This window comes from Onychomys torridus, chromosome 16 (assembly GCF_903995425.1).
Source record: "Onychomys torridus chromosome 16, mOncTor1.1, whole genome shotgun sequence".
Classification (NCBI taxonomy): Eukaryota; Metazoa; Chordata; class Mammalia; order Rodentia; family Cricetidae; genus Onychomys; species Onychomys torridus.
In genome coordinates this window covers 40,229,260-40,299,629 of record NC_050458.1, presented here as the reverse complement: position 1 = coordinate 40,299,629, position 70,370 = coordinate 40,229,260, and the positions used below count along the sequence as shown (strand labels likewise).

The 70,370-nt window shown below is 50.2% G+C and overlaps 2 protein-coding genes across 3 annotated transcripts in view; both read left to right on the top strand.

Moving 5' to 3' along the window:
* Arc (activity regulated cytoskeleton associated protein) overlaps nt 1–22 on the top strand; it is a 3,512-nt gene extending 3,490 nt beyond the window's left edge. For both annotated transcript variants that reach the window (XM_036209057.1, XM_036209056.1), the window contains exon 3: nt 1–22. This exon is cut by the window's left edge and continues 894 nt beyond it. The gene's annotated coding sequence lies outside the window, so the exon portion shown is untranslated.
* Nucleotides 23–45,516: 45,494 nt separating this feature from the next.
* LOC118596699 (maestro heat-like repeat family member 5) lies at nt 45,517–69,233 on the top strand. The gene is made up of 24 exons (XM_036207577.1): nt 45,517–45,606; nt 46,705–46,797; nt 47,001–47,117; nt 47,340–47,459; nt 48,676–48,798; nt 48,889–48,965; nt 49,504–49,639; nt 53,009–53,104; nt 53,943–54,047; nt 58,252–58,387; nt 58,506–58,600; nt 59,669–59,818; nt 60,269–60,423; nt 61,371–61,515; nt 62,675–62,859; nt 63,055–63,192; nt 63,367–63,478; nt 63,663–63,806; nt 64,329–64,505; nt 65,838–65,993; nt 66,943–67,065; nt 68,560–68,662; nt 68,865–68,939; nt 69,133–69,233. The coding sequence occupies exons 1-24, from the start codon at nt 45,517–45,519 to the stop codon at nt 69,231–69,233; spliced, it is 2,952 nt and encodes a 983-aa protein (XP_036063470.1).
* The last annotated feature ends 1,137 nt before the right edge of the window (nt 69,234–70,370 follow it).

Below are 70,370 nucleotides of genomic sequence, written 5' to 3'. Positions count from 1 at the left end.
CTTAATAAAACCATGAAATTTCCTGGATTCTGTGCTGTTTCTCTGGGATGTGGGCTGGGCTAAAGCAGGACCTCAGAGGAGGCTGCTCTCCCCGAGGTGACTGCTTAAGGAGGTGTAAGGAGGGGCACAGGGGCCAGGAACAATGCTTATGGACCCCAGGGAAACTTCTGGAGTCCCTGGCCTGGAAGGCCCTCAGGGCTTCCAGAGGCCAAACCCATGGCCTCTAGGCCTGGCTCATTCCTGGCCCCTGACCAGTAGGGTTTGTTAACCCCTGCTGGGGTGGGAAAGTGTGTTGGGAGGGATCTTTTCCACAGAGTTGGGCTCACTCTGGCTCAGCCTGGAATCTAGGGACAGGGTCAGTGACCTGTCTACAGGATGGTAAGCGCCATCTCTCTAGCCTTTAGTTTTCTTATCTGCAAAATGGGAAACCATCTTTAACTCTGTCCAGGCTGGGGCTTAAGACCTTGGGAATAACCTCTTCAAGGTCTGCAATGGCTTCACCTCTGTGAAGCTTGGGTCAGTCACTCTGAGCCTTCCAGACTTTGAGCCAAGGCCTGAGAGGCAGGTTACAGACAGAAAGGAGGAAGGCACTGCTGCCTGGTTACTGAGAGAGAGAGGAGGTGGTCTGTAAGGGGCTCAAACCCCATGCCAGCCAGGCCTCAGTGAGTAGGGCCAGCAGGAGACAGGGAGAGAATTAGTGGCAAGGAACTGTCTGATTGCTAGGCTATACCACCCTAGCCTAATTAAGCCCATGGGCAGGTGTAACTCAAGCTAGTGTCCAGGGAAGAACACTCCTAGCGTGGAGGCTTGCCCATTGGCTTTTGATGATCTCTCTCTCTCTCTCTCTCTCTCTCTCTCTCTCTCTCTCTCTCTCTCACACACACACACACACACACACACACACACACACACACATTCACTATTTCACAAAGGTGTGAGACACCTTTGGAGCACCGCAGATTTAGGGTGGGTTTGAATGATCCATTGGTGATCATCACAACTGCCATGGTCATCTACAGATGCCCACTGTCCCCTCGGCTTGGGTTCTGCTTCCTAGAGTCCCAGGCAGGGCAACCAGCCTAGCCTGGAAAGAGCTGCCCCTGCTGGTGCCTGGAGGAAGCGCAGCACCTGCCCAGGGGAGGATAGAGCTTGCCAGCCTCAGAGCAGAGGCCTGGGAGGCAGGTTACAGATGGGAAGGAGGAAGACACCTGCTGCCAGGAAGTGTCGTCACCCTCTGCAGGGCCAGCAGGAGCCACAAATGCTAGGGAAGATGAAAAGCCGCCTCTGCCCTTTCTCCCCTCGGTTTCTTTCAAATACTGAAAGTGCTGTCAAGAGGGAGGAAAGTGGTGGAGGCGGGTGCCACCAAGAGAAAGGCCGCTCTCTCTTGCTCCCACACTGTTATTGCTCTCAAGAACCTGGGACCAGACATGGTTTTCCTTTTAATAAGTTGCTGCTGTGATTGACAGGCTTTCCAAACACAAGCAGTTTGGGGCATGGCTCTGTGTTTCTGTACCCAAGAAAACAGGCAAAAGACCCCACATGGGGTGTGGCAGGGGATTAGAGTGCCCCGGCCCATCCTCCTTTCCTGTTCTGTGTGATTCACCAGCCCTGGCTAAACCTACCCATTGGGGATCATGGATTGCTTAGTCTTCTCACAGGAGGGCAGGAAAACTGAGGCAGAGAGAGCTGATCTTGCCCCAGGTTTGGAACTGAGCCGGGCCCATCACAGGGACTCCAGGATGCCCCTTGGGCCCATCCTGTACATCCAGTTTGGCAGGGCTCGGGTCATATCCCAAGGTCATGGTCTTCCTCTGATGTCGAGTCTGCCTCACCCTGTGCTGGGACAAGGTGGCGGCTTTAGTGAGTCAGGCAGGGCTGTGACAGGATGGACTCACAGCAGAGCAGAGGTGCAGGTATGGGGCCTCTACCTTCTGTAGATGTTGAGGAGTGTGGGAGAGATGAAGGACCCCTTTTCAAATGGACAAGGAAGATAAAAGAGGTCTGCTCTGGGCATGGAGAGAATGAGTCCAGACTCCCTGGACTCAGCTGAGTCCCAGGTAGGGAGGAGTCAGAAGGCCATTCCAAGAGGGGCAAGACACATCAGGCTCCTTCCAACCTAGTCTTGGCTCCCTGCCCTGCTGTGTTTCTTTCCATGAAGCAAGGAGCCTGGAGTCCAGACGACCTACATCCTGTCCTTGAGGTACAGACTGCATTTGTGGATCAGTTCCAGGGGCTTGGCCCAATCCCCACACCCCCTTTCAAGGGCACACTGAGTCTTGGGATGCCTCTCTCTCAGTGGGTATGGGGGATTTGGGGGATTGTCACAAGATGGGTGGCTATAGGTATGTGAGTGGGTACCCTGGGGATTGAGGTGAGGAGGGGAGGAAAGAAGGGAGGGCCAAGAGCCTGAAAATGGGAGAGGGAAAAGTGGGGAGGGCTCGGCCTCCAGGCTGAGGGATTTGTCTGGGGCCAACCGCAGGCCTGTTTTCCTTTGGTCTCTGGTCCCTCCTCTGCTGGAGCCTCTCAGCCTACCCTGCCAGGTGTTCTTTTCCCCAGGGTGGGAAAACGCAATGAGGCACCAATGGGAAGGAACAGTTAATGTGTTTCATTCAACAAGGCTCAGGGAACCCAGGGCACTGAAGGCTACTGGAGGGCTGGGACAGTGACTGGGAGCAGAGGCTACAGAGACCATCTATGCGGCCTTCAAGCAGAGCCAAGAGAAACTGGGAGACCACCCCTGGGGTTGGTCATGATGGACTGCCACTAGCCAGTGCCGGAGGATTAGCAGCTTGCTGCTATGACCAGCCACCCACAGGCTTCAAGACACCCACTGTTCACCGTGGAGGAAGAGGCTCCATCACCAGCAACCTGGGCACCCAGGATGACCCCACATCTGTTTCCATAGTCAACAGACGGTAGGTTCCTATGTCATTCCAACACACACACACACACACACACACACACACACACACACACACACACACACTTCTTTCTCTGAGTTTTGACAGCCATACTTATTTCCTGGGTTGGGCTTGGAAGGTGAATGGAAAAGATTTGCTGAGAAACCTGGGCTTATCTGTACACATGACTTTCCTTCTTCCCCCTTCCCTGGGAGACTAATGCTGGATTCGCTGACACAAGATGAGAATGGCAGAGCCAAGAACAGGAGGGGACATCTGCCTGTTGTCCTATGTCCCTGCCCTGGCCTGTCTGGGAAGACCTGTTAAAAATCAATTGCTTCTGCCTGCCACCATTAGGGGGGTGGCAGGCACTTGGTGTCTTGAGAGGTGTCACAGCCAGTGGCCAAAGCTTTTCTCTTGCCTCAAGGGGTCAATTCCAAGGTGTCCTCTGTGCGAGGAGCCTGCCCCAGAGGGGCCAAGGCCTTGCCTTCTTGCTACATTGATTCTTCCCTCTCTGGCTCAATGAGCTATCTACTGTGGTAACCCTGTCCTGAGTTCTGCTTTCCTAAAACTCTGAGACCCCAAGGCAGGAAGCAGTGGACCTGGACTGGTACCATCCCTCTTCCAGAACCATCTTCCTACACAGAATACCTCGTGTCCTTTCCACCCTGGAGAGATACCTTTCTCAAGGGCAAGGCACTTCTTGCCACTGCCCACATGGTGATGGGGCACTCACTTGTCCCTTTAGCAAGGACATTTGTGTGAGCTGCTGCACCCCACCAGGGGCTCCTCCCACTGGCCCACATGTCCACATGAGGCCAGGGGGCAGGTCTTGCTCACATTGCTGTGCAGCCAGGGCAGTCCTGCCTCTGATGTCTGGTCTAAGACATACCCAGAATGACAAGCTGGCGGGGTCCCTGCTACTGAACCTTCATTGTCTGGCCAAGCTCAGCATCTTTCCGGGGTGTGTCCTTGTAAACATGACTTTCTTGCTGTGTGGGGCAGAACAAGAGGCAGGGGCTGAGTTTGCAATGGTTCTGCTGAGGGTCAGAGAACTTTCAGATGGACCAAGGACAAGGCTCTACCCGAGATAACTTTCCTCCTGACCCTTGACTCCAGCCACCCATGGAGCCCATCTGCGGGCCACTCACGACTCCCACTTCCAGCCAGCTGCCTTCTACCTCTGACAGGTTAACTCTCCAACCTCTCATTCCCACAGGAGGACATGAGGACTTTTAGGTGCCTCCTCTCTTCCGGTTTGTCTCTATCTCCCCCAGAGGGGCTCTCCCACGCCTGCCAGAGCTCCCAGCTTATGCCCTAGTTTCGAAGGCACGGGGTGGCATACATTAGCCTGTTTCCTCTGGGAAGGAAGCCAGGCACCCACTTGGGTATGGGGGTATAGGCTATGGGGAAAACAGGCACAGGACAGGATCCTCTGTCCACAAGCCCCCACATCTGTCTGGAGTGACCCCTAGAGCTGAAATGTCCACTCTTCATATGGGTGGGGAAACTGAGGACAAAGAGATGTAAGGAGTCAACAGGGAATCCTTCTGTCTGTCCTTTCTCAGGTCCTTCCTCAAAGCTCTTGTCCTTTCTGCCCCAAAGAGTCCAAGCCAGCAGCCCTCCTGGGCCTACTCCAGAATGACCCCTGCCTAGACCAGCACAGGAAACCCTAGTGCTCACCCAAGCCACCCCCTGAGACCTTAATAAGGAGAGCCTGGCCTGAGTATTGGCAGAGGTATTATGACCATTCTAGAAGCTGGCTGGACTACGCTATCATGGACACCCAGTCTACACAGTACAGCTTGCCTTCACCAAATGACAGCTCTTGAGAGCTCCACAGTGGGTTTCCTGTGCCTCCCCACTCTGCCTGATGATCCATGGCCACAGATGCCCTGAGTACTTGTGCCTCTGCAGCCTGCCTGGGTTACTCATTCAGGTAAGAGCAGTGGCTTCAGACGGTGCCTTGCTCAGACACTCTGTTCATGAAAAAAGGCTTAGACTTGAGTTCCTCCATTTTAAGGGTTGGTACCACATCTTGCTGACACAGTAAACGGCCTCCATCTGCTAGCATGTTAGCAAACACAAACTAATTGACTATTTATGCCCCCAAAGAATGGCACCTGTGCATAATACAAGCTCAGCAACCAGAGAAGATGAGACCCCCTCACCATGGGCTATGAAGGACCCCAAGACTGAGACCTGGCAGCCTCCCTGGCCTCTCATGAGGCCCTTTTCAGGAGTCTCTTTCTGGGCCCCTCCATGCCCACACTCCCGTCTGTGCTGAATTGCACCAGATGCAGAGCTCTACATAACACTGTCCTGTAGGCATAAAAAAAAAACCAAAAAACAAAAAACCTTTCAACGTGAATGTCGGTTAATCAGCCTCTGAGGCCCAAGAGAGACACGGAGTCGTCAGGTGAACCACACAGCCTCCTCATGCCTGTCTTTCCTCATCTTGTCCACCATGCCTCTAGATGGTTCCCCTACTCCAGGGTCCAGCCAGCAGAGAGGCCTGGATAGAGGACTGGGGCCCAGTCTGGTTCCCACCACCCCAGATCTCCAGTGTCCCTCTGTTCCTCCTGTCTCCTTTGTCTCCCTGTGTATCTGCATCTCCTGTTGCCTCTCATCTTGCCTTTCTCCTTCTCTTTGTGTCTTTCCCTCGCTCGGTCACTCCCTATTTCTCTCCCTTTCTCTCCACCTCCCTACCTTCTTTCCCTAACCCCTCCCATCCTCCCAGTCCTCTGCCCTCACATAGGTTGAGTAAACGTCACTCCTGTAAGGCACATTATCGGCTCAGGACCCCCAAGACCAAGTTCTCAGCACAAGGGAGATTTACTTACTCCAGAGGGACAAAAGGCACTGAATAAGAGACAAAGACAGGAGACAGAGGATGAGGGAGAAGGGGAAGGGAACAAGGGAGAAGGGAAGGGATATTTCTCCTGGGAGTGGGGTGGGGTGACAAAGGACTGTCTCTGGATAGAGAGGAGACAGACGTGGCAAATAGGCCAATGACAGTTTATAAAGGTAAAAGGAGAAACCCTGTGTTAGGATGAGGTGCGTAATTTTAATTGGGCACTTTAATTAGGTGAGCCAAAGGGGGCTTTTGATCACTGGACTTCAATACTTTGATAGCTGGAACTCAATCGTCAGCCTCAGGAGGAGGAAGTGGCCAAATAAGGGACTAGACCATGGGGGCTAGCTTTAGGAACATAATCTAACAGTTTTTAGCAAGGCAGAGGGGCTGGGGAGAAGGGCAAGGCCTGCCAGAGCCAAGTTTGCCATGTTCACGCTAGCCAGAGCCCCTTCAACCCTCATTCCACAAGGGGGCCATCCCACTCCCCATCCTGCCTGGCTCTCATCAGTTTCATTGTGCTGGTCATCTCTGTCCACCCAGTGTTCTCACCAACAGTGTGCCTTTCCTTGACCTGATCTCTTTCCAGAGGCACAGCCCTGGGAAGGGTGGAGCGGGTGGCAGGTGAATGTATCTACCCAGAAGCTGGTTCTGTATCATTTTCCAAGCTCATGCTGGGTCCTAGCCCTGTGTAAAATGTGGTAGGACACTAGTGGGCTGAGAGAGTACTAAAGGAGGCAAAGTCTTGCCTGGCAACCATCACCTCCCTTCCCTAACTGTGTGTGTCCCTGCTAGGATGACTCAGAGACTTCTTCAGGGTGGAGGTAGGGCCAGGTAGGGATCCTGTGAGATCTCTGTATGTAGACTGCTGCACACCTTCTGGAGCCCTGCCCTTACACCTCTCCATGGGCACCTGCTACCCGACAAGGTCTCTGGGCTGTGCTGTGGGCATCCCTTCTGTCTTGGTACTGTTCCATGAGGACAGACCCTCTGTGCATCTGCCCCAAGATAGCCCCCAGAAGTGGATTGGGCCCTGTATACAGGTGACCCTTCCTTCAGAAGAGCCCAGGCTCAGGCTGCTGGCAGTCTGGCGTCTTCCCTGCCAGGAGCATGGCTGTGAAGGAGGCTATTTTTAGTCTCTGTTAGCCCCCGTAATTATCTTGTCTGCTTGGCCCTGGCACCTGGTCCATTCCCTCTGGAAAATGCCACTTGTCTCTTAATGCTCAGGGCGACTGGGGACGAGGGGATTGTGCCCTTGTGAGCCAGAGTCAGGGACAGTGACAGTGGTCAAGAGCCTCTTCCATTTTTATCTTCTCCCTCCTCCCAGAGGCTCTGTTCTGTCCACTCCACATTGCCCGCACTTGACATAGGCCAGCAGAGCCTCTCAAGAGGCCCTGGCACTTCCTGGCAAGGGAGGTTGGAGGCTTTGGAAGGTGGTCCCCTTTTTTCTCCAGAGCCCTGGAAATAGACTTGGCCTCTGGGAGCCAAACGCTGATTCTAGGATGAAACAAGAGGCTGGTGGTTCATCCAGACCTTTGCATGTCTTGGGGTCCCACCCATGGTAAGGAGGCTTGTGGCTACCACTGTACCCAGAACCTGGGAGGCAGCCTCATTGGGATTTACTCTCTCCAGACCCCTCAGGTGAACCCCTTGCTGCACAGGGCTTCCCTATAAGAGCAGATGGGGTGTGGGCTGGGAATTGGGTCTCCCTTGAGCTACCAGCAGGCATGTGCGGGAAGAGGACCTGGGACAAAGCAAGTGTCTCAGCCAGAGAAGGGAAGTGATTCCCCCTAAGCCCAGGTCCTACTTGTGGCTCTGGGCCACAAGACCACCCCTCATGTCTGTCTTGTGAGGTTGTTGGACCACAGACTCCCTGCTGCTATTGCTCACTTCTGGGAGGCAGCCTGAACGGTTCTTCCTCTGGTACTTGAGGTCTTGGGTTGGAACCCCAGAAGCTCTTCCCGTTAATGCCTTGCTTTACCAACCTCTCCCCAGTCCACTGTCTAATCCACTGTCCTCAGCAGGCATGCAATGAGGCAGTGGGGCTCTGACCACAGCTTATCTCCCGATCGAGGGCCAGATCAACCAACCAAACCTGTGGCCATGGTTACTTACTGTACATGACCTTGCCACTGTGACCTACCGTTCCTCTACTTGGCGAGGCCCCCTGGTCCACCAATCATTCTTATGGTGGGAAGACTGGACCCTTCATGTTAGATTACCCAGCATGGACCAGGAAACAGCAGCCTTGCTCTTGATCTTGAGATGGAGGTAGGTGTAGTGTCACCACAAGGTGTCAGAGAGTGCCAGAGAAAGCCAGAGGGAGAACTGAGAGGGTGGCAGAGCAATGTCCACACGATTCCAGCAAGGACACACTGCTGTGGCTGGCTTCAAAGACCAGGGATATGTCAAGAGCCCTGAGATGTAGCCTGAGAGCCTGCCCAAAGCTCTTTACAGCACATTCTAAAGAACCGCTGTGACACTCCATGGGTGAGTTATGGCCCATAGAACTGTAAGACCAGTATTATTTCTGCCTCAGCCTCAGTAGAGTAAAGCAGTCCCTTCCCCCTCCTCCTCACTGTGGCCACACTATTCCTCTGTGTCCCCTTACCTGTCAATATGGCCATGATGGTGTCAGCTCCTGTGGCTGCTGCTGGGCTGACATACAGGTCGGTGGAGGCACCATGCATGTGGACAGCGCTCTGTGGACTGCCATGGGGAGGTGTTAGTAAGGGTTGGCTGTGGCTGGCTGCTCCTCACACACTGAATGGCAAGGCCATCAACGTTTAGAGTGAGCCCCAGGGCACAGCTGGGAGGTCGGACTGGTTGCAGGTGAGCCTGCCATAGGATGAAAACAGCGAGGACGGAGCTGGCCCTCGGACTGCGGCCTTAGTGAGGGGAGCTGATCTCTTGGCTGCGCCCAGCTGCTCAGTTTTAAAGCTGTTGCTCTTTACCTTCTCTGTGTTTCTACCTCTGCCCCTCCCCCACCCTCTAGGCATTGCTATGGGAACCAAGCTAGGGTAAAGGCAGCATCCCTGATGGATAGGTCTCAGACCCAGCAAGTGCAAGTGAGTGAGTGTGTGGGCATTTACAGATAGATTGGGGGCTGTGGGTTGAAGAAAGGTGCCTGGGAGATCTGTGATTATGAGTGTGTGTGTGTGTGTGTGTGTGTGTGTGTGTGTGTGTGTGTGTTAGAATTGATCTTGCCATACATGCAATGCATACCCCCAACAGGATACAACCCCTCACCTTTCTTTTCAGTCACTCCTTCTCACCATCATGGATCACTGTCACAGAGACCTCAGCTTCCTCCACACTGTCTGCTTTAGACTCTCCTTGAACTCGTCCTGATGCCCTCCCTCCTCACTCCGCCTTTCTTGGCTTCCTCAGCAATGGACCAGCAGAACTGCAGGCGGTGCATATGACCTCACTCAGGGACATGAGGGTGGCTCCTGTGAATCCTCAAAATGGGGTCCCTTCCTCCTGATTTGTGTCCCCCATTTCACAGTGTTTGCTCTTGCCCCCTCCTCCTCTCTCTCCCTCTACAGTCTGTGGCCACCTACAGGTGAGTGTAGGGGTCCTGGACAGCCAGCACCAGCTCTGTAGGTGGCGGTGGTATGGCTGTGTGTATAGCCTGGAGCGGTTCTCCTGCTAACAGCAGCCTACGCCTGTCACTGCTTCCGCCCACGGGGAGTTGGGGAGCTCCGTGCCTGGAGTCCCAAAGAGCTGTGTAGGCAGGCAGAGAGCCTCAGGGCTGGGCTTTCGGACTGCAATCTTCCTTCCTTGCTCCCCCCAGCTTAGCTAGTGAAAGGCTCTAGGGTGGAGGAAGGTGCCTTCTACTTGAGGTCTTGAGCCTCACCAGACCAAGTTCCCAGCACCAAGCCCGCCCCACCCTCAGATAGAGCCCTAGGACAGCAGGCATCCCAGACAGACTCTTTTCAATTCTCACTGGCCACAGGACTGACTCATCTGCTCAATTTCTCAAATACTTCATACATGGTAAGATATTTTGGACATACTAGGTAGGATAAAATATATGAGTAAAATCAATTCCCTGCTCTCATCCCCCCCTCCACTCGCTAACAGAAAATGCTAAGTCATGGTGGTGACTCACCACGCAGCTCTGTCCATGGTGCTGACCAGGGCAGTGTCCAGAGCCTCATCCAGGAAGCCAACAGGAACAGGGGGCAGGACGCCATGAAAACTGGCTTTCCTGCCCAATACAAGGTTTAGGACTAACATAGGTGAACCTCAGGGGATGGAGCCCAGGCTGCTCTTCCAGACTTCCTGGGGGTCTGGTGTACCAAGTGGCTCCAGACAGAATGAGTGCTCCCCTGGCTCTGTCATGAAACCGTTCTTCCAGAAACATAGATGGACACATTTATATTGGTCAACAAAGTTGAATTTATTGAATAACACTAACTTTGCAGGCTCTGTTTTGTTTTGCCGGCTGCAATTGCCAAATAGTCTTGATAGCCTTTGATGGCTGGTGGAGGCAAACAGATTTTTTTTTATTCCCATCTATTATTAACTCTCAAGTGACACATCACACAGTGAAACACACACACACACACACACACACACACACACACACACGCACACACACTCGTTGTAGAATGACAACAAAGTTTGAATGACCAAGTTTTTAAAAGCCTGCAGCAAGGTTTAAGGAGTTTAGAGAGGCCTTACTGGAGGAAGACAGCTGATAGAGGTGCAGTTGTAAGTCCCAAAGATGGAAGGAGAAAGATAACCAACCCAAATGATCATGACCAAATTAGTTAAAGCAGGCAATTAAAGCAATCTTTTTTATTCATGTACAGGGGCTGCCTCACCCCAAGAGGGCTGATTCAAGAGGTAGCCTGACAGGTTGAAGACAAGATTTTTATAGTTCAAGATAGGGAATTTCCAAATGGGAGATTTAGTGGTCAAAACATATGGGATTATAGGAGCAGAACATAAGCATAACAATTTAGTCATCACAGCCTCCTGAAATAAAGACATGATTGCAAGGTGGTCAAAACAACAGGTAGTCATAACAAGGTAGCTGTAGCAACCCTTTGAAACAAAGGTAGGGATACCAGATGGTGTGGGAGTCCAACTCCCACCTTTTGGAGGGTTCTTAGGTGGAGAAAAGAGGAATTAAGAAATGATAGAGAGACCTAGCTGACAAAAAGAAAGTTAGAAACACAAACAGCTTTGGGAGGGCCTGGATTAATATCCAACAACCTCATCCTTTATTGAAAAGGGCTTTTTACAAATGTCAAGGGAAGAGGCAAAAGACCTACCCCTTGCAAGATCAAAGCACACTGTACAGCCAAGTGCAGATCCTTCTAAACACCTGGTAAACATACCTGTGACAAAATCATCTCTTTATGCAGCCATGATGTGTAAAGCAAGCCCAGATTCTTTGACCCTGAGTAAGTTCTCACTAGATAGCCTCTGTGGACACCCACAGGTCCCCCTTCTTAATAATATAAAGGCTCCTAAGACGAACTGTGACTGTCTTAGGTCACCTTTGTCACTAGACAGCCTTACCTGTCATCAAGATACACTTTCTGCCAAGTGTATTCTGTTTTAGGTTGACAGCTAGCAAGAAGGACTTACCCATCTCTGACTACTAGCCTCTGGCAAGGGAGGATGCAGAACTTAACTCTATGAAGCTCTGAAGCTGCTTTTCCACTAAGTGTTTGCAAATAGATGGAATAATTATAGCAATACTCCTGCTCCTTATGGCTAGTATGCCTCATAGTAAAGGAGTATAGGATGATAAAGATAGTATGGCCTTTTTGAATGGGTCTAAGATGACTATAGCAGTCTTAGCTGTACCAAGCTCTTTCTTAATCAATAAACTCTTGATCCAACTGCAGCAAATAAATTAGTAAACTCCTGATGCAACTGCTTCAAACCTAAAGACTCTTTATCATCACCATTAACAGGTTAACATCATAATTCTAGCATGAATAATACTATACATAATTACAATTCTTACAGACTTACATCCAAAAGCAAACTTTCAATTTGCATTTTAAAGACTTTAGCAAACATTTAAAAGCAATTTATTAATAGAACTATACAAAACATTTCAAAGAAGGTCTCTGCATAGCCAGCAAACAGAAACTGCACCTTTGATGCTGGCTCCTTCCAGCTGTTTACAGTCCTGGTCCATATGCACCTCTCATCACCAGCCTGCCTGCCCAGGGACCTTGGTGTCCTGAGGCTCTCAATCACCTCATGTCACAAAGGCTCAAGTGCCACCCTGATGCTATGAGCTACAGCTCTCAAATCAACACCTCAGCTCCAGAAGGAAATCCAGCCACTATGAGCTGTGGCTTTTTGGGTCTCATTACCTGTTTTTCTGGGAGCCTTGCATGCAGCACTCAGAGTCCAAAGCCTCTGTGGACTACCCTGCTCGCAAAACCAATTGCCACCCTCAGGACAGCTCCAGCTTACTCTGCTGCTGGGAGCTCAGGCTGGCCTGAGTTTCAGCATGTCTCAGCCATTCTGCCTGGAGCACTGCTGCTGAACGCTGCTGCTAGGGAGGATTTCAATACTTCTGCTGCTCTCTCCATGCCAGGGCTCATCCAGCTCCAGGAGTCCTATCAGCCATCAGCTTCCCTTGGGTCTTGCACCACCTCTGCTATGATTTTACTCATGGGGATGCTTCCTGGCCTCTATAGGGATCCCAGTGTCCCTGGAATGCACTTAAACTCAGAGGTGCCTGCTCCCTGCCCCCCCCCCCCGGTGTGTGCTCTGTGGGCATCTTTCTCTGGAGGTTTTGTCTCTCATGCAGAGGCCAAGACACCCACTCACTCCCTCCAGGTGCCCACTGACAGAATTGCTCTGGCTGCTGGGGTCCAAAGTCTCTGCTGCATTCCAGCCTCCAACACTGCCTGACATTTGCCTCTCTTATGGCATGGCATCTCAGCTTGTCAAGGTTGCCTGTAGCCTCAAGCCACATCTCTCCAGCTGGCTGACCACATTCTCCACCATGGCAAAAACTTGCATTGCTGCGGTCTCTGAAGTGGCTTCTTTTGTCTGACTGCCAAGTCTGAAGTGGCTGCTCAGTCCTGGATGCTGCTTTGTGTGTTCCAGGTTTCACTTGGGAAAACCTGCTCTTACCCTAAATAACTTTCTTATTAAATCTTTACCACACCCTTAAAGCCTATATTTCTCTACCTTCACCAAAACTTTTTTTTTTTACCACTTTAAACCTAACTTAGAGGAGAGAGAGAGAGAGAGAGAGAGAGAGAGAGAGAGACTTGCTGCAGCCTAATTTTACTTTGCTTTATATTTACAATTTTACTCCCAAAGATTAGAATATCACCACCTCCTTTAATTACTGGGCATGCCCATTGCTCTGCAGTGTTCCTTCCCTTTATCCTCCATTCCTAAGTTCCATGTTCTGGCACCACCTGTGGGAGTCCAGCTCCCATCTTTTGAAGGGTTCTTAGGTGGAAGAGAGAGGAATTAAGAAATGATAGATAAGCTGGGTGGTGGTTGTGGCGGTGGTGGTGGCACATGCCTTTAATCCCAGCACTTGGGAGGCAGAGGCAGGTGGATCTCTGTGAGTTCGAGGCCAGCCTGGTCTATAGAGTGAGATCCAGGACAGGCACCAAAACTACACAGAGAAACCCTGTCTCAAAAACAAACAAACAGAAATGATAGGTGGAAAGAAAGACGTAGCCGACAAGAAGAAAGATAAATACAGGATAGCTTCAGGAGGGCCTGGATCAATATTTAACAACCTCATCCTTTATTGAGAAGGGCTTTTTATAATATGTCAAAGAGAGGCAAAAGACCTACCCCTTGCAAAATCAAAGCACACCATACAGCCAAGTGTAGACACTTCCAAACACCTGGTAAACATGCCCGTGACCAAATCAGCTCTTTAGGCAGCCCTGCTTCGTAAAACAAGCCCAAATTCTCTGAGCAAGTTCTCACTAGATAGCCTCTGTGGGCTCCCACAAGATGATAGTAACTTTTTGAAACAAAGACATGGTTTCCTTTCCACAGGCAGTACAGAACCATTTGTAGTTAAGGTTACAGGAATGAATCTAGTTTGTCTTTACTATAAGATGGCTTTTAAGCCTAAAATGGAGGCAGGCTGGTTCTTCACAGTCTCTCCCATGGGTGAGGAAAGATGTTAGGAACCCTGCAGGAGAGCTACTGAGAACTCAACTAAGGGGCAAGAGCAGGCAGAGCTGCAGAGCTCAGGGCCATAGAAATTAGAAACAGGCATAGAACCATGCCTAGATGGATAGACAGCAAGTTGAGCTAAAGTCCTGGGGACAGTCCAGAGTTCTCTGCCTTTGGTCTCTTGAGGCACACACTGGATGGTCAGATGACAGTTGTGTGGAGGCCATTACATCACAGTGTTAGGTGTTACCTCCTTCTGGAGTCCAGGTGATACTGCTGCACCCTTCATCTATCTGACCTGTCCGGTTAAAGGAGAATCAGAGGAACTTAGCCCAATGGGGAAAGCAGGGACTCAGTCCCTTCCAAGAAGGACTGTTTCTTGCTCCAAGGGTTCTTTTTTCCCACAATTACTTTGCCATCTGGAAGAAAAAGCCCCCTGGCCAGAAGGAAAGAGCCTGGGAGAGACCAATGAAAGGGGAGGGAGCCAGGAAAGGGAGGAGGACTTGGCATTCCATAGATTCGTGATGGCCTCCCAGCTCTGGGGCTTCTCCTTTCTCCATGCCTGCAGCTTTCATATGCTCCTTATCTGCAGCCCTGATGGTCCCTCCTGGTGTCACTTTCCCCTTCCCCAGTTTAGGGTAAGAGGCCAGTGGAAAATCATCCTGCCCCTGGCCTGTCCCTTTCCACTAGCTCACTGTGCATGTTCCAAACTCCCTATAAAGCCCGCCCCCCTGCCAGCCCACTGCTGTCTCTGTTCCTGCTCAGAAGCAGCCACCAATCTGTTTCTCCCCAGTAAATCTCCTGTGTTAAGTTTGTTGCTTGATATTTCTTGGCTCCCAACTGATAAGATACCCTTGCACCAAGTGGTGGCCACTATCAGGTTCTGTTTTTTGTTTGTTTGTTTGTTTGTTTGTTTGGTCTGTTTTTGTTTTGTTTTCCAGACAGGATTTCTCTGTGTAGCTTTGCACCTTTCCTGGAACTCACTCTGTAGCCCAGGCTGACCTCAAACTCACAGAGATCCACCTGCCTCTACCTCTCGAGTGCTGGGATTAAAGGTGTGCGCCACCACTGCCCGGCTCCTCTATCAGATTCTGTTCTGTGGCTTTTGCTAACTCTTTACCTCATAGAACAAACCCAAAAGAGGCCCTAGATGACCATCCTTTACCCCAGGCCCCTTGTAATAGTTGTAGGGACTTGTCTAGGATTCAAAGATTGCCCCCACTGGAATTTGAAGACCTCAAGGTTGGTATACCTGATTGAAAATTACAACAGGATTCAGGGATGACCATGATCATCTGGTGCCCTGAGCAATGTCGCAAAGTGACAGGACCCTCTGGCCACAGTCAGTACAGCTGACTTCCCCTTCTGCCCCCTTTATTTTTTTGGTGGCGGGCGGTGGGGGGGAGACTAGGAAGAGTAAGAGACTAATCTTTGGAGAAAAAAGGCTCTGACCCCATACAACTAAACAGAGATTTCAACCAGGGTGTGTGTGTCATACCACCACTCCTAAGCTAAGAGTCATTGCTTGGCATCCTTAAGGAAAAGCAGCCCCCTTCCAGGGAGAGCTTTTATCCTAACTCTAAACAGTCCAGGTGAACTGTCTCAGTAGCATTTGGGTGACGTGTTTATGGAAGCCTGGGCAAGCTCCATGAGAGATGTACACCCTTTAGTTGAACATCTCCTAGGGCCCGGTCTAGACCCACCTGACCACCCCATTCTGCTGTCTCCTTTCTCATAGTGTATTCACTTGGCCATCACCTGCTTTATCAACCTTACTCCTTTTCAGTATGACTAAAGGAGTTAAGGCTCAAGGAGGATATTGTCATTGGTGTAGCCAATAGTGTTCTGGCAAATATTCACCAGGGACCCATTATGTCTGATGGTTCCTAGAATCAAGGGCTTTTGTCTAGTTTGTCTTCTTCTCCTTCTTCTTCTTCTTCTTCTTCTTCTTCTTCTTCTTCTTCTTCTTCTTCTTCTTCTTTTTCTTCTTCTCCTCCTCCTCCTCCTCCTCCTCCTCCTTCTTCTCTCCCCCCTCCTCCTCCCTCCCCCTCCTCCTCCTTCTTTCTTCTTTCCTCTTTCCTCCCCTCCTTCCTCCTCTTTTTTTTTTCTCTGTATAGCCCTGGCTGTCCTAGAACTCACTATGTAGTCCAGGCTGGCCTTGAACTCAGAGATCCTCCTGTCTGTGCCTCAAGTGCTAGGTTTTAAGGTGTGTACTACCACACCGAGTCTAGTTTGCTTTCTATTGCTATGATGAACACCATGACCAAAAACAACTTCGGAGGAAAGGATTTATTTCATCTTTAAAGTTTAACAGTTCCTCACTGAGGAAAGTCAAGGCTGGAACCTGGAGGCAGGAACACAGAGGCCATGGAGGAGTGCTGCTGACTGGCTTGCTCAGTTCATTTTTTTATACAACCCAGGACTACCTGCCCAGCGATGACACTGCCCACGGTAGGCTGGGTCCTCCACATCAGTCATCAGTCATGCCCCACAGTTTTGTCTATAGGGCAATAGAATGGAGGCATTTTCTCAATTCAGGCTTCCTCTCCCCGATGACTCTAGCAGGACAGTTGAAAGAAACTAGCCAGCACAGCATTTCTTTTCCCAAACCGACACTTTTTTTTTTCCAGTCAAACTCTTGCAAACTTAGGGGTAATCAATCAGCTTCTGCTGCCTCAGAGCTCTCCCTCCAATCAGATAGCAAATATCAGACCGCAAATCTTTTGTTTTGAGGGATGGTACTATTAGAGACATTTGAGAACTATGGGAGACCAGGGAGCAGAGCCCTGCAGGCAGGAGACTCATGGGAAGAGAAAGGAACCAATCGGATGATGGGAGCAGAGCTGTGGATAGCTGTGGAAGCCCTACTGCTTGGCTTGGCCCTCTTCTGGGACAGACTAGACTGTACTAGCTGTTCCCTGCTGTAGGCTGAAGTTGCCACTCCAGATAGGTAAGGGAAAGGGCAACTTCTACCCAGGACTGCTCTGTCTTTCCTCCTCATCACTGCACATGGCACAAACTAATCCCAAGATTCCTTCCAAATTTCCACTCAGCTGACTTCTCAAACCCTGAGCATCCTCCAAAGTTCAAGGAGTCTCTTTGTTTTTTTTTGTTTTTTGTTTTTTTTTGCCACAGAGCCTAATTTCAAGACTCCCTGGGGGATAATGAGAAATAATCATCTGTTTTGTTAAACATCATGACCATAAACAACTTGGGGAGGAAAAGATTTATTTCAGCTTTACAACTTCCAAGTTACAGTCCATTGTTGAGGGCAGCCAGGACAGAAACTTAGAAACAGGAGCTGATGCAGAGGCCATAGAGGAGTGCTGCTTACTAGCTTGCTCCTCTTGGCTTGTTTAGACTGCTTTCTTATAGTACCCATGACCAACAGCCTAGGGGTGACCCTGCATACAGTGAACAAGGTCCTCCCATGCCAACCATAAAGAAATTTTTAAAATGCACCATAAAATTGTCTTCAGGCCAGTCTGGTGGAAGAACCCTCAGCTGAGCTTCTCCCTCTTCCCAATTGACTCTAGATGGTGCCAAGTTGACAAAAAACTAGTCAGCAGACCACTCCAGGAGAACCCTAATTATAATACCACCTCTAATACAGACGGGAAAGAAAGTGGTGCTTTATGTGCCAGTGACCTTTGACCTCAAAGCACCCTGAATTGCCAGGAAATTCCAATCAGACATGTTATGGTAACTGTAGTCCACGAGATGAATCTTTTGTCTTTAAAAGTCAAGGAACCTTCCCTATATCACCCCTGGTTCCTACTTCCATCTCCTCCTCTTCTTCTAAATGCTCCTGAACCCCTATATCCCACTTCACCTCCTTCAAAGAATTGTCCCTCACATCTCAGGGGCCCTCAGAGGCTCATCCAAGAGCCTTCTAGACCCCATCTTGAGGTACCAAGGATGCTTCCTTTATAGGCAGTTAAAACAGAGTAGTGGAAGGCCCCAACTTTGTCTTAGTCTTTCAGAAATAAGACTGTAAAAAGAAACTAGGTGCTTAGGTGAATATCCTGACCAGTATTTACAGGTCTTCAAGCGACTAACACCCTCTATGACTTGACTTGGAGGGATGTTATGCTGATTCCAGACCAGAGCCTATCCTCAGTGGAGAAACACAGGGTAAACGAGAAGGTAATTGACATGGACAATGATTTCCATATGTCCCATGGTGACAGCCTGCTGGTGCTCAAGTAGTACTCTCAGAATTCTTCAGATCAGACGAAAGCCTGGTGTAAGAAGCAATTGTCGATTGCACATGGAAGTGCTGAAATGAAAAAGGTATAACATAAAGTCCTCCGGCTACTTTCAGCTGGCTACTGTCTGCAAAAGGAGACAAATAGGAGAACTTCCTATTACCTTTCTTCAGGGTTGTAAGGAGACAACCAGGAAACACACTAGCATGGTCCCAGGGCCTCTGAAGGAGGAGGTTCTCCTGAGAGACAAATTCCTGACCCAAGCTGCCCCAGATAGCTGCAGAAAACTGAAAAGACTGGTGGCTGAATCAGGCACCAACTTGAACCAAGTGATCCAAAGTGCCACGTCATTTCAAATAGACCTGGAGACAAAGTGAAGGGAAGGCAGACTAGTGGTGATCATGAGTGGCCCCAGGGAAGGGCCACTGCAAAAGGCTTTTCCAGGAGATGTTTTCTCCATAGATAGCTGGGGTACTTCCAGAAGGGACGTGCCCAAAAGGGGAGGGCCATAAAGGAAATGTTCTTGACCCTTACCCACACCTTGTTTTAATTGTAGAGGTGATCACTAGGAAGCCAATTGTCCCAAGAGCCCCAAAAGCCCAAGACCACGTCCCTCATTTGAACATTGGCAGTACCAAGGTACCCTCTCCAGGCTCCATTCATATCAGACTAACTTGTGGATGCCCATGAGACCCTACAAGCAGGACAGTATATGGTCAACTTCTTTGTAGATATGGGAGCCTCATTTTCCATATTATCTTTCTCTCCTGGCTCAAGGTCTAGCCTCATCTCAACCTTTTGGGAAGTATCTTGCCAACTCCCAAAATGCTATTTTACACATCTCTTGCTTGAAAATGAGGATGGGGCCTCCTTTTCCAATACTCCTTCCTCATAGTACCCGAGACTGCTCTCTCTACTGGGCATACATACCTTCTCCCCTTGCCAGGTATAGTTGGTTCTTCCCATAAAGGCTAAACTCATGTTTACTTCTGATAGAGAATAAACATGAATGGATTGGGAAACTATAATCTGAGCTGTAACTGCTTCACGAATACTGATGCATTTTAAGGATCATGCATTTTCCCAGTCAAAACAGAGACAAAGGGACTAAAGCCCATTGTACCCTAATCCTTAAAAGGCAAGAGATTCTTGAGTGAATATCCAAGCCTCTAAAACTCCCCTGTTTGGGGACTTCAGAAGGGATCTGGGGTAGCTTGAATGAGAATGGCCCTATAGACATATATTTGGATACTTTGCCCAAAGTTGATGAACTATTTGGGAAGGATTAGAAGGTTTGGCCTTGTTAGAGGAGATGTGCCATTGGTGGCAGGCACACTTTGAGGTTTCAAAAGCTCTTGCCATTCCCAGTTACCTCTCTCTGCCTTGTGAATCAAATGTAAGTTCCCAGCTATTGCTCCAGCACCGTGGCCTGCTTGCCTGATGCCAGGCTCTCTGCCATGATGGTCATGGATTCGAACCTTCTGGAACTCAAGTTAAATGTTTTCTTTAATAAATTGTCCATCACATGGTTTTGTTACAGCAATTGAAAAGTAACTGTAGTGGTATGAATAAAAATGGCCCCCATAGGCTCACAGGGAGTGGCACTATCAGGAAGGGTGGCTTTGTTGGAGTAGGTGTGGCTTTGTTGGAGGAAGTACATCATTAGGGGGTAGACTTTGAGGTTTCAGAAGCTCAAGCCTGGCCAGTGTGTCACTGTCACTTCCTGCTGCCTGTGGATCCAGGCGTAGAACTCTCAGCTCCTTCTCCAGCACCATGTCTGCTGGCATGCTGCCATGCTTCCTTCCATGACAATAATGGACTAAACCTCTGAACTGTAAGCCAGTACAATTAAATGTTTTCTTTGATAAGAGTTACCGTGGTCATGGTGTCTCTTTACAGCAATAGAAACCCTAACTAAGATAGTATCTAAGACAGAAATTGGTACCAAGAAATGGGCCATTGCTGTGATAGACATGACCATATGCTGTTTTTTGAAAAAATGTAGAAGACTTTGGAACTTTGGATGTGGAAAATAGCTGAATGCTCTAAGTGGATCTTAATGGGTCATCCTAGTAAGTGCATGAAAGATAAAAGTGCTCAGAGCAACATAATGGAGGCCCAGCTCAAGGAGGTTTCAGAGGGGAAGAATATTAACCGAGCCCAGTTATCTTCTGAATATATATTTGTTTTTTTGAGACAGGGGTTCTCTGTGTAACTGCCCTAGCTGTCCTGGAACTCACTATGTAGACTAGGCTGGTCTTGAACTCACAGATCTGCCTGCCTCCACCTCCCAAAGGCTGGGATTAAATGCATGCGCCACCACCTCCACCCAGCATCTTGTGATATTTTGACAAAGAATGTTGCTGCTCTTGGCTCTTCTCCTAAGAATCTGCCTGAGGCTGAATTGAAAAGTTTTGGAATAATTTTGTTGGTAGAGGAGCTTTTAAGACAGCCTAGTATTGACTCTTGCATGGTTATTAGCAATCACTCTTATGCAGATCTACAATGAAAAAGAGAAAGCAGGGCAAAAAGAAATCCAAAACACAGTTTGAGGGGAAAAAAAGCACCAGGAAATGTAATATTGGAGCCAAGTCTTGTACTGAAAGAGAAAAGGGGAGGCGTGATGGGAAATGGAATAAAGAGAAGGGTAACCTCAAGGTATGATACCATCCAGCTAACCCTGAACTTTGTGAAAGAGAAAGGCCTAAGGAATCTTCTGTTCCTAAAAAGCAACAACAGATCAAATTTAAGTCAAGGAGGAGTGTTGTTTTTATTTTTATCTTATTTTATGTTACTCCTTTACTCTTACGGCTCTTTGGGGGAGCCACCACCCAGCTAATCACAGAGACTTAATTCTTGTTTATAAATGCCTGGCCTTAGCTTGGGTTGTTTCTTGCCAGCTTTTATTATATTCCCTCTGCCTTTTGCCTCTGGGCTTTTACCTTTCTCTATTTCTGTGTATCTTTTCTTTCCTTCTTATTCTGTATCTGGTTGGGTGGCTGGGTGGCTGACCTCTTCTTTTCTCACTCCTTGATCCTCTCTTGCTTCTCTATTTTTCTTTTACTCCTTTTATATATTCTCTCTGCCTACCAGTCTTGCCTACCCTTTTTCCTGCTTAACTATTGGCTGTTCAGCTCTTATTAGACCAATCAGGTGTTTTAGAAAGGCAAAGTAACACAGCTTCACAGAGTTAAATGCAATTTTAAAAGAATGCAACACATCTTTGCATCATTAAGCAAATGTTTCACAGCATAAACAAATGTAACACACCTTAAAATAATATTCCATGACAGAGAAGACCAGATTCCATCCCAATCAGGCAGCCAACATGGAGCCTTGGCCAAGTGGTTCTGCCTTTAGAGTCAAGAAGGACAAATGAGTAAAGGGGTTGTGAAATCTTCCTCTGTGGTTAAAAAAAGCCACTGAGGCAGGGCATGTGGCAGGGGAGGCCCCACATGGAGGCCTGGAGAGTGAAAATGAAGCATGAATTGCTTTAGAGACCTCAAGATGGTGGAGAAGCCAGAGCCATGAAATGTCTGCCAAGGATAGCTGCAGACAAGGAGTATCACCAGCCCAAGAGAAGTATGTTGCAGTCAGCAAAGATAGATGAGGAGAGCCATCTAAGCCCTTTGACATCAGACATTCAGCAACAGAATTTGGAGTTTGCCTTGCTGGGTTTTGGTCTCGCTTGGTCCAGTATTTCCTTACTATCCTTCCTTCCCTTCATTTTTGAACAGTAATATATATTCTGTGCCATTGTATGTTAGAAGTATGTAAATTGCTTTTCTGATTATGCAGGGAGTTACAATTAAGAAGAGACTTTGGACTTTTAAACAGTGTTGAGACTATAAACAACTATGGGGGACTTTTGAAGTTGTACTAAATGCATTTTGCATTATGACTATGAGTCTATGGGGAGCCAGGGAGTGGAATTTAGTAGATTGAGTAGAGCCCTCATAGGCTTTTGAAAATTTGGTGCCAGTTGGTGGAACTGTTTGAGAAGGATTAGGAGGTGTGGCCTTGTAGGAAGAGGTGTGTTGCTTAGGATGGGCTTTGAAGTTTTAAAAGCCCTTGTCATTCCCAGTTAGCTCTCTCTAACTCATGCTTGTGGATTAAGATGTGAGCTCTCAACACCCCAGTGCCATGCCTGCCTGCCTGCCACTATGCTCCCCGCCATGATGTTCATGCACGCTAACGCTCTGGAACCATGGGACCCAAATCACTTTCTTTTCCTTTCACTGTGCTTTGTTACAGCAATTAAAAAGTAACTAAGAAAGTTGGGCATGGTGTCACACACCTTTAATCCCAGCACTTAGGAGGCAGAGGCAAGTGGGCCTCTTGAGTTTGAGACCAGCTAGGTCTACAAAATGAGTTCCGGACAGCCAGGACTACAAAGAGAAACTCTGTCTCAAAAAAAAAAAAAGTAATTAATACAGGATTGGATAAAATGGAGATTAGGGCAAGACCTCCAGCTAATCAATGAGGCTGTGGTCTCCCTTGACCTGTGGTCCCCAACCCCTATACCCTCCTGACTCAGATCCTGCCTTGGACAATGTGCTGTTCTGTCTTTAATTTGAAGGACGCCTTCTTTTATGTTCCTTACATCTTCACAGTCAGCTCTTATTTGCCCTCAACTATCTGAATCATAAGGCAAGACAAGTCACTTGAATAGTCCTATCCCAGGAATTCAGAGACAGTCACCACTTATTTGGATTGGCCTTAGCCCAGATCTCAGGGACTGGTTAAGTTCCCATATACACTTACTTCACTATGTAGAGTATTTGCTACATTGTAGGACATCTAAAGATGACATTTCCCAAGGGACATAGAATCTTTCAGGAAACACTCAACTATGCCAGTCTTGAGTTACCTACTTGGGAATGATATTACAGGGGGAAATATAACCCGAGGCTTGCATGAGTTCAGCCTATCCTAATCTATACAGACTGTTAAGAGGACTTTCCTCAGGGTAACAGGCTTCTGTAGGAACTGGGTTCCTGGCTTTGCTGGCCAGGCTCCTCAGTCAACTATTTATGGAGACACAGAAATATCCCCAGACCCTATGGTATGGGAGCCTGAGGACTACTATACTTTCCAGAAAGTCAAAGGGGAACTTACTTGGCCCCCTTCTTTGGGACTACCTACATCATCTCAATGTCCCCTTCATGTAACTGGAAGAAGAGATCACTGACCATTTGGGGGACACCTATCAGACAGTCTAAGAAGATGTACTTCTTCTGAGCTGGAAGAGGCCCGAGGACAGGGTTGATGCAGCCCCAGCTGGGAGGGAAACTCTACTCTGCTAGTTAAGAGAAAAGAAAGAGTTGAGGTACAGAAAGTAGAGAAGAGGGCTAAAGGCAGACCAGAATGAAGAACACAGAAGGAGTAAAAGTACAAAATGAAGGCGAAGAACGCAGTGTAGGGAAGGAAAGCTATTGAAGAATAGAGATAAAAAGGTCTGGATAAGGAAATGATGGGGAAAGGGTTAGTAGTTAGGATGATGATGTTTCCAGGATGGGAAGGAGGACCACAAAGTTTATGCAGCTTGTGAAGGCCTGAGTAAGTGGCTTACGGTGGGTAAAGGATGAGCCCTGGATATGATTTATGTACATGGTATTAAGTTCCATGGGGAAGTGGCTCGGCAGTTAAGAGCACTGGCTGCTCTTCCAGAGGACTTGGGGTCAATTCCCAGCAACCACATGGCAGCTCACAGTTGTCTGTAAATCCAGTTCATGGCTTCTGAAACCTCCACACAGACATACCATTGGTGAAATGCCCAAGAACATAAAATATGTTATATAGTTAAAATAATTAAATTTCCTTAAATTTTTATTTTTGTTTTACATGTATGTGTGTTTTGCCAGCCTGTGTCTGTGTACCGTGTGCATGCAGTTCCCACAGAGGCCAGAAGAGGGCATCAGGTCACCTGGAACTAGTTACAGACTGCTACCATATGGTTGCTGGGCATCAAATCATTGTTCTTAACTGTGGAACCATCTCTCCAGCTCTTAAAATTTTAAGGTCAAAGTTCCATATGGTGATGGCAAACTTCTGCGTATGTCAATGGAGTTATTGGTCTGTCCTGTTTAATCATTGCAGGGACTGGCTTAATAAAGTACGTTTGATGGAAGTTTAAATCTTTGTTTGCTTATTTAAAAACAAAATAACCTTTATCCAAATACTACAAGGTAGTCAAAAAGTTCCAGACTGGTGCAACTGGCCTTCTGAGTGCTCAATAACCATATCTGGAGGCTACACTAATGTGGAGAGAAGGATTAAAGGATGAAAACATTATTTATCCTCTGTCTTCCAAGGTCAACTAGGTCCAAGGGGACCATGGAACATCTCTCAAAATGTTCTGTAAGTCTGGAGAGACATCTGTTCTCTTGTTCAGGGAGGCCAAAGAGACTCACTCCACTTGGGTGGGGGACCACTAACCAGTGCCCCATCTACAAAGAGGAGGGTCAACACAGATGGAAAATTCCCTCCATATGTTCAAGCAAAGTCATGGTCTAGCAAGGCTTTTGACTTATTCTCACGTAGATGGAAAAAGTGGTAAAAGGAAGAACCAAGGAGCCAGCTCTGCCAACTCACATGTTGTTAAACATGTAAAAGCAAAGTATAACCAAATTAGTGGTATGTCTTTTTTTTCCTGCCCCCCCCCCCCAACAACACAAGGGACTGGTAAAGTCCCTGGACAGTAGGTTTAGCTACTTATTTCACACTAATGGTTTTCTTCTTGATAAGAAAAATGCTTCCAAATGTGGGACCCCATTATTTTGGCTCAATTCAGTCCTGTGGGGTCTACCTGAAGCTGAGGAAAAACAGACCCACGGCCATCTTCTCAAGTGCTGAGGCTAAATTTAGGAATACATTTACCAACTATAGGAGACACTTTCTGGGAGACTGACTCTCCCAGTTGTAACATGTCCTTCTGTGCCTTAAGCACCCATGTTCCCTGATTAAAGGAGACTATCAGATATCCTGCTGGCAACCTCACAGATTTGGGGCAAATTGTTCAGGACACTAGGATAGTGCCCATGGGGCAGCACAAGGCAATCTTACAAAATCCAGTGGGATATTTCTCTCTTAGATTATCAATTAAATGTCTGGTCGTGCTTTCAACAAGACTAGAATCCAGACTTCATTCAAGTTTGGTCCATGGCATCAACCCTCACCAGGTATTACATTTTGTACATTGATCAGGGCATCAGGGGGCACTGCCAATGAGACAGTTACTATAACTGACTACATTTGACTACATTTTTAAGTTTGCAGGAATTCACTCCACTGTGTAGGAGTCTGATGTACAAGGTGATTGCACAGCCACAATTAGATCTGTCAAAACTAGAGGACCGTTTCTCTGACCTTCTCTGTCTTCGGGTCTCTGGTGGGTGGTTCAGCCATTCCTTGGTTGCAGTCCATCTCATTGAACACGACATATTAACTATGACATTGGAGAGTCCTCTTTATTAGCCTTGTCTCCCAGTGTTCCTCATGAGATGGTGACAGGAGACACACTATGGCTGACCTCTGAGGTGGCTGACAGAGGCTTCTTGAGCTCAAGTCAAGCCAGTGGCCTCCTTCTCCATGCACACCTCCCAAAGGACTAAGGCATCAAGGAAACCATCAGTCTCATTGATGCTCATGGCACAGCTTATAGTGGGCTTTGAGGATGGTTTCTTGCCTGTTCTCTACCCCTAGAAAAGGCGAAGCTGATCCAACTGTTTTTAACCACATTTTCAATAGCGGTTATAGTTACTATAACAGTTTTACCTCCTATATAAAAGACGTCACCTCACTTGCACGATGTAAGGGCAGACTATCATCAGTTAGCTGTCCTTCCCTCTGAATCTCTATGACTGACTAGTTCTGTTGAAACATTCCTGGATCAGCCCTGGAGACCCATCCGCTGAGGGACTTCTTTCTTTAGTCCTCAGCAGGAACCAGTTAGGACAATCATTGCCCCCATTCCCAGTGGCAGTCGGTGCCAGTTTCCAAGAGAGAAGAATGAAGTGAGGCCAGGGCAGCTTAGCCTGAGCGAGAAGGCAGCGATGGGCCCCTCTGAGAGGGCCTTGTTCTCGCTCCTGTGGCTGTCACGTCCACTGAGGCTGTCACTTCTGTCTCTACGTTGGCCTTCTTTCCAGGGTAGGGCAACGTTCTTTGTCCAGCCTATAGAATGAACCTGGAGGTACCCCTACATGGCCATCTTGCACCCAGATCCCTGGAACAGTTGTAGGATCTTGCCCAGGACTTGAAGACAACCCCTCCACTCCCAGGATTTGAAGAGCTCCACCAAAGGTCATTATGACTGATGGGAAATCCTGACGGGGACCTCTGGCTAGAGAGAGCACAGCCAACTCCCACAGCCACTTTCGCTGTGCAGGTCTTCCTTCCAGAATGTACAGCTCTGTCTATCCCACAGAATAAACTTGGTAGTACCCTCTGAAAACCACCCCTCACCCCAGACCCCCAATAACAAGGTAGTCTCAGGTCCTATTTTTCTGTTCCAGTTTCAATATGTCCTTGTACTATACCCATGTTCCCATCTTCTTTGGTGTGTTTGCGTCTTGTAACTTTTTACTTTAGAAGGAAGTTTTACTTTAGAAGGAAGTTATTTATCAGTCTGTGTCACGTGGGAGGTGCTGGACAGGTGGTGCCTGTGTGCACAATGAGCTGCGGAGTCATTCTGAGCTGCATGAGCAATTCAAAAGGGAGCCAAGTACTTCTTGTCGCCTGGAGTCACGCAGGGCAAGGCTCAGCCTGAAAGCCACTGTTCACACAATATGAAGCAATTTAGGGCAGGACTCAGCCTGAGACCGGAGATGTCCAGGCTGGCAGCTGTGGTCTGAGCTAGTGGCTCCATTCTAGAAGAGCATGGTACCGCTTACTTCCTAGAGCTTACCTCCAGCTCCCTGAGTCCACTTTTACACAGGGACAGATATGTAGTCTTCCCTCTACTGGAAAGATATCTCAGGAGAGCATTACCCCTCCCTGGCATAGCAGCCAAGGCCTAGACAAGATGCTAAGGATAGAGGGAGTGATGATATATAGCCGAAGCCCACCAAGCCAAACCCCAAATCCCATGAGTCTCTGGGCCCTACAGGACAGTGGCTGCTCTGGAAAGAAAAGTCCATGCCAGAACCCTAGGGTAGCACAAGGCCGGAACCTTTTACTTCTCTGCTCTCTTTGGGAACCTGCCGGGAAAGTGATGAGGGAAACAGATGGCTTGATAGCCTATCTGTCCCAGAGGTTCAGCAATATCTTACACCTTCCTCCCTAAGGGGCATTGGTAGTCACTATTCCAGATTAGCTCCACAGTTTCCAGGCCAGGGAGGGACACACTGAGGCGTGGCCAGGTGCTCTTAGCAGGGGAAGCGGGCCCAGGCTTCTGTCCCTCAGCCTAGCTCTCATCAGACAGGCCTTACGGAGGCATTAGGGAGAACTTTCCAGAAGGTAGATCCCAGGCCCACAGGGCCCTGTACTTGGGCTCCTAAGACAAGGATCCCCGGAGGGGAAAGGTGAAATAAAATCTCACCCTGCCTTCCCCTCACCTGGACAGACTAACCCACTCTCCTAGACTTCTGCTTTGCATTTTTGGAAATAATCTGTGATGATCCTCGGCACTCCTGCCTCCCAGGATGCCCTGTGGCTTTTGCAGCTGGGAGGAGGAGGGGGTTTCCATCTGCATAAGGTGTGTACTGGGTACAGGAGATAGCAGATGAAGGTGTGGGTCACAGCTGAGAAGCCTCTCTGGCCTGGGGAGGGGCAACATCTAGCCCAGCCCCATAGTAGCCTCATGCCTACTCTCCAGCCTCAGCACTGCAGCCCGGCATTTCCACTCTCCTAGAGTCTTTCTAATCACTCAGACCAGAATCATTCATCTCTGGCCTCACTGGCTGAAGAAGAGATATTTGAAGAAAACAGGTTTCAAAATTAGAATTGGTCCATTCAAAGATCACATGAACATGTATGAATGAGGGAGCCAATGAGATAGAACTGGCTCTCAATTTAGAGACTCCCCTCCCAGGACAGAATTCTCTTTGCTAAATACCTCCCCTCTCATGCCTAGAGGACTGCACCAGCTCTGTGGTCTGCTCCAGAAGCAGGAGAAGAGGTGATGCGCCACTTCTTTTGCTAAATGCTTACCCTAACACTCAAACCAGAGATAGCATGAAAGACTAGGTCACCCTAAAACTTGCCTGGGAAGGAATTTGACTACCCATGTCCGGGGCCTACCGAACAGCTGCGGTGACAGAGGTTGGTTGGCTTGATGCAGGGGACAGAGGCACACAGAGAATGAAACAAAAAACACAGAAATTCACGCCCAGTTCTGCTGAGTGAGTTCTGTGCCGGGAGCCCTGGGACTCCACTCCAGCCCTGAGGGCCCTGGCTGTGTGCCCTGGAGGATGGCGAGGGAAGGCAGCCCATTCATGGGGGTCCCTAAACGTGAGGGGTGTTGACCTTATTCCTTGCTGTTGCCGCTCCCATTTCTGAACAGACTCATCTCGTGTCCACCTCTATGGGTAAGCCTGGACAACACTGGCCATCTCAGTCTCCTCTGCACACTCAGATCCCTTCTTCCCCGAGACTCGTGAGGCTGCCAGTGCCTCCCCTCCCCTCTTGAGGAATGTCTGGGAAAGGCTCCCTTCTCCACCCGTCTGCCCCCAGCCAAACACGCTGCAGCTGAAGCCTCCAAGGGACGTCTAGCCTCAGCTGGTACGTCGTCGTTGGCTCCAATGGGCCCCGTGCCTCATCTGTCCATACCAACTCCCTTCGCTCGCTCACACACTCAGCACAGCGCATCAGTGCCCAGAGGAGTTAGGCAAGATCATTCTCTCTCAGGGGTCTAAGACTTCTTGGGCAACAGGTTGATGCTGGCAAGGGTCTGCAGCTCCCGGGCAGAAGGAAGCAGAGTACTCCTCATTTCCCGTGCTTCCGCAAGAGGTGTCAAGGGAAGGGGGTCAGACCATCTACCTTTCATTTGTTCTTCTGTTCTGGAAACCTCACCTTGTGACCAGGTTTCACAGGTACGTTTTTGTACACACATTAATCCTTGAACAGACATGACTGAGGGCCTGTAGGACTCAGAGCTCACCTCTGCTATGGTTGATAAAACCACTGCATCTGTGTGGGCAGGGGGGGGGGGGCTCTGAGAAGGGAGAGCTTGGGTGTATGGATGTGACAACGAGTCGGACCCACTTCATATTCCATTCTTCTTAGTGTTCCAACTTGACCCTTGGAGGATGACGTCTAAAGTAAGGACAGACTTCTGGGGACGAGTGGAGTCTCAGCACGTCAGGACTCCTCCCCAGCTTCTCCTTCTCGGGTGTGGGCAAAAGCATCCTATGCGGAGAGAAGTCTTGAGGGGTCAGGCTTCCTCCCCAGCTCGTCCAGGCTGCAGTCCTGCCCAGTTTGAGCTGTGAGCCCATGGAGCACCCACTGCGTGTGACAGGGCCTTCATTTTAACCAGATCTGTATCCCCCCGAGGCTTAGTAGGGAAAGGACTGTACTTAGCTTGTCCTATTGTCCACTGTACTCTTCCAACCCAGTGTCCAGCCTGCAGCCTGGACCTATGCCATATATCAGAGGGACAGAAGGCAGAAGTGAGGGGTAGAGACCATCTACACAGTGGCCTTGGATCATCTGTGTTCCTCCCTCCCCCCCCCCCCCCCACCACCCCTAACCATCCCCCCCCCACCACCACCACAGTACTCCTGACTCCTCCTTGGACACAGATGCTATGCTCCCAGGCCTCTGCCCTGTTCTCAATGCTGCTCCTACTACCCCAGTCTCCTGGCCTGGGGGATATGCCTACCACCCTCAGAGCCCCACCTACCCAGTCATAACCCAACCCATACTGTGCGGTGTTTCCCAACAACACAGCACCTACAGTGCACTGTTTGGGGGGCTGGCTCTGTCCAAGGCCAGCAGCGTCTGGTCAGCCTTCATCACAGCCTTGTGCAGTGGGCCCTACCCAGGCAAAGCAGCTCAGAGATCTTTCCATAGCTGATCCTTAAATCCCAGGACCCAGTGTTCTCTCCCAGGTCCTGCTCTCTTGCTTGAGTAACAGCCAGACGCCAATGACCACACACTACCCGACCACCTAGTTATCCCCCAGACACTGCCACCAACACTCCAGATTATCTTGGGCTCACTATCATCTCATTGTAAAAGACACCCACCATCTCCATAACAGATCCAACCAAATTAGGGTAGGAAGGAAGGAGTGCCTGGTCCCTGAAGGCCCCCTTTCTGAGGAGAGCTCTGACAATAACAGACATTGTGCATACCATACCCTCACAGCTCTCTCCTAGGAAAAAACTTTAGGCTTCAAGCCTGCAGAGAAGCCGCTTCTAAAGGTGACCCCTCCCTTTCATTCACTGGCCACTGATGCAATTTCCTGCAGGGTCTCAGGACTGCTGGAGTCTCTGCCAATGGGTACTCAGGAGGAAAAGGTTTGGTATCAAGACCAAGTAGCACTGGTAGAGGTGTGGGGCTTCCACAGGAGCACAGAGTGGGTACCTACCTCTGGCCTGGCCCTATGGGATCAGGGGGCAAGGGACTACTGCTGGTGGTGTGAAGGCTGTGTTGTATCCAGGAGAGTCTGATCAGGGTACCTTCTAAATTCTCACCCTGCCCTCCAGACCACCCCGAGGACTTCCAATCCCGGGATTCCTCCCTGAACTCCAGTTCCCATCTGGGACTCAGATTCAAAGGTGAGGGACACTCTCTTGGGACAACTGAGGCGGCAATCATGGGACCCTCTCTGCTCTAGCCCAGAGATGGAAGAAAAGTCCTGACAAGCCAGACTGTCTTCCTGTGATTGGGTGACCTGGCTCCCATTCTGGGCCACTTGACATTGGCTGAGTGACAGCTCAGATGGGTGGAAGGAAGTAGGGTGGCTACCTCCTTTATCTCCTCCTCAATGGGCCTTTCCTCTTGAAAGGGCCCAAAGTTGTCACCCGCCTCCACTTCACACCCTTCAAATTTCATAAGACACCTTGCACATTAAAATGGCTTTGCAATGGGTGCCAGCCCACTTCCTCCTTCTGCTATGTGGGCCAGGCTGGCTATCATGAGGACAAAGCCCCGTCTAGTATTCTCAGCCTCCAGCCTGCCACATCCCTCTTGCTGTGGGTCCCTGTGCTCACGTTCTACTTCTATGAGGCCTTGTGTCCCCCTCAACCACCCAGCAAATGTCTATATGTGTTTCAAGCCCTAGCTCCCATACCCACTTCCTCAGTGAGGCCTGTACCCATTCTCCAAGCAGAAATACCCCTCCTTGGCTTACTCGCCCTCTTTCATGACTGTGATGTCAAAAGTCTGTCTTTCTTGAAGGATTTTAAGGCTTTGCCTCCTCTCTTTCCAAAGTGACAGGGAACAGGATATCCTGGGTGCAGAATAACAAAAGAAGCTGTAGAGGTAACCTGGTGGGTAGCCATGGCCACCATGAACTGGGAAGCCAAGAAGAGCCCCATACCTCTGCATCTCTCTCTGCAAACATGGGAGCCACCGACCAGCATTGGTCCACACTACCCTATCTTGTACCCTAGTGCCCCAATTTCTCCGCCACCCCCCCCCCAACTCCATAGGTAATGGAGACAAACGCAAGTCAACAAAACATAGTACAATCTAAAGCCCCTGGCAAGGTGAACCCCCACCCCGGGGTTCTGTGCCCTTAAAGGAAGGAAGCAAACCCCCACCCCGGGGTTCTGGGCCCTTGAAGGAAGGAAGCAGTCTGAAGTGCCTTGGCACTAGCTCTTTTTCTTCAGGTCTCTGTTAGGGTGAGGGTGACCCCGTGTGGTTTGGCTGCGAAATATCCCCCAAAAGGCTGAAGAGTCGAAGTCTTCGTGCCCAGCTGGTGGATCCAGTCACTGGGAGGTGACAGCACTCTCACCTCACCAGCGGATTAATCTGTTGCTGGAGCCGCAGTTTGGTGGCATTTAGGAGGTGGTGGGGTCTTGCTCAAAGCGGTTCATTGGGAGAATGTTGCTGAAGGACGTGGTCTGTTGTCATGCGTCCTGGCCATTAAGGAGTCAGTAGTTTACTCTGTCTCACATGCTAAGCAATGGATTCAGCCCCCACATAGGATAAAACAATTGAAACTACGAGCCAAAATAATCCCTCCCTCCCTTGTCTGGTCAAGTATTCGTCACAGTGACAGAACATTTCCCACACCACATCTGCCCTTCTCTCTAAAACAAAAGATTCTCAGGACTCCACCCCAAGGGGTGACAGAGAGGGACGCGGGCGGCCTGTGCAAGACATTTGGAGGAGCCCCACCCCCACCCCACCCCGGGGCCTCTTAGCCGAGGGTCGGTCTGAGAAAGCACGGTGTGACGACGTGCTGTTTCGTGTGAAATCCAGGCTGCTCGCGTTTCTAACACATTTCCTTGGAGTTGTCAGCAGTGATGGATGGCCTGTGAACCACCACAAGGAGCATACCCCACACTGAAGAGCGAACTTCATGCTAACGCTGAAATTTCCAGCCAGGGAGGGGCTGGGTCATCACTTCTGTAACATGGTGAGTATGGAGGACAAGAGGTGGGACAGTCCCTGTGGGGATCTTCCCGCCTCCCGAGATGCGTCGCCTCTCCCTTCCTGAGCATCCAGTTGCCCTCCAGAGTTTCAAGTTCTCTTTTTCTGTCAATAATCTCTGTATCATATCTGCTCTGTTCTTATTGTTCCATTCTTACTCCCCATCAAGAAACAGTCTCAGTGAATCCCTACTACAAATCACTGGTGGCCCAGATGGAGCCTTCCGTCTGAGCTCATAGGTCTTTTCCCTGCCTGGGAGCTGTTGTTGAAACCTGCCCACCACTGGTCCTGTTGGAGAAGCACAGAGACCAGATTCAGCTTTTGCTCAGGGATTCCTGTGAGGCAAAAAGTGGTGCCATGTCCTTGATATAGAGTTTGGGGACAGGTTCTACTTGTCTCAGAGTCCGGTGCAACCGGGACACAGCACGGGGAGGTTACAGTTCTCTGGTGCAGATGCCTGACAATGCTTCCTGGTTTGGCCAAATGAATGTGGCTGGAACCTGGTCGGCAAGCATGTCTGCGTCTAGGAGCTGGTCTGGTTCAAATATATTTCTCTGTCTGTTGGGGGGTGCCTGACCTTGAGGCATACTGTATCTATTACCTAGAAGCCTTGCTCTCCCAGCTCACAAACCTACTTCCTTTTCCTGTAGGATCTCTAGGAGCATCTGATAGGTCAGATTCAAAGCTATCTACTATCTTTTACTTCAGTTTTGAAAGGAAAAAAAAAAAAGACATGTTTCAGGAATAAGAAGTCACAGTCTTGGGGCCTGGAGGTTAAAAAATTAAAAGGTCCCCTTGGTTTTGTCTTCTTTGCTACATTAACCATGGCATTTGCTTCTGCACAGCCTTGGGCCTATGCACAAAGTATGATAAAGGAAGTTTGGCTGAGGTGGTTCTGTTGGCTCCTGGCTTCTGGGGAAACAGATGCTTCCTATCTCCATAGTAGTCCTGTGGGCTCATGGGTTGGTACTGGATGTATTAGGAGCCTCAAGAGTCTTTTGTGTACAGTCACAGATGCAGCATGTTGTCATTACAATCCGTCAGAGGTTAGGACAGCAATGGGCTCACATGGACCCATTTGAGAAGGCACAAAAAGAAATAAGCTAAGGGGGAGTCCTTCCTAGTAAATATACACAGCATGTAGCTATTCCTGGTTGCTCAAAAAAAAAAAATTAAATTAAAACAGTGGATGCCCAGGGGCCTTGACCTCCAAATACAACCTTCTCAGGCCTGAGCCTAGGTGAGTCTCCATGTTCTTAGGGAACTCTTAAAAATGGTATGGGGGAACCCTCTGTGGTAAACAGCTAAGGTTTTAAGTCCAAGGGAATCTGTGGGCTATGGGTGTGTGGGAGGACTCAATCCAGATCCCCAAGCCACATGTACGCTCAGTGCTACCATGGCTCTAAGGATGTATCAATATAAGTTTTCAAAGGGAGGGTAGCTGAACTAGTGGGGCAGTGACTAATGGCCTAGTGGGACCTTTGTTTGTCCTAACAGGAGGGATATTCTAAATGCATCCACTACCCAAAAGGTTGCAGTCATTGACACTGTCTCACAGATAAAATGAGATTCTATTTCAAACTAGTCCCCAAATCCTGGGTCCTCCTCAGCCAGGGCCAGAGTTTCTGGCTTGCCCTGACCATCTTTTGCAGAGTAGGGAAGGGTGGTGTGCCAGAAAATACATCGTGGCATTTTTATGCTGGCGTGTCAGATAGAATACAGACGTGCACCATCAAAATTTTATAGGCGGCAACTTGGATCTATGATATAGAAGACTCCACTCTCTCACACAGGTTTGGGACAGTTAAAAAAAGTCTTTCCCAAGTTCAACCTGGTTCCAACCAGGGCTACACGGCCTCGTGTAACCATCACTTCTGCTACAGACCTTGCATTCTGGACTGTCTGGTGCCTTTTGTTAATTGTAGATGAGAAACCATAAAGCTCCAAACTATCATTTCTCAGGGTACAGACAGACGGACCTGTCCCCTAAAGATCCCCAAACTTATCTCAAGCTAACTGCTTAACATGTTTAATAGTGACCCTTGAGCAATTCCCTTACTCCACAGGCAGTGGGCTCAGAAGGGAGGTCTCCATCCCAAAGTTCCTCAGGAATGAGAGGCCAAAATGTCTCAGGGAGGGGGCAGTGAGCAGGGTGCAGTAAGAACTTCAGGGCATTTTCTGGAAAGGAAGGAGGCCTCTCAAGAGGCCCTGAGGCAGACACAGCAGCTGCCCTGGGGTTTCTCATTCAGGAATTTTTGGGGGACCTGAGACTGGCCCTAAGCCCTAGACCCCAGTTCTTCTCTGTGGGACCCTCTCTCTTGACAAAATATGGATGTCCCTTGGCAGCCTCCTCTGTGTGCCAGCCCGACCCACCTGGCTTTTGTCTTCCCAGGAGTAGCTTTGCATCAGGGAGACCCTTTCTGGCCACAAAGCTTCAATCTGCTGGCCTTTCTCTGCCTCAACTCATAGAGAGTCACATGGTTCATTAGAATTCCCTCAAAAGTTCCCAAAGCCTCGTTGTGAACTGGCTCCGACTTCTGGAGGCCAACTCAGGGATTCAGTATCCTTAATTGAGGAAAAGAAACTGAAAATGAGCAATATAAAAGCTTGTCACTGATGGGTTACCACACCTGTTTAATTTTGGGTATGAGCCCTGTGCTGAAGTCAGCTGAATTCCAGACCAAGAGTCGTTCCTGAGGCCCAGTGGGGGCAGTGCTGGGGGACTCATGGGGCCATGCGTTTCTCTAGGTAACCTTTCCACCTTTAGCCTGCACAGCCATTGCCTTGTCTGTCACCCTGGGATAGGGGTTACTGGCGATCTTTCAGCTCTGCAGGTGGCAGTTGGCTTAGCCACACCCCCTCCAACTGTCGTTCTGAGGGGCATTGCAAATCTAAGAGTAACATAGTCCAAATGCCCTGGGAAGAGCCCGGGTGAGTCTACAGAACTATGTCCTGAGAACATCCAGACAATGCTCATTCTTCGGCCCTCAGGTCATCAGTCAGACTTGGAGCTTAGTGGGGGCATCGCAGGCTAGAAACAGACCGGCAGACCTCACAGGGGCTCTAGGGAGGACCCCCACCAGTTGGCCTAGCCATCCAGACCATGAAGCAGACTCTGCCAAGCAGCTGCACATGGTGTTCAAGCCTCCTAGCGGGGCAGAGTCTCTTCCTGGGACTGTCAGATGGGCCGAAGTTTTACGCTCCTTAGAGCCCCGATGGGGCTATTTCCAGCAGCCCTTCTGACTTTTCAAACGACACAGAGCCCAGCTGCCACTGGCTTGGCTAATGCCTCTGTCCCTGGACATGATGGCTCTGGTGGCCACTGCCCCTCAACTGCCATCAGTGTCAGTTAGGATGGAATCCTCAGGGGTGAGGTTCCCTCCTGACCTCCAGGCAGTGGCTGTTGGGAACTTGTCATAAGTTCCACCCCCCACCCCCACCCTGCCGCCGCTGCCACCGCCACTGGGGGCTTCTGGTTGGATTTCTCAGGACACAATCCCTACTGAGCCTTAGGGGGATAGTAACCCAAAGACAGGTCTGTCTTTAGGGAGGCATTCCCCCTTAATTAAGCCCCACAGTTGACCCAAGTGGGGACTAGTCCAGTTTGGTCATCTTAGAGTACCTTTGAAGTCTGTCCCCTGTTCACAAGAACCAAATCCCACAGTGGGGGCTTGGGACTTACTTTAGAAGCTTCAGTAGGAGATGGTGGATGGACTCCTGGGTGCACACTCCCACATCCTGAACTATGAGAAAGACCCTCCCCCTCTTCATCCTTGCACCTCCCTGCTGTTATCAAGTTCTGCACACCTTCCCCATCTTACATTGTCCTCCTGTCTCTCCCCAGCCAAGGGTCCTCTCTGGAGAGCCAGGTGACATCAGAGAATCTCAACTTCTCCTCAGGAATGGGGGTGGTGGTGGTGGTGGTGGTGGCACACCTGGTGGGAGCTGGTCACTGTCGTCTGCAATGGCCTCTCTTTCTTCAGGAGGCTGTTGGGAGCCTCTACCCTTGGCGAGGTTTAGCCCCATTTCACTCTTTCTTGACCCTTGGCACAGGCAGAGCCCAAAGTCTTCAGCAAGTTTATCCACAGCTAGGTGCAAGCAAGCAGTCCTGAGTCACCCAGTGCCCCTTCTTCTCCTCAGGCTGCCCAAGGTCACCAGGCTCAGGACTTTCAGGAGCTAGCAGAGCCCCGGACCAGCTCCTGCCTACCTCACAGTTTCCCTTCCCAAAGCCAGAGGTATGGTTTTACAGAATGTCTTCTATTTGCCTTTATCTTGTTGATCTTCTCAAAGAACCAACTCTTTGTTTCATTAATCCTTTGTATTGTTCTCTTTATTTCTATTTTATTAATTTCAGCTCTCAATTTGATAATTTCCTGGTGTCTGTTCCTGCTGGGAGACTTTGCTTTTTCTTGTTCAAGGGCTTTCAGGTGTGCTGTCAAGTCACTAGCGTGAGATTTCTCCAGCTTCTTTATGTGGACATTCAGTGCTATGAATTTCCCTCTTAGCACTGCTTTCATAGTATCCCATAAGTTTGGGTATGTGGTGTATTCATTTTCATTGATATCTAGGAAGTCTTTAATTTCTTTCTTTATTTCTTCCTTAACCCATTGGTTATTCAGTTGAGGATTATTCAGTTTCCATGAGATTGTAGGATTTCTGTAGTTTTTTTTCTGTTGTTGAAATCTAACTTTAAACCATGGTGGTCTTATAGAACACAGGAGGGTATTCCAAATGTTTTGTATTTGTTGAGATTTGCTTTGTGGCCAAGTATGTGGTCGATTTTAGAGAAGGTTCCATAGGGTGCTGAGAAGAAGGTATATTCTTTTTTGTTTGGGTGGAATGTTCTGTAGATATCAATTAAGTCCATTTGAGCCATAACATCAGTTAAGTCCATTATGTCTCTGTTAAGTTTCAATTTGGCCGATCTGTCCAGAGGTGAAAGTGGGGTGTTGAAGTCTCCCACTATTAATGTGTGGGGTTTTATATGTGATTTGAGCTTTAGTAATGTTTCTTTTACATATGTGGGTGCCCTTGTGTTTGGGGCATAAATGTTCAGAATTGAGACTTCATCTTGGTATTTCTTTCCTGCGATGAGTATGTAATGTCCTTCATCATCTCTTTTGATTGATTTTAGTTTGAAGTCTATTTTGCTGGATATTAGGATGGCTACACCAGCTTGCTTCTTAAGACCATTTGACTGGAAAGTCTTTTCCCAGCCTTTTTTCCTTAGGAGGTGTCTGTCTTTGAGTTTGAGGTGTGTTTCTTGTATGCAGCAGAAAGATGGGTCCTGTTTTCGTATCCATTCTGTTCGTCTGTGTCTTTTCATAGGTGAATTAAGTCCATTGACATTAAGGGATATTAATGACCAGTGATTGTTCATTCCTGTTGTTATTTTTATTTTTTGGTGGTAGTGTTGTGTACTTCTCTCCTTTGGAGTTTACTGCTGTTGTGTTATCTATTGCCTGTGTTTTCATGGGTGTATCTGCCTTCCTTAGGTTGGAATTTTCCTTCTAGTGCTTTCTGTAGGGCTGGGTTTATAGATAAGTATTGTTTAAATCTGGTTTTGTCTTGGAAGGTCTTGTTCATTCCATCTATGATGATTGAAAGTTTTGCTGGGTATATTAGTCTAGGCTGGCATCCATGGTCTGTTAGTGTCTGCATTATATCTGTCCAGGTCCTTCTGGCTTTCAAAGTCTCCATTGAGAAATCGGGTGTTATTCTGATTGGTTTGCCTTTATAAGTCACTTGGCCTTTTTCCTTTGCTGCCCTTAATATTCTTTCTTTATTCTGTATGTTTAGTTGTTTAATTATTATGTGGCGAGGGGACTTTTTTGGGGGGTCTAGTCTGTTTGGTGTTCTATAGGCTTCTTGTATCTTCATAGGCATTTCCTTCTTTAAGTTGGGAAAGTTTTCTCTATGATCTTGTTAAATATATTTTCTGTGCCTTTGAGTTGGTATTCTTCTCTTTCCTCTATCCCTATTATTCGTAGGTTTGGTCTTTTCATGGTGTCCCAAATTTCTTGGACCTTTTGGGTCATGACTTTATTGGTTTTAGTGTTTTCTTTGACTGATGAATCTATTTCTTCTACCGTATCTTCAACACCAGAGATCCTCTCTTCCACCTCTTGCATTCTGTTGGTTATACTTGCATCTGAAGTTCCTGTTTGTTTACTCAGATTTTCTGTTTCCAGCATTCCTTCTGCTAGTGTCTTCTTCATTTTTTCTATTTCCCTCTTCAGGTCTTGGACTGTTTCCCTTGCTTTTTCATGATTTTCTTTCAAGGACTTAATATTTTCTTCTGCTTTAATTGTCCTTTCCTCTAGTTTTTTATAGCGTTCTTCCCATTTTTTGTTTGTCTGTTCCTCTATTTTTGATTTCTTCCATATAAGGCTCTAGCCTCTTCATGATGTTACTTATAAGGTTGTTTTCTTCTTCTTCCATTCTGTGATGTTCAGGTCTAGCTGTTGGAGAAGGGCTAGGTTCTGGTGATGCTGTATTGCTCTTTATTTTGTTGTATGTACTTCTGCCTTGACGTCTGCCCATCTCCTCTTGGGTTCGTTCTTGGTCTTATCAGTGCACTTGGTCCAGAGAGAGCTGACAGATTAGGGAGCCTCTCTCTGGTCCAGATGGAAGCTCTGGGCCAGATGGGAGTGCTGGTCCAGATGAGAGTGCTGGCCAGATAGAAGCTGGGGGGCTGGACTCTGAGTCTCGGGGAGTCCCTGGGGTCTCCTTATTTTGTCCAAATGGGAGCTCCTCTTGTCCAGATGGGAGTTCCTCTGGTCTCTGGTCCAGATGGGAGTTCCAGGGCAGGATGGAAGCATGGGGCTGGTCTCTGATTCTCAGGAAGTGGCTGGGGGCTCCGGCAGATGGGTGTGGGGGCAGGGTGTGGAGACTGCAGGGTCTGCCTGCAGTCTCTCTGGTCCAGATGGGAGTTCCTGTCTGTTTGCCTTTAAACACAGAAACAAACAAACAAACAACACCCCAAACAAACAAACAACAACAAATCATAGTGTTTTGAGTTTTAAGTAGCGTTTTTTTGTTTTGTTTTGTTTTGTTTTGTTTTCCTGGTAATAATAAAGTATGCTCCTTTGCAAACCCCCTGCTCTGGGAATTTTAAAAGAGGATTCAGAAAAGAAAACCTGGAATCACAATGTCTGGGAAAAAGTGGATCTTAAATTAGAATCCTGGGACTTTGCCCCTAAGCCAGACAATATCCATTGGACACTCAGCATCAGGAGCCTACTGGGCATCTCCTTTTGAACGCTGTGGCTATTTAATATTTGGGAAGAATCCTTAAGTAGTGAATTTCCACACATTTCTAATTTCCCCCCATGGATTAAATTCCTGAAAGTGGGACTCAGGGACAATCAAGCCACGCCCTTGGATAGGGTAGTCTTTGACAGCAAAGGACCTGTACAGGTGCAGGTACAGGTGGCTACTAGATTCTCAGCAGCTCTTGGTGCTGACTGATCTCTGTGGGATCATTCAAGCCATGTGCACATGTGGGTAACAGGTCTTTTCCATGTGTTTCTTTCATTAGCCTGGAGATCATCTCGGAGCTGCCTTTCAGCACGTGGAAAAGTCGTTCTTCGCCGCAGCGTGCACAGGCTGACCGATGACCTCCTGGTGACCCTCAGAAGTTCACTGCCTATAGGAGCCCAACAACACCAACCAGAGAAGAAGGACACAGCTGGATAGGTCAGGTGGGAGAGGCCACAGCGGAGGAATGGGCAGGTGACGAAATGAAGGTGTGAGAAGCGAGGAGGAAGTCAAGAACAGTCCAGGTAATAAGGCAGTGTATACGAAGCTGGTGATGGGTCCCTTGTGCCTCCCTCCAAAGAATGAAAGAAGACTGTGGCTTCATGGGAACCGTGCTGCAGGAACTGTGAAGGTGCTTCAGGGCCTTTGGGGCTGGGGACTTGGGCAGGGATTGAGAGAATGAGGGAGCGAGAACACTAGAGGGGATCTGAAAAGCTGATGCCCAGGTGCCTTGGGTAGCCAGGTTGGGTGCAAGCTAGCTGGATTATGTCGAAGAGGAAGGATAGTTTGCATGAGAGAGGCCAGCAAGCAAGGGACAGGAAGGGAAGGGTGAGTAGAACAGACAGCGATATCTCCTCTAGACTCTTGTACAGATCGTATCTGCCATCTGTAGCCACACTGACCGACCCGCTTTGGACTCAGTGACCCCCATCTTAGGTTGCTGTTTGAGCCTTCCTTTGGTTTCCTTGTCTGGTCTAACCTCCATGCAGCCTTCCGGACTCAGTTTCCCTTCACTTCTACCCCAGGTTTGGGGACAGTCATTTGAGAATGATTTCTGTTGCTTCCATGAAAAGATTGTAAGGAGGCCACTTTACAAAGGAGAGGTTCAATGTTTCTGAGGCTCTTTTGAGGCTTGTGGAGACCTCACTCTAGCTTGGTGAGCAGGGCTACTAAGAGCACTAGGTGGTGGGAAGATTTCAGCAAAGGACAGCCTGAAGGAACTAAGGCCAGCTGTGATCTCCAGGCAGTGGCATGGCCGTTGTGGCTTGGAAACCCAGAGCCAGCTCTAGCCGGGGTGGGCAAAGGCTAAACGCAGTTGGGAGGGGCCCTAGCCAGGGTCGTGATAGGGCTGAGCACTGGGTTACCAGAGAGGACCTTGAGGACTCAGGTGGGCAACAGGCTTTTCAAAATGGTGCAGTGTTAAGATCACCAACACTGCCTGTGCCTCCAGCACTGGGCAGGATGGGGCACAAAAATGGCAAATGGGCCAAACCCCTATCAGAGTTGCTCCCCTCAGCTAGGAGGTGGGCCCTTACACTCTTCCCCACTCATGGCCACATCGCCCAGCCACTCATAATCACACATTGCTTATTCCACAGTATCTGTTCCTTCCTGGGACAGTGAGCACCCACAGTGCCGGGCCTGTTGAGCCTAGGTCTGAAGGCAACGGAACTTTCTTTTCAGGAGAGACAGATGATCAAAGGTCCCCAGTGCCATAGAGTTAGTGAGAGAGGCCACATGGAGGCTTAGGACAGAGGGAGTAAAGAAGCCTCGGGCAGGCCTGAGCCAGCAGGACTTGCAAAGGGTTGCAGCTAGGTGGATAGGGTGGAGCAGAGTGCCCAGAACAAGGAGCCTTGAGTGTGGGGGAGTAGGCTGTGTATTAATTGCGTGATGACGAACACTTAACAGAAGCAAAGGAACAAAGTTAATTTTGACTCACAGCTTTGGAGGTCTCAGTCTACCATGGAGAGAAAGGCATGGCGGAGAGGAAGAGCATAGACCCTGGCAGGCCAGGGCACTGGAGAGTGCTGGCACTCCACTCACATTCTCCATTCCTCCTGTTCCATCTGGGACCCCAGCCTGTGGAATGGTGCCATCCAACATTTGGGTCAGGCCTTCTCTCCTCAACTGACCCCTTCTGGAAGCACCCTCACAGCCATTTCCAGAGGTGTGCTTGGCTAATCCCCTAGGTACTTCGAAATCCATCTAAGTTGACAATGAAGGTAGGGTAAGGAGCCTGACATGAAAGTTTCCCATTAGAGTTGCAAGACAGGGGAAGTGATGGAGAGTGGATCTCAGGACACATGTGAGGGTCCCATCAGCAGTGAGATTAATTAGGGAAACTTGTTAGCCTGCTACCTTGGGGTCTGGTGTACACCCCAACTTGGCAAGGGTGGGCAGATGGGACATTTGCTCAGGGTTCTGAGGAGATACCCCAAGAATCGGGTGAATCTGTAGTTGACATATGAGACCAGGTGCTCTGAACTCTGGGCCTCAAAGTGGCCTTGGTGACGCATAGGGTCCCCAGATCCCTGCACCATTTTAACAGGTCCAAGGAAGCCTAGGCGTGGGTAGGATGGCTCATCCATGGAGAAGCAGGGGCTGGAGTCAAGTTCAGGGGATGCCAGAAGAAAGTAGTGTCAGGGGGAGGTGGTAGAGTAGCCCCAGAGGCACCCAGCCTGTGTTGAGAAGGTGTCTTAGTCACTGTTCTATTGGTGTGAAGAGACGCCATGACCAAGACAACTCTTATAAGAGAAAGCATTTGACTGAGGGCTAGCTTACAGTTTCAGAATCTTCAGAGCAGGAAGCATGGTGGCAAGCATGGTGGCCCCAGGTGGGCACTGGAGCAGTAAATGAGAGCTTCATCCTGATCTGTAGACAGAAAGAGAGGGAGACACTGGGCCTGGTGTGAGCTTCTGAAAACTTAAAGCACACCCCCAGTGGCACGCGTCCTCCAACAAGGCCACACCTAACTCTTCTCAGACAGTACCACTCCCTAATGACCAAGCATTCAAATATATGAACCTATGGGGGCCATTCTTGTTCAAACCGCCACAGTAGCTGAGCAGGAAAGGCTGCGTGAAGGCCTTCTGGATGTCACGCTGCCTATAGGACCAACCGTGGTGTCTCCGGAGTGAATAAGGGGGACCCACGAGAGGCTTGAGGTGACTAAGTGGGGAGGATGAGAAGGCTTGGGGTGGTTGAGAGTCCCTGTGGCCTTGCTCTATCTCCAGGTAGGTAAGACACATGGATATCTTGTCCTTGCCAGGTGCTGTTCTCCAAAGAATCACTGAACCTGTTTTGGCTATGCTTAATGATGGCTCCGGTCAGTCCCCACAAAAATCCGCCCGCTCAGTCTATGGGAAGGCTAGCCGCTCATTGCCCAGGCAGGAGCAAGAGCTGGAGCTTAGTAAGTGGGGGTGCAGAGCAAGTGGGGCTTAGAGGGAGGGCACGCTGCTGAGGGATGCCAAGGCCCCCTAGGATGAGCAGGGGGACTGAGACTAGGTACTCACTTGCATACAGTGTATGGGTTGGGGTTCACTCAGACTCTGACTTCCTGAAGTAGGGCACTGGGCAGATAGGACCTTGGGCAGAGCTCACTCATCTCTCTGTGGCCATCTCCAAGAAGGACAGCTGAAATGGTACCACCATCCCTATATCCCCAAAGTCAGGTGGGGCAGACTAAGTACCATTGCCACCCAGCTGAGCAGGGACCTCAAAGCTTCTCCTGCGTCATCCTTGGGGCTCTGGGGACATGAAGGGTGGCCTGGATTATCCAAAGACTAAGAGGATTAAGAAGCATCTGTGACTACTAGGGGTCAGAGCCTGGCAGGTAGATAGGCAGAAGTTTTTAACTGCATGATCAAATGTGTGCAATCATGAAAGAAAGAAAGAAAGAAAGAAAGAAAGAAAGAAAGAAAGAAAGAAAGAAAGAAAGAAAGAAAGAAAGAAGGAAGGAAGGAAGGAAGAATGAATGACTTTCAGTGGGCTGTGTGGTTGTCTTGGTTACCAGCTTAAGATTGGGTGAGTGATGCCTTCAGATACCAACAGCAGGCTCCTTTCTGCCAGAACTGTGCTGGGCCACGGCTGAGGCTCATGTGAAGACCCTGGATAGCACTTCTGGTACCAGATCCTATAGGGCACTGTTTGCACAGATTGAGTGACAAGAACCCTATGATGAGGCAGCCCATGTGTGTTTGACTCAGTCGGACTTTATCTGGCTTTGCAGACACTTAGAACTTTGTCTGTAATCATGGTTGTGAAAACATCAGACAATGTAGATGTTACACACAGCCATCATAAAACCTCTGGGGTTTCCCTGATGGCAAGGAAGGGACCCTTTATACATGTATATGCTAGTTTCCATGGTAATGCCAAAATACCTAGCATAAACAAAGATGCTTTTTGGCTCACTTGGTGGACAGTGGGCTTCTTCTGTGGCCATGAGCCTAAGAGCATGGTAGAAGGGCTGGACAGGCAAAGCTTTTCACCAGATGGTTACCAGAAAGCAGGGCAACAGGAAGGGTCCAAGAAAACACCCTCCAGGGGCACCCCAAAGGCCTACTTGCTCTATCCAGGCCTCATCTCCCAATAACACCACCAACTTATGACCCCATCAGTGGTAGATGAGGCCACTGAGTGGGCCAGAGCTTTCAGACCTTGTCATCTGTGTGGACCAAGACTTCAGCCCATGAGCCTTTTGTGTATGTGTGTGTGTGTGTGTGTGTGTGTGTGTGTGTGTGTGTGTGTGTGTGACATGGAAACTATAATGGTGTGTCTCACACCTTCCTGTTTTCTCTGGGAAATTGCTACTGAGGTGTTTTTTTCAGAGGAAGACTCACTCCCCAGCCACATGTCTGTAGGACTTGCTGTCTTCCTTCACACATTCTTGTCTTTGTCTCATGAGTGGATGGCAAATTACAGTTCATGGGGCTACCTTTCCACTCCACTGATAATGAGTGCAGTCCTTTTGGATGTGTTCATGGCATTGGGAGCCCTGCCTGGCTGGCTATGGGGAAGCTTCCTTGTGCCCACATGGTTCCTGCCACAGATGCAGCCAACTCCTTTCCAGCTCTTCTCAGTGTGGTGGATGGCTAGGTCCCAGGAAGTCTGTGCCTGCTCACTTGTGGAAGTGTCTGCTCTTGGGAGTCCTGCTTAGGCTGATGACAAACCCCATGATGGTCTATGGATGCTTACTTTCAGCTTTGGGATTTAGACAAGGGAAGTGCCAGCTGTTTTGCTACTGGAATGAGGCAGGAACCATGTCAGCATGTTGCTCCAACAGACCAGCAGTTGTGGTCATAGTCCTGGCCTCGGTGTGGTCTCTGTTCCCAAGCCAGCCAGCTGTCTCTACTCTGAGCTGGCCACCAGGCCTCCTTGATGTGTCTGTGTTGGTGAAGGCAAGTCTGTCCTTTCAGTGTGCCAAGCAGGGAGCTAGCAGGGCAGGTGCTGGGTGGGCCTGGGTTCTCTATCAGAGTCCTTCTCACCAGCCCAGGAAGGTTATTGGTCCTTAAGTCTTGGGGACCGGTGCTGCCTCTTTGCTTCTGGGATCTCCATAGATAACTTGGATTCAGGGCTCTTGGGAGAGTGCTTGAATATCCTCCCATCCTGGGAGGATATGGTGGTCAGTAAGATCAAGAACATGATGATCACGGAGCAGGACCTGGCGCTGGACACCATCTGCCATTTCCTAGAGGAGCACAACCAGGTAGGATCAGAGAGATTCATGGGGCTTGGGAGGAAGTCAAGGCACCCTCCAGGACCTATCCCAAGCCTTCACATTGAACTTATCAACCACCCTAGACTCCCACAACTCTTGGCTATCCATGAAGTTCCTAACCCTCTATGGGAAGGTACTGGAGGATTTCAGGGAGTTGGTGTGGCTGTCTTACTTCCCACCTACTGGTGGGAAGGCACAGAGTCCACCCAGGGTCTCCTCCTACCAGGGATGGCCAATGCATTCCCAGGCCCCTGACTGCTCTGAACGACTTCATGGCAGGGTGCTGCAGGACTGACCTGGAAACCCCTATACTCTAATGCCAGCTTGAAGTCCAGAGATGACACCAGGAATGGTTGAGGTCTTGGGATATGTGGGGCTATTGCTGGTTCCTGACAATAAAATTGCACTTTAGCAGGGTGGTGGCAGCACACGCCTTTAATCCCAGCACTCAGGAGGCAGAGGCAGGCAGATCTCTGAGTTTGAGGCAAGTCTGGTCTACAGAGCCAGTTCCAGGACAGCCAGTGCTACACAGAGAAACCCTGTCTCAGAAAAACCAAAAGAAAAAAAATTGTACTTTAATCTTTGTGGCCAACCTTCCACAGCTGCTGTCACTCCCCTGGGCCAATCAAAGTGACATGTTCTTTGAGGGTTGCAGCAGGCCTGTGTGCTACCCAAGCCCTCACAGCTGGGTGTGAGGACTGGGAACCTAAGCTCAGGTGGGGATGGAAAACCATCTGGTCAGAACAGAATGGGCAGAGGCCCAGGGGGTCAACATAGAGGCACAATAATAAGCAGGGAGCATGCCCAGATGCCCACAGGACTGTGTCTGCTAGGAATGTCAGCCTCTGTCCTAAGGGTCTTGAGGGCACTACAGAAGAGGTGGGCATGGCCAGACTTACTTAGGATTGAGGCTCTGGTTCCTGGAGGGATTTTTCCCTTTCCCTTTTCCTCACCCATCTGAGAGCAGGCTGCCCTCTACCCACTCAGGGTCCTGGGAGGGCTCCAATTGTCCTGTTGGCTCTAGAATCTGTCTTGCCCTGGCGGTTGGGCAGGGATAGGCAGGGCCTGAGTAACGTCTGCCCACAGCTCTGGGAAAAGCAGAAGGAGTCTCACAGGGATGCCTCTGTGAAGAAGCTCCTAGAGTTCCTCAGCCTGGACCCCAAGCAGGCTGCTGATAAGGTCAGTGCCCCACAGGCAGCCTGCATGCAGCTGTTTTAGCCCTACAGGAGGGGGACCTCCCTTGCTTTGTACCCCCCCCCCCCCCCCCGTGCGCAGCGGGAGGAGAAAGGGCTCCCTCTTGGGGAAGGAGTAGGTCTGACCACACAGCCCTGCTATGCTCAGGTGGGTGAAGTTCTGAGCAGTTTTACCCTGCCCTGCCCCAGGCCGTCCTCTTCCACCTCTACGGGCTGATCCTGCGTGAGTGCCCCAGCGAGGAGCAGGTTCAATGCCACTTGGCCAGCCTCCTGGAGCTGTCACACCAGCACTCCAGCCAGCGGGAGGTGGGTCAGCGCCCCCAGGCTATTGCCTCGTGCCTCCTTACCAGTTCCCAGCCCCCTTGCCCCATTCAACATCACTGTGATTGTGTGTGGCTCTCACTGCATGGGACACATTGCCAGCTTGCCACCAGCCCAGTACCTGGGAGGCAACCTGGGTGGAAGGACAGCCCCCAGAGAGCTGCCCTGTCACTTGTGGGCTGCCTCACAGGGCCCTCTGGTACACAGGGCATTGCGCTGGCTGTGGGCCTGGCCTCCACCAAACACTTGCAGGAGGTATGGGCCCTGCTGGAGCACCTGGGCCGCACCAAGTTCCTGCGTTCAGCTGCTGTGTCCCCAGACAACCAGGTAGGGAGGTCTTGAGTATTGGAGCATGTGGAATAGTGCAGCATTGGACAGAGAGGGTGCCAGCCTCCATATGCCCATTGGTAATACCAGGGCTCCTTCCTGGCCCATCTCCCTTAGGGGCTGGTGTTGGGAACACAGGATAGATGAAGTACCTACTCTATGCCCATGCTTCATAGAAGTCCTCTCCCCAGGACCTCAGGAGTGGAGACAGTGGAGCTAAGGATTTTGGATCAAGAAACCCCCAGGACTTTGAGGGCTGTGCTAAGCTTGGGCCTCAAGTTCTCGCTGGCCCACCCTGAGCCCAGTAGATTCACTGAGCAGCTCCATTTTCTGACCCAGTTCTAACGCTAGTAGCTACGCTGGGAAGAGTCTACAAGAGAATCTCAAAGGAGAAGGCTTGCCTAGGAAACTAGCTTAGAGGGGCTTCCTAGGCAGGAGGGCTGGTGGCAGCCCTTGGCCTGACCCTGTGAAGGAGGGACACTGCTGGCCTCTACCGTCAGTCAGTACAGAAGCTATTAACTTTCTTGTTGGCGGGAGGGAAGTGTGGGCTGGGAGGGCTTAAAGCCTGGAGCTCTTCAGCCTAGCTCTCACCTGCCCACAGCCATCAGACAACAGCCTTCGATGGAAATGGGTCAGCAGCACCTCCCTGCTGTGCTATGGACAGATAGCCAAACATACCAAAGAGGACATCCTGCCCTGGGTGGACAACATCGCCTCAAGGATGGTGTACTACTTCTCCTGTGGCCCCTGTGTGAGGCCCTCCCCACCTCTCCATAGGGGGGCAGGGTAGACAGAGCCACCTGGGTTAACTTGCCAGTCACTGAAGGAGTACACATAGGACAGCCTGGGGTCTTAGGAACAGAGCTCACTCAGGGTCTGCTTTTTTATGCTCCTGGGTCCAGTGCTCTGGCTACACGTAGCTGAGATAAGGCTGTGTCAGCCCAAGGCAGTAAGGCTGGCCTAGGGAGAAGGGAACCTGTACCCAGCTTCCTCTATTGTCAGAGAAGTTATGTGTGTATATGTGAGTAAGGTTGTTGTGTTCTGTGTGTATGAGGTGTGTTGTGTATGTTGTGTGTGTGGAAGGGTGTCTGTATGTGTTGTGTATGTGAGGTACACACTATGCTGGTCCCCTGATCAAGGTGGCTGCTTGGGTTATATGACAGGATTTTAGGGAAGTGTCCCCTGACTTTACCTTTGGCCCACCTGTCGGGGACAGGATGAGATCCTGAAGTCAAGCTTCCTCTCTGCGGCCATTCTGCTCACTAGATCGCTCCGGGACGAGCATGGCGCCCAGAGGTACAAGTTCACCCAAATACCAGCGCTTGTCCAGTGCCTCCTGGTAAGTGACACTGGGGTCCACAGTGGGTGCTCCCAAGGACCCGGGTGGCCAGCCAGGGGCTGCTGCCACAGTTGCCCCTCTACCCTCCAGGGCATCCTCCAGAAGGAGCCCAACTTCCTGACCACCTTCTCCCGGCAGAAGGTCATACTGGTCATCGTGGGCCTGAGGTAATTCTCCTAGGGCATGGGAAGGAAGACAGGCAGAGTCCTGAGTTTGTGGTGGTAGTCAGTGTGTGAAGGGCTGGGGCCTGAGGGGACACTGGAATATTGGATGTGCTGAGGCCCTGCATGTTCTGCCTAAGAGGTTAAGTTTGCTTTCTTTCTTAGCCAAGATAGATTGTTAGTACTGGCAAAAACTAAGCCCTGCCCATAGTCACACACTGAACCACAGTCCTGAGCATAGATTGGACCCTAACCCGAGTCATACATGAAGCCTAGCTTTTCACCCTTGGATCCTAATTTAACTCTATGTTCTGACTTGACCTATTCATAGCTTTGATTCTGACCCTAAAAAATGTCTAGGTTTCCCCCAAGCAAGTGCCAATGATTTAGGACAGCTCACCACAGCCCCTATTGTGCAGGCCCTTCTCATTCCACTAAGCCAAGACAATGTCTATCTTCATATTCTAATTGTGCTGGTATTGTCCTTGCTGGGAGTCCCTTGGGCTGGGCTTGTACCCCAGCCCATCACTTTTTTCTTTTGCAGTAACCTGAGACCCAGACTCACACCCCTGCTCAAGTCCCAGGTCCTGAAGACTTGCCTGCACAGCGTGTACAAGCTTCCCTCTACCGAGGCCCTGAAGAGTGGCTCACCTTCATTGGAGCGAGCCCCAGATGTCATGGTGATGGCCTAGGCTTGGCATGTCTCCCTCTCAGGGACGTGGGTCCCCAGTGCTGGGCTAAGGGTTAGCCTTGTTTGGTGACTGGCGGAAAGAGGAGCTCTGACTGGGTTTAGATCCACCCTGTCTGGAGCACAGGCTCACTTCCACCTTAGAAAGCTCAGGACCCTTTGGGGTTCTTCTGCTCAAATGAGACCCTGGTCTCAGTGCAGCTCTGGCAGAATTCTCTGAAGTGAGCCTTCCTGTACCTTGTGCTCACTGACTTCCAGTGAGCTGACAAATACTCTCCAAGTGCCGGGATGCATCCTGGTCCTTGGCTGTGCAGGCCTACCCTGCCGTCTCAGGCTATCTTGCCCCGGACCCAGTCTCCAGGGGAGTTGAAGCAGGGTCAGGGCTGGCTGTCACTCACATGCCTCTGATCACTCTTGCTGGCACTCAGCACACAGCTAGGCCATGTTCCATTCCGTGACCCAAGCATGTACCAAGGCCATATCCAAAGCAGGCCAGGCCAGCTCTGTCCACAGGAAGTTAAGAGAGGATACAGTGTTGCTGGGAGGGAGCCTGCTCTGGAAAGAAGCCACATGACCAACATGGCTCTGAGGGTGGCTAAGTTCTGCTCAGCAGAAACAGCAAGGCAAGAAACAAAGCCCCTCAAGTTTTGTTTCCTGGCCCTGAGCCAGGTTAGCCGGAGAGGCCAGGTAGACACAGGGAGCTGAACTGTGGTCTTGCACTAGGCCCCCAGAGCGTACATGAAGCATTGCCTTGTGGATGGTTCTAGAGCCATGCTAGGAGAGTCCAGGGAACAGAGGAAGATGATGAGTCCCGAGGGAAGCTCACCCCCATGAGGTCACAAGGGAGGCAGCAGCCATTCCTATGGAGTTCCACTGGGACCATCTGCCATTGCACCAACGGATTTCCGGCAGCTGGGTGTAGCTTCGATTCATCGTCACCTTCATGCTGGCCATTGGGATGAATACTCTGTCATGTGTTCAACTTCAGTGAAATGTTTGTTCAGCTCTCACAACTAACTTAGAAATGGACTACTACGTAGATTTTTAAAAAACGACTTTTTATTTGTGTATGTGTGTGTGTGTACCTGTCTGTGTGTCTCTGTATGTGTCTGTGTGAGCCTGTGTGTATGTTTGTTTACACATGCGTGTCTATGTGTCTCTGTGAGCCTCTGTGTATGTGTCTGTCTGTCTGTCTGTCTGTCTGTCTGTGTGTGTGTGCTGTGGTGCACATGTGGAGATCAGAAGAGAACTTGTGGAAATTGTTTCTCTCCTTCCACCATTAGGGATCTAACTCAAGTCTCCAGGTTTGACAACAAGGGCCTTTATGGTCCTGAGCCATCCTGCCAACCCTTCTATACCGTTTTAAGGCTCCTCTTACATTTGGATGTAAGCCTATAGTCTGCACTTGAAAATCTTTTCTCTGGGTTGTGACTTCTGAAGACAGTTGCTACTGGTTAGAAAAATCCTACATTTTTTTCTTTTATGGCCTGTGCTGTGGACGTGATGTCTAGGAAGTTTGACCTAGGGCCACAAAAATCGCCTGGGTTTTCTGCTGGAAGTTTTGCATTTTGAGGGTTCAGCTTTGTGTTTTGTGGGGGCAGCTGAAAGGAAGTACCATAGCTGTAAAGAACAGAACACTGCAACCCACAGCTCTGGAGGCTTCAAGTACAAGGTTTGAATGTCAGACATCCCCCACGAGCCCATGTGTCTGAATACTTAAGTCTCCAGCTGGTGGTATTACTTTGGAGTTGGGCCTAGATGGAGAAAGTGGGTCACCATGGTGAGTGTGGTCCTGCTTCCAGCCTGAGTGTTCTCTTTGCTCCGAGTCATGTGAGAAGGTGCACTGCAAGCTCCTGTCACCAAGCCCAAGCAGCTAGGGTCACCATGCCTTGCCACTGCGATGCACTGTACGGGCTGAGCTCTGGGCCAGAACAAATCTTGACGTTGCTTATGTTGGCTATTTGGGCACTACAACAAAGTAAATGATGCCGATGCTCATCAGTGGAAGTGGGGCCTTGGAGAGACGGCAGTCTATGCTGCTGCCTTCAGAGACCTGAGGAATTCCTTGCAGGGACATGCACTCAGGGAATGCCAACATTCATGACTTTGTGCAGAAAATAATTTTAGGGCGGTCCAGTTTGAAGCAGAGTTGGACTTTATTAGGAAGAGAGTTTAACATAGACTTAGCATGGGGTTCACAGAAATGGAGGCACCCAAAGAAAGGATAAGACACACTCAAGTGTGACGAAGTCAGGCTGAAATACCTTAGCTATGGGCACACAAATGACATCTGTGGCTCTCGAGCTCCATCTCAAAGGGTTACTAAGAACCCTTCTTCCATGCCCTCTTTTTGGTAAATGAGATCCTAAGGTGCTTCTGGAAGTGGATTGGGCTGCAGTCTGATAGGGTGAGATCATGGGTTTCTAGGGTTACAAAAGGGGGCCAAGCTATATTTTTCACTGGAAATGGAGTCTCCTATCTTGCTTCTGAGATTTCTAGAAAATTGTAAGTTTACATTTGGGGAAGGAGTAAGGCCATCCTCAGATCTGCTCAGCCTTAATTGTGTTCATTGCTATTTTAACATTCTTATTTGAAATATCTCCACATAAGAGTATTGCCTCCATGTCAGAAACTTTCACAGTAGACAGTGTTAGCTGTGAAGAATTCTTGACTCCTTTCAATGGACATGCTTGGGCCTTCCAGATGGGTTTGTGTTGATATTTTCTGGTTTTATTTCCATTTTGGAACCATCTTTCACTTTGAGACAAGATTATCATCAAAAGATTCTTTTCATCCAGAACCATTTCCTTTCTTTTTAACCTTTATCAAAAATATGGGATGGGGGAAGCCAGGCAGTGGTGGCACACACCTTTAATCCCAGCACTCAGGAGGCAGAGGCAGGCAGATCTATTGGTCTACAAGTTCCAGGACAGCCAGGGCTACACAGAGAAACTCTGTTTCAAAAAACCAACCAAACAATCAAACCAAACAAGTGTTTCATTTGTTTCTGATAAGTTTTCAATGGCTGAGACATTAGTCAAAGGTCCTTCTTGGAAAAACAGCAGGTCAACGGGAAAGAGGTCGGAGCAGCAGGCATCATCAGTGGCTGCAGGAGAGGGGCGAGCAGAGCTGGAGGGGATATTCCTGAGCAGCTAAAGAGACCTGCATGCTCACAGCACATCTCCTCTATGAAAAGTCTGGAGGCAGGTCTCACTATTCCAGATGCCACCAAATGGCATGGTCAGCCTCATCTGCTAGTGTTGGGCCCAAGGAAGCAGATACCTTTCAGCCCTCATAGAGGAGCTGGGGAGACCGTGAGGTGACCTACTATGTGATGCCAACTGGCCCTGTTGCTTGCCAGGTGCTGTACAAGAAGACAATACGTGCCTTGGACCTGCTCCTCCAGAACTTCATCTCTGAGAACCCGAGCATGGATGAGGTCTGCTTCCTCCTGCAGGTAAGGCCTGTGAACCAGGATAGTAGGGATTCCAGCTCCAGCCCCAGCCCCACCCCCAGCCCCAGCCCCAGCCTGAGCCCCAGCCCCAACCCCAGACTGCACTACTAGAGAGATGGTGAGGGCGTGTGTGTGTGTGTGTGTGTGTGTGTGTGTGTGTGTGTGTGTACGCACATACATGATACTAGGTAAGGAGACCTTCAACATTCTGGATAAGTGCTCTAACACTGAGCCATACCTGTGACAGGCTTTATTAGAAATGGAGGGAGACTGGAAGAAAAGGGCACATATGTGTTTCCTGTCTCTACGATGTGGTGCCCCTTAATACCCTAGGACTGTCACCAAGAAGGCCATCACCATGCTAAGACCGCCAGAGCCATGCATCTCCTTGGAAAGTAGTCTGCTTTGGGCACTTTGTTATAGTAACAAAAGGTGGACTAATGTGATTTATTGTGGGTTGGACTGAAGCATGTGCCACAGTTGGGGCTGATGACTGGCCCTAGAATCAGGAAACTCTGGAATCTGACATGGCTCCCGGGTAGACAGTATTGGAGTTTAGCTGAGGTGAAGGATGCCTTGCTGGGGTCTACTGTAGGGTTGTTTGGCTGGTGTCAGAAGATTTGTGCTGCTTGTGTTAGAATAAGAAGGTGGTTGCTTGCATTTTCCCTATCTCTCAGATGGCCCAGAGCTGGAGTAGATTGATGGACAGGCAAGGAGGCCAACGATCTGGGTGGGTGGCTGTCACCTTTCTCAGCAGGCAGCCCTACTTTGAGCTGATGTTGATCTGGGTGTGATGGGGTCTGTGGGCACAGATTCTCATGCTCTGCTCTACTCATCCCAGCACACAGAGCACTGGCTGAAATCTAACAAGAGCCATGAGCGCGGTCGGGCTGTGCAATCCATCTTCCTGCTTCTGCAGTATGTGGTGGACTCTTTGAAGCTTGCTGTGAGTTCCCTACACCCCAAAGCCTTGGGGAGCACCTGATGGGGGCAATTGAGGTTAGCATTCAGGAGCATGGGGGAGTCTTGCCATAGGCACTCTCTGAGCCCTCAGGCTGGGGACTGTGGCTACGATTTAGCAGGATGGCCTGAGAAAACCCCCAAGCCAAAACCACAACTAACAGAGGGCAGAGACTGAAGAAATGGAGAGAGGGGAGGGCCCCTGAGGGAATAGCCTGGGTCTGGACAAGGAAGCTGTTGTGTGGAGAACCCATGCCTCAAACAAATGTAGAAACAGCTAATCTGGGGGCTGAGAGGAAGAGCGTCACCCCACCCCTAGGCTCTCATGGTCCGTCCAGCTGCTTCACATGGAGGCATCAGGCTTGGATGGGAAGGACTGAGACAAAGCCAAGTTCCTTAGGGCAGTGGGCCTCAGCCACCACACCACACCTCTGAAAACTGTAGCAGGCTTCACATTGGCCAGGTGTGGTCACCCTAGCACTCAGCAAAGAGGATTGCACGAGGCCCGCATGAGCTATGCAGTGAAACCCTGTCAGGAAGGAGTGGGAAGAGGAAGGGGAGGGGGGGATGGTAGTGGGGGGGAGGGGAAAAAACAGATAAGGATGACAAGATGGAAGTTGAGAACTTCCTGGTCTCTAGAAGAAGACAGACACTCCTCATAAAAGGAGGCAGGCAGATTGCCCGGCAGTAGCTACAAATAAAACATGGATACAATGGGTTGGGGCTGTACCTAGCATGCACCTATCCTAGGTTGGATCCCCACCACTACATGCTACAATCCCAGAACTCGGGAGGTGGAGGCAGGAAGATCAGAGGTTCAAAGTCATCCTTGGCTACTTATTGAGTTTGTGACCAGCCTGGGCTCTATGAGACCCCATCTAAAAAGCAAAATTGACAGAGTGGACCTCATCAAAATGAGGAACTTTTGTGACAGGCAAGAAATGTGTGCAATGTGTGTATCTCACAGAGGACTTGTGTCCAGAAAATGTGATCGGCTATAGCTTGTTGAAAAGCTAACCAGCTCTTAAAATGGGCATCAGACAAAAAGAGACATTGCAGAGGCCATGAAAATGAATGTGCCCCCACATAGCTGGTCATAAAGGAAATGCAAATAAAACCACGATTACCGCCACACACCCACTGGAAGGGTAAAATTAAGGCTGGGAACAGCAAGTGTTGGCCAAGATATGGAGTCCCGGAAATGTCTCACATAGCCGGTGGGAATGTAGGATGTTAAAACTGCTTGGCAGAACTTCCGGCAGTTTTTTTTGAAAGTTAAACACATACTTATGCCCTAACCACACAGGTCTGATCCTAGGTATTTACCCAAGAGGAGTGAGCATTTATATATCTATATATCTATATCTATATATCTATCTATCTATATCTATATCTATCTATCTATATATCTATATATACATATATATATAGATATATGTATATATATACATATATATATATATAGATATAGATATAGATATAGATATAGATATAGATATGCAAGAATACCTATATGGTTTTGTTCGTACTGGAGCCAAGCTGGGAGCCCTGCAGATGTCCAGCAATAAGAACAGGCAAGCAACGTGTGGCGATATCCATCCAGCCATTGACACAGCAACCAAAGGCTGGACCACAAGGATACAGCAGAGAAAGAGACCCATGAGAAGAGTGTCTGTCTTGGCAGACAGGACCTGCTTAAATGGCCCAGGAAACTTGATGGGGAGTGTTCTCACAGGCACACCGGGAATGGGGAGGTCGTGCTGGTGCTGTTGGAGTGTGGAAATTAATAGAGATGTTGGGAGGTGAGGCCTGCCAGAGAGAACTTTGTTTTTATCTTGAAACTGGACTCTCTCAGGAATGGGTTAGAACTTGAGAGATTGGATGTCTCCTTTGTTATCCACACACTGTTCTGACATGCACTCCTGCTGTGTGTCATCCAACACACTGCCATGCAGTTAGAGGCCCTGTCCAGAAACCACTGCCTGAAGCTAGAAACTTCCTAGCATCCAGAAATGTGAACTAAATAAGCTTCTTTATCAATCACCCAGCCTCAGGCACAGCAGCATAAAGAAGAAGCAGACAAGAATCTATTGAAATTTGCAAGACTATTGAATTTTGCACTTAAGATTTGTAATCTCTCGGTGATTGTAATCTTAAATAAAATTACCATAAAACTGATAATAATTCTGTAGTTTGGTTTTTGCAGTAATACTGGTTTGAAATTTTACTCTATGCAGTATTCTAAATATTCTGAAAAAAATTCAGAGACTTACAAATGACAGAAGGCATGGAGGGTCTGGAAGCAGGGGGTCTCCTGGGACCAGGACCTCCATCAGAGGGTAACAGAATGTGGTGCTGTACTGGAGTTGGAGCTGTTGAACTCTTAGTATGCACGGATGTAGATATGTGCCTACGTCAGCATTCATTGTGCTCTGTGTGCTGTGTTTGTAAGGTATGTGTATCAGGGGTTATGCGTGTGAGGTATGCACAATGAGGTATGTTGTAAATGTGATGTGAGTAGTGTTATGTATGTGAAAAATGTGTGTGTGAAGAATGTTCTGTGTGAGGAGTGTTGTATGAGTGATGAGTGTTCTGTGTGTGTGTGTGTGTGTGTGTGTGTGTGTGTGTGTGTGTGTGTGTTTAGTGTTGTGTGTATGAGGAGTGCTCTGTGTGTGTGTGTGTTAGGAGTGTTATGTATATGGGAGGAGTATTGAGTGTGTGGAGAATGTTCTGTGTGCAGAGTGTTGGATATGTGAGGAGTGGTGTGTGAGTCAGGAGTGCTGTGTATGAAGTATGACTGTATTGGGACAACTGATGAAGTTTGGATATGGACTGTGGATTAGATAATGATACTGATGTTGAATTAGATTCCTGTGACTGCTGTGACTGTTGCATTGTGCGTCTGTCAGTAAGTGCCCTCATTCTTATGAAATAAACAATGGATTATCTGAGGTCAAATGCCCAGTGACTCCAGTCAGAGGAAGGGAGATCAGAAGGAGCCAAACAGAGCAGAGTGTGACTAATGAAAAACAGTGGCCAGAGGACACAGAAATTCTCAACTATTCTCAACATGTTTGAAGTGCAATCAAAATTAAAGCTACAACATTGAAATTAAAATGACCATGAAGGTCCTCACAGAGCAGTTAGACCTGACCAAGGTTTGAAATGGGCGGGGGCTTCACCAGAAACTGTGTGAGTGGGGCCTTGCAAAGTTGGCTTTGGGAATCCAGGCTGGGCCTGGCAGGGGCAGTGAGGTGGCCCCTGTCACCAACTGAAGTTCCTGCTGAGTCTACACTGGGATGTGTGTTTCCAGGTGGGGTGGGCTGGCCAGGTATGTGGTAGCTGCTGCACACGCCAGTCACCATGCTGGTCTGGGCGCTGGGATCTGGCAGGGAGCTGAGAGGCTCATCCTGGAGACTTCAGAAAAAGCATCCAGCATGGGCTTCACAGAGTGATGGATTCATTGATGATGCAGAAAGTCCCAAGCTGACAGTGAGTGCGCAGGGTGTTCTGGGCTGTCTTCCTCCCCAGCCTGGAGCAGAAGCCTCACTTTGAGAGGACAGGAGTATGGCCCACACAGGAAGAAAGAGCCTCTGCAGATCAGGCTGTCCCCACCCCAACCCCCTGTGCCTCATCCTCACACTCCTCATCAGGCAACCCCGCAGACTCACTGCCAGTGTAGAACAGCTCAGCCTGGGGTGGCTTTTGTTTGAGTACAACCTACTTGAGCACAGGAGACTCAGTAAAGTCAAGCTCCGACCGTGCGACCCTTCAGATCTCAGAGGCTGGACATTCAGAGGAGACTGTGAATGCCCTCCCTATCATCTCCATGAGGATTACAGGGGGGGCTTCGTCACTCCTCTCTCTCTCTCTCTCTCTCTCTCTCTCTCTCTCTCTCTCTCTCTCTCTCTCTCTCTCTCTCTCCCAGGCACATATACCTATCAACAGACACACATGCCTGAATGAGGTGATAGGCATACCCAGTCTCTTATTGTTAAAAAGCGGAAATGCCTTTTCCCAATGAGAAGACCGGTCAGAGAGGTGAAGAGAGATGCTCTCTTGGGCAGGATAGGAGTCTCTCTCAAATCCCAGCCAGTACATCTCCCACAAGATGCCGAGAACAGGGATGGACGCAAGAAGTGGCACAAGGAAGCTAGGCTCGGCTTTGCTCACTGCCCCCCTCTCCCCAGGAAGAGGCCATGCCGTCCATGCTGGGCCACCAGATAGGCCTCCTGACTCTGCTGTGGCGGGATAAAGATGAGTCCACACAACAACGTTCTCACCAATGTGTCTTCCTCCTCATGCAGCTTGTGTTCCAGCAGAAAGGTGAGTGGAGCAGGGTTGGGGAAGGGGAGGCTCAGGGCGGCCTCCCTGTGAGCTGGGGCAAGAGTATTGAAGGAGAGGGGCAACCTCCAGCAGCCTGTCTGAACACCACCGTCCACAGGGAAGTTGGAGGAATCCACACAATGGAACAAGATGATGCACTTTGAAATCAACAAGTCTAGAGAGTGGGAGGAAAATCTCTACCACATAGTGAAGGTGAGGTTGCTCCGATGGCCCCAGAGCACAGTGGTTATATGGGTCATCCTCTCCACTCTCAGCCCTGAACAGATGGGGCCAAAGGCGCCCAGGGACCTGAGCAGGCAAGCAGGTTGGGCAGAACCAAGATGGGAGGGATGTCTGCTCTTTCTGGGAAAATTGTCTGTCTCTGTCCCTCCTTCCTTCCAGCCTCAGCTTGGATAGGGCCTCTGAACCATGGGCCAGAGGTTCTCACTTGTGTATCCCTCTGGGGACAAGAGCCTATCTTGCTCTTCTGGGGGACACTCTGTTCTTAGCACTATCCCTTCATCCTAGGTAAGCTTGAGGGACAGCCCTTCCCTCTGATCTTCCATGGCACATCCTTCCTATAGTCTTCTCAGACTTGCCTGCCTGTGACATCGGATGGAGAAGAGAGGGACAGAGTTTGTGTTCAAGTCCCATGACTGGTCGGGTGGCCCTGGGTCGGTCTTCCCATCTTCCTGAGCCTCAGTTTTCCTTCCTTCCAAGTGAGGGTCCAGCTTCTGAGACAGGCTTTGTCAGAAGCAGTGACACCTTCCAGCATCTCATGTCTCCTGGACCACGGATTAGACTGAGTCTACTGTCCCAGCGGCCCCTCCTAAGAAACAGTGGATGGCAGTTCAGGTCCCACCATCCAGGGACAGTGGGAGAGGGAAGTGAGACAGGGGCTAGGGCCAAGCAGGAGTTAGTCACCATTCTGACCCAGCAGGGACTGGGTGCTGTGACTCTTTGCAAGACTGTTCACTACCGTTGTCCTCAGGGGAAGTCTTAGAGAAGAGACAGCTTGGAGCTTATGGCAGGCACACTTGTAGCCACCCGGCCATGGCCCCAAGGCGGGGGAACTACAGGTCATAGCAGCCTGGAACAGGGGCAGGATGGGCCCTTTGGGGCCCTGCAAGCCTGTGTTCGTGGCACTTACATGACTGTGCACACAATCTTCATTCCCTCTCTGGTAAGAGCCTAGATCGCTGCCTGGCCTGAGCCACTGCAGGCCAGAGGTCTCCCCATCCCCACCCCCACCCCTACCCCCTGACCTTTGGCTCTGCACAGGCCTTCAAGAAGGACTTGACAGTGGCGCAGCACACACAGCTGATCCTCACCCTGGTGCACAACCTAGGCGGTTGTAACTACCTCCGCTGTGACCTTGCCGCCCAGCTCCTACTGATGATGTGTGAGGAGCCCGGCTTCAGAAAGGAACAGGTGAGGCTGGGTGGGTGTGGCTCCCTTCAGATTATGTGTACCTGCCCATGTGAGCACGTGCCATATACATTCATTCCACATGGAATTACAGACCCAATGAGCCATCAACCTAGTAGCCTATAAGTGGGATTCCAATGTACTCTTGGCCAGCTGCCTTTGTCCAGCAGATTCCTGGCCCGCCTTCTGCCGCCTCATAGATGGCCTGTGGGAGAGGGCAGATCTAACTGCCCTCCAGTTCAGCTTGGCCAACTAAATTGAAGATTCCCCCTTGGGGACTGCCGGGCCCCGTCTGCTTGAGTGCTCTTACAGGTTAACCACAGCTCTCCTCTTGGCTTATTCACCCCACCTTCCTTAAGACAGAGATGGAGCCTGGGAGCTGAGGCATAAAGCTAAGTCCTACCAGGAACTCAGAGGGCCTTGCTCTGTCTGAAGCTGCATTCCACCTTGCAGGTGGCTGAGCTCTTCCAAGGCCTGTTCCAGGAACTGCCGAACATCCGCTCCAGGAGTATCCAGCGGACCATAAGTAAGGCCACCATGGCTCTGGGGATCCAGCATACTCAAGAGGTGGTGGAGGTGGTCTTGTCTTTGTGTCATCCCTCAGAGAGGTAGGTCTTCCTTTGTTTGGCCCAGGCACCCCAGTGTGGACATCAACCAGGCATGCCGTGGCCCTCCAGCCCAGTCCTTAGTTATTTATTGAACACACCAGGCAGGAAGAGGCACTCAAGGGTTCTGTCTTTTTCCCGAATCTGGACTGTGGCCACAGGGGCTCTGAAGGTGTTTGGGGCTCAAACAGGGCTCCAGCAGTCCCAGGAGGGCCATCAGCATAGAAACCATCTCAGATTCACAGTCACCAGAGGCCAGTCTGTAAGCAGAGTCACAGACCGGTCTGTGAAAATACGCAGTAATCCCCGCTCCACTCATCCACAGGTGCCCTATGATCCCAGAGCCCCAGTGAGTCTTGATTCTAGCTGCCTCGCTAGATAGCTCTGGGTCTTCCAAGTGGCAGTCTGTTGACAATGAAGCCCGACTAATTCAGAACATGGCTGTGGATGGGCAACAGCAGCATAGGCACAAGCCTGTCAGGAACTCCTAAGCTTGTCAGTTGTTAGGTGGCCAGCCATGCTCTGAGCACCTCATGACTATATGTATATAGCTGGCAATGTGAGAGGTGGCGGGGACAGTGGCCGACCTCGGAGCACACAGCCTTTGACAGGGATCCTAGTGTGACTGGGAACTCATGAGTGCTGCCTGGCGTCGTTCCTGGCACTGCTGGCTCCCCTCTTCTCTTCAGACCATTTGAGGGGCTTGTCCTACTTCCCAGGAGAAAAGACAGGCTAGAGGGTAGCCATTTGCTTGGGGTCCTGGGGAGAGGGGCTGCAAGGCTGAGGCTTGGGCAGATGTCTAACAAAGCATCACAGAACACGGACCTCAGGGCCCCTCGCCTGCTGCTCCCAAGGGGCTCACTTTCTCACATCCCACTAAATGGCCAGCATTTGTGGGAGGTCTCTCTGCAGAGGTATTCCCAGTGGTGGCCTAGACCCTGTCTCATCAGGTGGATCCTACTGCTGTGGAAGGCTCTGGCTACCAACTACCATTTGTCACGTGATGTTATAACCCTGCTCTACATAAAGTTGAAATTACGGCCGCCCAGGAAGCTCCTCCAGGCCAAGTATCAGGCCCATCTGGTCTCCCTGATGGTGAGTAGCACCCTTTGCTTAGCCCCCAGCACAGTCCCCTCAGCGACAGTAGCAGTATCCAGGGCCTCAGTGGGATCCCACAAGGACACTGTGCTGCCTCCAGGGGCCCCACTCTCAGGCCTTTATCATGGTTTGTGGTCATTTGTGAAGGTAGGCCGGTGCATCTCACCTGCTCGTGGTGAATCTCCCACCCTGCATGCATGGCCCTGCTAGGTGTCTGACGGACCGGCCACCTGTATGCAGACCCCTGCTGCTAACCGCGCTTGTTTCTCCATGGGCATGGACCATAACAGAACTAAAAATCCTGTGAGCTCTCAGCAAGTGGTTCCTAGACTCAGTGGAAAGTAGGAGAAAGTCTTGGCTGCCCCGGCAAGACTCAGAGACACAGTGACCATGCACTGGGCCGTGGTTGGCTGTGGGAACAAGAGTGGTGAAGAGAGATGAGAGGCATCTAGAAGGATCTAGGGGAGGCAGCGGGATCCCCGAGCAGAAACCAGGGCAGGGGTGGGTGAAGATTGCCGGCACTGATTGGGAGCCGAGGCTAGCACCTGGACTTCCCCCAAGCTTTGGAAGGGCCTCACTTAGAAGTGACCCACTCATCTCTGCCCCTTGAAAAGAGACCTTTCAGTTCAGGGAGGGCCAAGTGGGGCATTGGAATGGTACCAGTGGACTGGGTAGGAGATGGTTTAGGGAGAGAGCCAGGGGACTCTATGGCCCAACCCCAAAGACATAGGGATGGATGGAGCCAGCCACCAGAAACTTAGGGCCAGGGACAAAAGAAAATGGGACCAGGAGAGGCCCTCATCAAGGAGGGTCTGAGAAGGACCTCCCCGCAGGATGGGCACGTGGAGTGATCTGGCTCATGAGAAGGTGGAGCCAAACCAAGAAAAGCACCATCAGTGGTGTGGAAGTCAGGCATTCTTGGGGCCTGAGCAAAGGCAGGAGGAGGTCAGAGCCCAGCCCCAGAGACCACAAGGGTTCCTGGTTCAGCCTCAGGGCTACCACAAGGATCTTCAGCAATGTATCCAAGAGGTCTGCATAGTGAGCCGCAGCGGGCCAGATGGGGATATTGAGGCCTGGACTAGAGTGGCTCTGTAGCCGCTGTCCCCACTCTTCTGCTCAAGGGTCCCTCTCCAGGCTTTGCTGTCCCCCACTGCAGGCACTGAGCACCATTTATGAGCTCCTCTACACCCCGGAGTACAGGAACACAGTCCGCTGGGCTTTCGCGGGGATCCTTCTGGGGCTCCTCACCGAGCTCTACTACCTGCTGGAGATGGGTCTGGTGCAGGGTATCTTTGACTACCAGGAAGACAATATAGCCTCTAAGCCCCTCGGGCCCTGCAGGTGAGCCAAGATGGCTGCTGTCCCCTCCTCGTGCCCACTGAGCCATGCTGATTCTGGGGGACCCGTTTTGGGTGGAGTAGGGGTAGAGATGGGACAGAGTACCTGACCTGGTCAATAGGGAGACTCTTGGGAAAGGGGAGCCTAGTAGGTGGCAGTTAACAGGTTTCAGGCACCTGTCTTGTTCCCCATGCCCAGAACCTGCCTAGAAGCACTCAAGGGCCTCTTTTGGACCAACCAGTACTGGGAAGTGTTTGCTGACCTCAAGCTGACCCAGGGCTGGGAGCTCTTTGGGAAGTTGGAAACTTTCACAAGGGGAGTGACCCTTTTGGCCAGGTGAGCCCTCAGCTTGGGCATCCTCTGCCTGGGAGGGGCTAGAATGGTTAGCAGCCCAGCCCACCCTCCCTGTTCTAGATGCTGCACTCAAGACTCAGCAGTCTGGCCAGTGATGAGGCCTGGCTGGATAATGAAGCCCTCTGGGGCCTTGTGTGTACCTCTTGCATGTGATAGGGCCATGGCTCACTATAACTGCGAGGTCAAGGCTGTCTTGGGGCAGGCACTCATCTCCCTGAAGAGCACTGAAGAGAGAGACAACATTGTGGGGATCTGCATCATCACCGAGGTCAGCCTCTCCCCAGCCACCCCCAGGAACTTCCTTCCCTTCCAGGTCTCTGACTCATTTGTCAGGTGCACTTGCTGATGGAAGTGCTTCTTTAGGTCTAACTTACTATATCATGGTGCGGGGTAGACGGATTCCTTGGCAGCTGTGATTATCAGGTGGGCTGATGGTGCCCACCCCTGCTCAGTTTCTCAACAGCCCAGATGCCTTCCAGCACATGTCTCGGAAGGTCATGGACAACTCCCTGAGCATAGGCCTTTCCAACCGCAACCGAACAGTGCGAGCTTTGAGCCTGAAGGGCCTGGGCAGCACTCTGATGCACCCTAATAAGGTGAGGGGGCAGGATTTTGAGGAGAGGGGTCCTCTGCCATCCCAGAAGGGTCACAGGGAAGACTAGGCACAAAGGAAGTGTCCTAAAGGGTATCTCCTTGCAAAGGGTGGTAGAGAGAGCCAATCAGGCCTGGGTGGCCCTGCTAAATTGCTTCAGATGGGGCTCTGAACTAGGTAAGAGTCCCTCATGACGAGTACCCAATATCCTACCCTTTTGACCCTCCCAGAGCAGGGCTGTTCTGCCATGGCCCTCATGACAGGGCTGGGATGCAGATGCAGATTTGGCTTATGCTAGATACATCTTGTGGTTTTATCTCTTTTACTATCCAACCTGTAGGGGAGGAAGGGAGTGGATCTGGGAACATCAGCTTCGGCACTCAGACCTCCTCCTCATCTGCACTGACTCAAAGATGGGCAGATACCTAACCTTGTGAGAAGGCCAGGAGCCCCAGTACCTGCCTCACTGGGGCAGCTGGCAGAAACTGGTCAAAGGTCCCACTGGAGGGTGGTGGTCTCCCTGCAGGTGACTCTGCTGAGAAGTAAGTTGATGGAGCTGCTGGACAACTTCCTACAGCCTGAGTTCAAGGACCCTGTGGGCCTGATGGAGATCATGGGCCACCTCCTACACTGTCTGGGTGTCCAGAGCATCGGGACTCTCAGCTTCAAGATTGCTCAGCACCTTCTCAGCCTGTTCACAGATGTGAGCTGGGCAGGGGGGGGGGGTGGGGCGGCAGAACAGGGCAGGCCAGGGCTGCAGATAACAATCAGAAACCAGTACCACTCAGCATCTGCTATCTGCACCAACTCCAGAAGGCACAGACTGGCATAGTTGAAGTTTTTGATGGCACTGAGTTTTGTTCTCAGGCCCCCAGAACCAATGATTTCTTTTGAAAGCAACATGAATCCCTCCTCATACTGTAGAACAGGGCCAAGTGACTTCAGGGGGTTGAGGCTGAGAATGAGGAAGGCTTGGACTTGGCATTGACAGTCCCAGGAAGACCACCACAATATGCCCCTGAGAGGGATTAGAAACGGGAGATGAGAGCTAGAATAAGCCCCAGTTGGGGTAGGTAGGCAGCTGGTGGCCACTGTACATCTGGAATCGAGGAGGAAGCAATGGGGGCAGTTTGGGGCAGAAGATGGCTCTGCCTTTCGTGGACAGGAGACTGAATCATGATGATGGGGTTAGTAGAAGGAGCAATGCCAGCATTATCAGGCACTCCCTTAGGTGCTGGGTTCTGCAGCCACCTCAACCCAAGGGCAAAGGCACTGCGGTTAGTCACTGTTTACAAAAGCTGAAACGGTACAAGGAAGGAATCTCACCCAGGGTCGTGAAACTAGAATGTCACAGATTCAAGTCAGGTCTGCCTAGGAGGAGAGGCATGGTTGCTATCATCCCAGGGACATGCAGAGAAACCCAGAAGTGAGAAACCAGGAAGAATGAATGTATCTAGGGAAGGTTGCCAAAGTTTGAAGGGGATCATGAGTGGAGCCGAGGAAATGGAGAAAATGAGAAGGCCATGTGTCTTAGTTAGGGTTTTTATTGCTATAAAGAGACACCATGACCACAGCAACTCTTATAAGGAAACCATTTTAATTGCGGGGCTCACTTACAGTGTCAGTGGTTCAGTCCGTTGTCATCATGGCGGGAAGCATGTTAGCATGCAGGAAGATGCGGTGTTGGAGGATTAGCTGAGAGTCCTACATCTTGCAGGCAATAGAAAGTTGACTGACTGTCACACTGATGGAAGCCTGAGCAAAAGAGACCTCAAAGTTTGCCCCCACAGTGACACACTTCCTCCAATAAGGCCATCCTTCCTAATAGTGCCACTTCCTTTGGAGGTCATTTTCTTTCAAACCACCACACCATGGGACAAAAGAAGTCAACAGGAGTCAGGGGCTGAGTGGACACTGGCCTATGAAGTTAGGGACAATGCAGGCTGTCCTTGAGCAGAGCAAGGCTAAAGCGAGGCAACCAGAAATCATAGGAGAAGGCTGGCCTGTGGCGTGCATGAGAATTCCATCCCCCCAGGAAAGAGCAAAGGTACGGGAATATGCCATCTTCCTCTTCGGGGACGTCATCCACTATGGTGGCAAGAAGTTTCATCAGAGCCTCAAGATCCTGGCTTTCCAGGCTGCAGTGCCTCTGCTGTTCCACATGGCTGACCCCTGCCCAGAAGTGGCCATGGTGAGTATGCTGTAGTTCAGCTGGGAGAGCAGGGCCAAAGGAAGACCCAGGCAGTAGACTTGGAGGGCTCAGATCTCCGATTGAAGCCAGCGCTCTGGAGAGCCCACCTGGGCAACAGAGACGGCTTGGTTTGGGCCTGTAGGCCAACCCAGCAGCCAGAGAAAAGGAGTGGGCTCCATCCATTCCTCAGCCACCCACATCAGATTCCTCACTCCCATCCACCCATCACTCCAGGCTCTTGTATAGCCTCTTCTGGCTGAAGACCTCTACTCTGCCATCTAAAATAAGCTGCAAGAATCTGCCCTTCAGGCTCTTTCTACCTCTACCTCCCCCTCCCCAGTCAGTGGTGTGACTACGTGCTGTACTGGAACATCTTACTTGTACCCTTCCTGCCTGGTGCCATGACCCCCCCACTCCCCCAGAGGGACCTTGTGCAACCCTCCCTGGGGTGGCCCTGAAACACTTAGCTATATCATGAAAAGGCCTTGGGTTTTGTAGGCCATCCTCTACCTTTGCTTCTCCATGGAGTTAGCCTAGCCTCTGTCCACTACTCACAAACCAAGCTTGGCTTCTGCTGGCCCTTGGGAACAAGCTGTCCCAGGCTTCTGAGAGTAAGGCCTCACGTTTAACAAACCAGGCCCAGGCCCATATCCTCTGCGGGAAGTCAGGTCTCTTCCCAAACTTAGAGTAAGTCTCCAAGTTGGTTCCTCAGAAGGAGGCCTGGGAAGCCTTTCTGGAAGTTCTGTGTGAATCGGAGCAGAGTGCCCTGGGCTTAGAGAGTGGGTCACCCCACCCTGTGGTGGTGCTCTCCCTTCTGGTGCCCCCTGAATGGCCCTGGACCTTAGGAGTCCACAGATGGTACTGCTACAGAAACCTCTCCTCAGGGTCTGTCTGGGATGAGGAGGGTGATGATGGGTGGAAGCAGAGGCAGTCTATTCTCCACTTTCAGAAGGCCAAGTTCACCTTCCTGCGCTGTGCCATCCTGTTAAAATGGGAGTTCCGGAAGGAGCTGTTCAGCAAGCTGGCATGGGGCCAAGGGCTGGGCGCTGCGAATGACATTTTTATCTACATGGTAAGGTGTGGGCACCTTTCTGGGGGAGGGTTTAGGGCCAGAGAGGTGCTGGCTGTTCAATCACCCCAGACTGTTCTGAGGGTGGGGTGTGGGGTTGGGAGAGGCAGACCTGAGGGTGTTTAAGTACTGAGGCTCTGAGTGGAACATTTTCCCTTCATAATGGAGCTCGGGTTCTCTGGAATGTGCTGTCCAGGAAGGCTGGCAGAGTCTCCACCATGTGCCTAGAGTGTGCCCAAGGCCACCTTAATGGGGCCTCTGAGGAGGAAGTGCCCCCTCATGTTCCAGTGCAGATTTAAGGCAGACACAGCTGAGTCTCTGAGTCCAGACACGGCAGGGCCCAGGTGTGGGGAGACCAGTAGCAAATGCCACCTAGCAACCACCTAGCAACTACCTAGCAGCCACTTTAATCTCTGGCCCCAGGTTCTTCTGCCTTACTGGGTCTAGGCTGTCAGGGCCACAATCCCAGCCTCTTGGACAAGTCCAAAGTCACTCGGGCAAGGCAGGTCAGGCCTGTCTTCAGTCTTCAGGCCTCACTGGATCCCGGTTCGGCCACTCGGGACAGGCCTAGAACTGTGGCTGCAAAGATCTCAAGGTGGTCTTTGGGCAGTGAGGGGGCACTGGGCTCCAGGCCTGCTGACCCCTCCCATGCAAGTGGTGCCGAATGCATCTTGATGGCAGCAAGGATAGAAGCATGGCCTTGGCGACACCCGGGACTGCAGCCTCCAGCTGTTTCACCACGGTCCTGACTCTGAGTGTCAGGCGCCACCAGGACCCCAAAGTTTAAAGCACAGCATGGAGGACAGGGAACCGGGCACTTGGAAGTGGGGAGGCCACTGAAGGACACAGAGCAGCAGATCCTGTATCTGATGCGGGTGTTTGTGTCAGGTCTGCCGTTCAGGATAGCTACACCCAAAGGGAAGTGCCCCCCCAAAAAAAACCACACACACACACACAAAAAAAAAAAAAACCAACCAACCAACCAACCAAACAAACAAACAAACAAAAAGCAACAACAAAAAGAAACCTCGAAGATAATTTTGCTTCCTCAACAACAGAGAAGTAGCAGGAGTGCAGATGTTGTTGTTGGTGAGCCTGCCTCTCCCTCTTCATGAAAATGGGCCTTGCAGGGGACCCTGGTGGCCTGGGGCTGTGGGACATCTGCTTTTGGTTTGTGGTGAGACGATAAGCAGGCAGGATGGACAGAGGCATGCTGGATGGTCTCCAGAGTGATGTTGGCAAGGGCCACAAGTACGGGTGGTCCCAGCTCCTTGCTATGGGCTCCCCTCATTGGACTAAATGAAGGAACTAGGCCGTCACCACCCGCTACCTCTCCACATCCCCTATGGGACTCTGGTGCCTGCCCACCTCTCTTCCAGGCCCTAGGCACTGGAAGTGGAGTTCAGTGTCCGGAGGTGCCTCAGGAAAGCCGTGTCCCTGAAGTGAGGTGCCTCACAGACCCTCAGTATGGCCACAGTCCCTCTCTTCTCTTCTCAGATAGAAAGCAACTATGGCAACTACCAGCAGTTTCTCAGTCAGGCCCTGATGTATCTGGACAGTCCCCACAAGACCCTGAAGGGGGCAGCCATGAGGTTCATCGGTAGGTACTGACTCAGCAGCTTGAAACCCCCGCCGCCATGTCCCATTCCTCGGGCTGCCACAGTGGACAGTCAGGGCCACATGTCCTGGGTCTACTGCAGGGGCAGTAGCTGCACGTCAGTGAGGGGGTGGGCTGCCCCTGCTGGTCAGTGCTCTCAAAGGGCAAGGGTTGCTATTGCCAACCACCTCCTTGGCTGTCCCAGGGGCATTGCTTCAGGACTACTTCACTGACCTTTGCTTCTACTTGACAAAGGACGATGTGACCATCCTTAAGAACTGTGAGTGAGTTTGTCCCGGGGGGGGGGGGGGGGGGGCTGAGGCCTGCCTTCCCCAGCACCTAAGGGAGCTTCTTGGTGGGAGATGCTTTTCTTGGGTTGGGGTGGGAAGTCACCTTCCCCTCTAGATTGTGGGTCCCGTGGGCCCATCAGCTTCACAGCAAGCTCCTGGTGGAACCCATGGTCTCTCCTGCAGATTTGGAGGCCCTCAGCCACGACACAGACTCCAGGACCCGAAGGTTCTACCTCAACCATTGGGATGATGTTGTAGAGCTGTCCCACTACGTGATGAGCTGAGCCTGCACTTGTCCTTATTTTTGTCTTTGTTGAGTCCTATCTTTATTAAATGCCACAGAGTATCACTGGCCTCTCCCCAGACATGTGTGCCACAGGCCAAGCCAGCTCTCCCCTTAATCTCAGCTCCATAGGCTGTGGAGTGGGAAGGGTGCATGACTCAGAATACCAGAAGTGACCATAGTGCTCCACTAAGCAGCAAGAGCCGGAGCCTTCAGAATAGGTGTTCCCAAACCCAGTCAAGAGCCTAAGTCTTGTATAATATTAGAGGGACCAGCTAAATGTTACACATCCCAGGGGCTCAGGAGAGAAAACTACAAATGACGAGAACTATTTTTGGGAAATAGAATCTCAGCACACCGAGCTCTTTGGTCCACTTGCTTTCATTTTCCTCTGAGATAAAATCCTTTCTACACAGCTTCAGTTCTGTTCTTGTGCCTAGCTCCTTTCTTGCCTGATTTCTTTCTATATTCATCTACTGTTCCCTCTAAGTTCTATCTTAATTCTCTCGTCTTAATTCCGCCTCATCTAGGTCCTTCTCACCTTGTTCTTACCCAGCCAGTACTTCCCCATCTGGCTCTTCCTCGTCTTCCATCTCATTCACAAGTTCTCTCTGGTCAAAATCTTCCTTATCCCTCTCAGTTTTCCATCTTCAAGTTCTCTACATTCTCCCCAAGTCTCCCAGAAATCATAAGCCCAAGCAATAGCAAGCCCCTGGTTGAGCAAAGTCACCAGGCTTGAATTCTACAGGGTCATAAAGGCAGGTAAGAATTTTCCTCAGGCAGTGACCACCAGGCTTTCTTTTACAATCCAAAATGGGAGTGGTAAAAGAGGAGGTCACCTGAGTGCTAGTGACCTGTTTGTATGTTAAAAGGTGGATCTATGTGCTCAGTCTACATTCCTAGAAGTGGTTAGGCAAAAAGTTAGGGGTCTATTAATAAGGTTGTATAAGAAAGGAGGGTCTCATCTTAAATTGCACAAGACATAAAGCTATCTGCCTGACCTAGGAGACAGGTGTTGTTTCGTTTGGCCTTGGATGCTTGATAGGCATTTTAGATAAATACACTGTTAGGAGTTCTTGGAAGCACGCAAGAAAATCATCTTAGGAATCAGTATATATATATATATATATATATATAT

Excerpts from the sequence above, each read along its gene's own strand:
- LOC118596699 (XM_036207577.1), top strand. The coding sequence starts at position 45,517 with ATGGTGGTCAGTAAGATCAAGAACATGATGATCACGGAGCAGGACCTG. Across the intron at positions 48,966-49,503 it reads CTGGTCATCGTGGGCCTGAG|TAACCTGAGACCCAGACTCA; the intron begins GTAATTCTCCTA and ends TTTCTTTTGCAG. Across the intron at positions 67,066-68,559 it reads ATGACATTTTTATCTACATG|ATAGAAAGCAACTATGGCAA; the intron begins GTAAGGTGTGGG and ends TTCTCTTCTCAG.